At 37.8% G+C, this 72,089-nt stretch overlaps 1 protein-coding gene across 1 annotated transcript; it reads right to left on the bottom strand.

Moving 5' to 3' along the window:
• Positions 1 to 45,370: 45,370 nt before the first annotated feature.
• Positions 45,371 to 55,569, bottom strand: LOC105034106 (uncharacterized). The gene is given in 8 exon segments (XM_010909132.4): positions 45,371 to 45,702; positions 45,797 to 45,942; positions 50,338 to 50,454; positions 50,613 to 50,835; positions 52,281 to 52,515; positions 54,846 to 55,022; positions 55,115 to 55,314; positions 55,317 to 55,569. Coding segments are annotated over 7 exon segments (1,116 nt in total). The 5' UTR covers positions 55,444 to 55,569; the 3' UTR covers positions 45,371 to 45,702; positions 45,797 to 45,905.
• Positions 55,570 to 72,089: the final 16,520 nt, after the last annotated feature.

Here is a 72,089-nt window from a genome sequence, read left to right as displayed (position 1 = left end):
TATGATTATTATGAAAGGATATTTGATAGATATTGAAGATCCTGATGATAAAAATTTTAGAAAAGAAAATATTAATGATTTGAAATTCATATATATTTAGATTATGTCCAAATTTGATGGAGCATCAAAGAATTTTCTCGTTGATTTGACTTATAAAGATTTTTTGTTTGAAAATTATCGAATTGAATTGATATGAGAATTGAGATTTGATTCATATTGATTATAGTAAATCTATATGATGGTTTAAATATGATATTGGACTCAAGGGTTAATCAAGATTATTGTACACCAGTAAAGATATGAATGAGAATCGAAAGTTAATCTTTGATTTCAATTGAAATTTGAAATTTGAGGATAAAGAAATAATTTGATCCAACTTTTTTTGGTGAACCTAAGAAATTTTGATTGTTAGATCAGAGTGCGCAGCGGAAGCATGGTAATCTGAACTACTTTGAGTAAGTCAGGAATGTTGACCCTTTGAGTTAAAGAATTATGATAGATGATATGGTTTGATACAAGAAATTTATTGATATTAGAAAGAATAATATTTTAAAATTTTAAATTATTTTTGGATATCCCTAATATGATTTTCAAAAGTAGAGCTTCCACCTACTATGCTACAAAAATAATTAGCATCCTAATTCTAGGATGAGTGGACCTTTGATTTTTGATTTTAGATTTAGAATATTTAGAGATAAATTTTTTCTATCCTAGAATTAAATTTTATAATTATCTAATTACTAGAAAGAATTTGAGATTGTTTATCGAATGATGATTTCGATCTTAGATTATTATACTCAAATATTTATCTCCAGGGTATAATGAAATTTGAAGTTAGAACTCTTTTGATCATTATTATTTCTCTGACTGAATGGAAAAGATTGAGGTTATCTATTGATATTGACGATTGTTCTACAAAAGATGGATTGGAGTTATTTAATAATGAATCGATTAATTAAGAGATGTTAATATTTAGATAAAGAAAATTGATATACTTAGAATATGTAAGAGTTTGAGGGTTTGAGTAAGAAAATTTCGATGACTAGAAATAGTGATATTGATTCAATCAACAATGATGATATTGATCTTTATGAAATGACTTAATGATGAAGTTGCATCAAGAAATAAAATATCAAAAGTTCGAGAATGAGATTGAAATGATAAATCTTAAAACTTTGAAAGTATGAATAAGAGAAATATTTTTGAATTTTGATTGATTGTGATATCATCAAATGATTCACATAAGTATGTTTTTCCTATCTTATGATGGGTTGAAATTAAGAGTGGTAAATATTTTGAAATAAATATATAAAAAAAAAAAATGAATGATGATGATGAATGAAGTTCTTATGCAAGAATAGAGACATTGATCCTCTTCTATTCACAAGAGATAGATTTGATTTTAATTTGAGTCATGAGATATTGAATGTTAATTTTTACAGGAAATAAGATCATAATTTCGAAATCTTGAAATATTAAAAATCTTTGAGACGTGGATCTTGATAAATAAGAAAATGAATGATTTCGTTTCAGATAGATATTTGATGTACCGACTTTTTCTTATGAAATGATTTAAGAATGAATTTATATCAAGAATTAGAATATTTGTGGATGAGATTCAAGTAAGAAAGTATGAAGACTCAAGCAAGAAAAATTTCGAGGATGAAATTTCTTTTTAGGGATGAAGAATGTGATAGCCCAACCAAGCCCAGCCCAGCCAGTCGATCAAAGCCCAAAAAAAAAAAAAAATTGAAATTGATGAGAGAGAGAGTTTCTCTCTCTTCTCTCTCTTCACTTCAGTCTGAACCCTGACTTTCTCTCTCCTAAGATTTCTAGAATTTTGAGAAGAATGACGATGAATTTAAATGATCCTCGTGATGGATTTTTGATCCGTGATCGTCGGACGGTACACCGACATCCACTTTGATCAGATCAAGTATTTTTAGATTTTATTTCTCATGATCTTATTGAATTGTCCACATGATAATTTTAGCATGATTTGATCTGATCGATCAAAATTTGTTGAATCATATTGTCTGAAGAATTCAAGATGAATTTTCTCTCTCTAGAATTTTCTCTCTCTAAAATATTTTCTCTCTTGATTGATTCTCTCTCTAAAAAAAGGTTAGTGAATGAAGAAATTTTTTTTAATAAGTCTGATCTGATTCTAATGAAGAACCCTGATCCATGATTGTCAGACAGCGTACTGGCACCCACCTTAATCAGATCATGAATCTTTAGATTTGATCATCCATGATTTTGATCTAGCCATGATTTGATTTGATCATGATTGATTTTATCAATTGAGATATTGGACCAATCGTAATATTGGATTGTGTCACTTGATCAATTCGAATTGTACCTCATGAATTCTCTCTCCTCTGATTCTCTCTCTCCACTTGATTTTATGAAATCGATGAAGAAACCTCGATCCTATCACTTCGAATCTGATTTGATCTGATAGTCAAACTTTGGATCGTTTAGGTCCTAATTAGATTTTGATTAGATAAAATTAGATGATCGGACCCAATCTAAACCGTTGAAATATGGTATTCGTATTCTTTCTAATTATTGAAATTGATTCTGTATAGGATTGTGGATATTTGATCATGGGATATCGCGATATGATCTATGAACAGAATTTTTGGAAGAAAATTTATAGAATTATGTGGATTTATTGGAATACGTTTGAGGTAAGTAATGTTTACTTTTACTGAATTTATCTGGTATATTATGAATTAAATAAATTTATGCATGCTTGCGATTGAAATTATTTATTGAAATAATTACTGAAAATTATTTATGATGAAAGTTAATTGTAGAAAAATTATTTATGATTGAAGTTATTTGTTGAGCAATTATTATGATGATATATGATCTCAAAGAATGTTATAATTGATTTGATTCGAATATCAATTAATTTTATTATTCTTGAAAATAATATATGAATTGGAAGACAATATGAAATTGACAACCTGACTGTGTTGAGGATCCCGCCAATGGGGGCATATACGTTGGCAATTGACTGTCCTGAGGGTTTACGTCGCCAGTAAGACCAGCGACATGTCGCCAGATAGACCAGCGACAAAACGCCAGTTAGACCAGCGGTTCCAAAGGACTTGGCTGCCAGATGATTCGCAGCCCACCGCAAGCAGATACGCGGTATTATGACCCTGCCACAGGGATAATGTGGTCATAGTCATGGTTGGTAAGAAGAATTTAAGAAATTGATGAATTTAAGAAGAAAAGTATAATTAGAAATTATGATGAATTGACTTTTATATATGATTGACAGTATGAATATGATTTCATGAAATTACATATTGATTTGTTATGCATAGTATTATTTGCCTGATTATTCAGTTAAAGGTATACACTGCTTACTGGGCTATTTAGCTCATGATAAGTTTTATGTTTTTCTTACAGATCCAGAAAATTAGCATGATGCGGGATTTCGGTTGGGAGAGCAATTAGAGATGGAGTTAACTCATTGATTTAGGATTCTCTCAGAATTGATTCAAGACCTTTAGTTTTGTTTTTAGTATTGACTTTGTCAGACAGTTACTTTCTTTTGAACACTTAGTTTTGATTTATTATTTGAATCAAGGTTTGATTATTGAATAAAAAAAAATTTATTTAACTATTTATGAAGATATCATGATGAGATGCCTTGCATGCTTATGGGAAAAGTATTCTATAAGTATGCGACGGTTGCCATGACCCTCGATTCACAATCTCGGGTCGGAGGCATGACAGATCAGGTCAGACAACAAAATTAATTAAATAACTACCATCTATATACTTATCTTAAACACCAAATTGATCGATTAGAATCGATCAGGTTAACTTATTGAAACGGGTACAAACCACTGAGCCAAATTTGATCTTGAGTCAATTAACTCACATCAAAATATGAATCGATACGACCAACTATAATTAAACTCAATTTTGATCTCTTTTAAACTAATCCTAATCAACCATTGATTAGATTTAATCAACTGCTCAAAATCGACAATGGGTTCTAGTCTGATCTAATCAATTTGATCCTAATTATAGTTTGCTCACTAGACCTAATTTGTTCAATCCATACCCACATGCAATAATATAATTTTTAGATTCTAAAAATAATTTTTAAATTATATTTCATTGCATGCATTAGTAGCTTATGATCTTAAAATAGTTTCAGATCTAAATCTAATGTCATATATCACATATACACAGCTTTAGATCTAAATTATAAACATATATCACATATACATTAAATTTTAGATCTAAAACTAAATATACATATATCAAATATATATAATTAGATCTAAAATAATGATTAAAATATTTTTAAAATATTTTTTAAAAAATTAGTTTGCATTAAACTAGGATAATTCTTTAAATATAGGAGGTAAATCCTATATCAGGATAACCTTATGTCAGTCCGATATGAATATTTAATCATTCTAATTTCAGATCTAAATATAAAATAAGATATATTATATACATTAATTTTTAAATTTAAAAGATTAATTTAATTATTTTAAAAATAATTTTCAAAATTGATCAATCTTATGTAAGGATAATCTTTTTAATATAGGGGGTAAACCCTATACCAGAAAAATCTTATACCAGCACAAGATCAATTTTAAATCAATAAAATTTTTAAATCTAAGATAAAAATTAGATTATATATATCTTTAAAAATCTGACTCTGATACCACTATTAGAAAATTAGATAGGATGTATGCATAGATTTCAAAAATCTTTTAAAGAGCAGTGGAAAATAAATCAGGTCAAACCCTTTAACCTCACATGCATTAGATCTTATCTAATCCTACTCAAGCCCAAGAATAAAGACATGCATATAATCTAAAACTAAAATCAATGATGAGATCAAATCTTAATACTTTTGTGCGGGTAAAAATACATCGCTTCTAATGATCTCAGATTCGAAGGTCCTTAAGCTACACTCGTATTTGACCTTTACAAGTATCTATCGAGATCAACCTTGAATCCTTCTTTTCATGGTAGATCCTTCATCTCTAAGTAGGATCTTTGTCTCTTTAAACCTTGATCAGTAATTGATCTTGATTGCAACTTCAATCCTTGAACTGCAGCCTTCTTCTTCTTATTCTTTGCTGTAGAAGAGATCTTTCCCTACTCTTGGCATGTGAAAAATGGACACCCAACCCTTGGGCATGGGAAAGAGAAAAGGGAGAGAGGATAAGGCATGGAGAAGAGAGAGATAGAGTTTTGAATTCATAAAATTTAATTAATAAAAATCCTAAAAGACTATCTCTTTATATAGATCCTTTTTTTATCCAAATCAAGAACCAATCAACTTAAAAAGGCTAGTCCTTATCTCATAAGAATTTCTATTTTTTTAATCTAATTATTTTTTATTAAAATCATATTTAATTGATTAGATCTTAACTGTTAAAAATTATATTCCAAAATCAATCGTCAGTCTGTTGATGGTGGAGCATATTATTGTAATTATATATAAATTATTAAATTAATAAATATTATTTAATTTTTTCATCACTGTGTACATCTTATTTTGAACTCCTATTATGTGATGAAGTTCTTAGGATAATTTAATTCAATATAGGAGGATATATCGTTGAGTCCTTAAACCTTAAGTTCACGATCAAATGATATACTATTATTAAGGTGATAGCTATATCAAATATAGGTCGTTGTGTACCATGTACGTTGGTTATCCTCTTAACCAAGGAATGTGGAGACACTAGCATGATATGCAAGTGAGACGTAAGAGTACATCTCACTAAATGTGATCAATTGTTGAGCACTCTGCTGTCAAGAGTAACTCAAGAAGGATATGGATATAAGTATCTCTCCGATCTGAGATCACCACGGTGACTTACAAGCAACTCATTGTGCTTTGATGTCAGACTACCTGAATTTTTAATTTAGTGATGAAAGATTTTTGGACACAGTCAAGTACTTAAGAAATCGATGTATGAGTTAAGATGGAATTGATCCCTCTGAATAAGTAGGAGTTAATGTATCAGTGTATTTCAATTCAGTAAAATCTTGATCGGGGTAATCCATGTGATGGATTTTAAAAATTAAAATATAATGTAGATAACCATATCAGGGTTAACAGTTAAACCCTAGGTCACCTTGAGCATTTGAGTCAAAGGGATGAATTATATGGTAACCATATGCCAATAGGTTCTTGAATGATGCTTTGCATTTTTTCGACCTATCCGGATGTCGAGTATCATTGCTATATGTATACTTTGATTGGTATAGAAAGATTGTTCCTATACTATCAACTTAGGTTCAAATTTATGGGGTCACACTCAAAAAATCTTTCTGATCGATCATATGGCTAATCGATGATTAAAAATTATTTTAAGATAAAACAGTCAATTCGATTGATGATTAACCCTGTGCAAAAGTTACAATAAATCAATTCATTAATTATTGATGGATTATAAAAGAATTGATTAGTAATTAGATTACTAATTAGCTCAATTTGATTGAGTATTAAGATTTGGATCAAATCTAATTATATTGGATTCAATTTGGTTGGATCCGATTAGGTTATGAGATGACCTAATCACTAAGGATGTTTGATTCCTGATTTGATCAGGACTTGAACTTGATTAATTTTTGATTTGATTAAATTTTAATTGAGGCTATTTATTATCTAATTAAATTAGATTTAGTGATTCAATTGGGTCTAACCTAATTTGATTGGGTTAAGAATCTAATTGGATGAGAAAATAATTCGAATTCAAATATCTTGCGCCTTCTTTCTGTGCGCCCTCTTATTCTTCATGCGAGAAAAAATTTTTATGTGAATTTTTCTCATACTCAAAAGTTTTTTCATATTCATATCTAATTCTTTTTGAATTAAAAATTAATTTATTTAAATTTGAGTTCAAATTGGTTTGAATTTGAATAAAAATCTAGAGTTCAAATTGAGTTGGACTCTTCTCTTCATGCCACCAACTTTCTCCATGCATAAAGTATTTTTGCATGAGATTTTTTATGCCATTCTAATATTAGTCAGCCCTTCTCTGAGTTCATAAGATGAAGATAAAGTTTAGTTCAAAATTTAATTCAAATTTGATTTGAATTGGTGATAAGGATCAACCAACATTTAAAATTGAACCAAAACTACCTCTTTCTTATTCTTATCTTCCATGGGATGCCACCCTTAAGAAGGGATCAGTTTTGTATGAGATTAGAATTGATTTTTGGTGTGAGAAATCTGAGAGTTGGGGCATGAAAAATTGAGAGTGGGTTGGACTTTCATGCATGAGAAATAGAGAAAGTGTTCTTCCTCTCGGGCGTGAGGTGTAGAGTCTAGGGTTTCAACTCTAGATTTTGTGAGAAGAAAAATACAAGAGTGAGTCTTATTCAATCTCTTACACCACCACCTCCTTGTAAGGGTTCATCTTCTAATCTGGAGGAGTTCGAGAGATCTGAAGAAATGACCTTGGATCAGCCATCTAGAGCCTTCGATGCGAGCTAGCACTCCAATGAAGGAAGATCCTATCAGGACTTTGAGTGGATGATCTGTAGAGGTCAGACGACCTATGTGACTACTCAACATCAGTGAGAGCTTCATACTATGCCTACCAATAGTGAATATCATCAATCCATGAAAAGATGATGAGTTCTGAACTCAACCAATGTGATCTAAAGGTTAGATCAGATTTAAGGCATCGATGTGATCGATGCAGTTTTCTATTTTATATCAGATTTTATATATCAATTTTTTATATTATAGATCTTTAATTGATAGTTTAGATCTTATCCAAAGCATATTTAGAAGATTAAAGTGTTTAATCTATTATTTTTTATGATAAAATTTTAAAAATGCATGCTTTGAACTACCCATTTTTCCTTCAGTTGGTATCAAAGTCAGATTTCTCATGACATGAATCTTTTGCATATAATCTGATATTAAATATATTTAAATTTTTAATTTAATTTAGATTAAATCTGATATATAATATTTAGATCTAAAATTAATTATAGATTTGGTCGCACAAACTGATATAAGATTATCTTGCTGTAAGGTTTACCCTTATAGTGCAAAGGTTGTCCTAGTTTGTGGTAATCTTTATAAAATTTAATTTTAATTATTTAGATTAGATATAAATAATTAATTTAAAATTTAAATAGTATAATAATCTAATTGGATAGATTCTCATAGCCATCTGATCATAGAAAAAATTAAAATTTTGTAACTCTATTTACCCATCAATGGGATCTTCTATGGCGTGTAGGGGTGCTGCACGATCCTTTTCATAATGATGAACAATAAAAAAAATTTTAACACTTTATTTTAGATCTAAAATAATATATATTAGATTTAAAATTGGTGTCTTGATCATTAGATGATTGATAGTAAAAATATTTTATAAAATTAAAAACTATTTTCAAACATCGAACCCGAACCCATGTCGCCTAAAACTTAATTGAGAATTAAGCGATCTAGATTTGAGAATCAAAGATCTAAGGTATTAATTTCATAATTCATGGGTTAATGGGTTTGCTCGAGTCAAGTCCATTTTACTGGATTGAACCTAGGGATAGAAATCATTGATAATGGACCATGTTAGTAATTGATCAAATCTAATTAAAAGTTAATTCTGATTGGATTAATTTCTTCTCTTGATCAATTTTAATAGTCGTAGTTGGTCAAGTCTATATCTTTGATTAGACCAATATGGACTTTGATCGTAGCTCCATGGTCGAACCCATGTCTATAAGTTGATCAAATTGAAAATGACTAATCAGTTAGTGTCTAAGGTAAGTATGGCAGCTTTGATTGGTGGTCATTAATTGGGAGCTACTCACACAGATTGAATCTATGTCGAGTTAATGGCATATTCCTCCCACCAATCTTACTTATTTGGCCAACATGATGAATTATATTTTGATTAGATCACTTAATGATTGAAGTTGACCCATACTAACTAAGAAATCAGTATGACTGATTTAGGTGCCTCTAGTTCAACTTGTCTTGAGTCCTCTTCATGACTTGATGAAGTCAGTGAGAGAATTTATGACTGGTTGGCTGGACTAGCTTATGCTTATTTTTTTTAATCTGACTTGGTGTAGTCAGTGGGAGGATTAAGATTAACTGGTCAAGTCTTTTCTCATCTCTCAATTTAACTAATTAAATCTTCTAAAATTGTTAGATCCTTAAAATGAAATAGTTATGGTGATAACTAGATCATAGCCTCCCATTAAGTTGGGTGATAATGAGTCTAATAGTTTAGATGATCATTGGAGGCACCACACGTCTGGTACTCATCTGGCTGTCAGAATTATCATTCATAATATGTTGATTTAGTTGTGTCTTTCTGATGATGGTCAGATTGGTCGAGCCACACTCAAGTCTGGTCACTCATTTGTTAAATGCACTAAATTCGGATATGTTAATAGTTGGACCTAACCAGAACTTTCAGTAGAGGTGCCACATGCCTGCTGAAGAGGTGTCTGGGGCAAAATTGAATGCTAAAAATTATTGGATAAAATAATTGATCAAGAACCTACCCATGGGTGTATAGGGCTTGGTCGAGCCACACTCAAACCTGTGTGCAGCCTATGTGGATTCTAGTACCCACTTAAAAATTAGTATAATTCTTTGAATTAGAGGTAGAGGTTATCAATTTGAATAAAACAATGGGAGAACTTTTAGACTCAAATTCATATCTTTAGGCTTAATTAATTCATATACTAATTAGGTTTTAGTTTTTCTTTTGCAGTCATGGCTACCACTTTGTCACTCTGATCACTATTAGATAGTGATAAATTAATGGGATCAAATTTTGATAGCTGTTATCGAAAGCTCAAAATAGTCTTGGAATACGAATGGATCTTATATGTGTTGATAGATTCGACACCCAAGGAGCTAGCTCTGAATATGCATACCACGGTTAGAGACACTTATCAAAAGTAGCTCAATGATCGAACTATGGTTCATTGCATTATTCTGGTGGCAATGAATGATGAGGTCAGCCGTTGTTTCAAAAATGCTCAGCCACAGGATATGTTGTAAATATTGAATGAATCTTTTGGCACACTTGATGATGTAGAGAGATACAAAATTAGTTGTGCCATCTTCAACGCTCGAATGAGGGAAGGAGCGTCAGTCATCGATCATGTATTGTACATGATTGAGATGATTGAGTGCTTAAGCAATCTCGACTTTCCTCCACATGAGCAGCTAAAGAAAGATGCCATTCTGAACTCTCTGCATAGTCCTACCTCCCTTTTCTTACTCATTTTCAAATGATAAAGCATGTGGTCAACTACCACGGTTTGCTAGGGTTGCTATAGAACTTTGAAAAGGATCACCAACTCTTCAAAGAGTCAGTGAACGTAGTGGGAGGGTCTTCTTCTAGACGTCGATCTTTTAAGAAAGGAAAGAAGAGCAAAAAAACAAAAAAAGGATGCAAAGTGCTAGGGCACCCAAGCCCAGTCAGACCAAGAAACCCAAGTCCGATCAGAGTTAGATGGAATGCTTCTACTGCAAGAAGCAGAGGTACTGGAAAAAGAAATTATCCTCAGTACATTACCTCATTGGATCCAAACAGGCCGAGAAAGAAGCAAGTTATTACTGGACAAGGTAATTATATGATAACATCTTATAATTTCTCAATTTATGATTCTACTATCTGGGTATTAGATATCAAAAGCCTTTTAATATTTATAATTCGTTGCAGGGTCTACAGGTCAGTAGGAGATTTGAAGAAGGTGAAAGATTTCTTAATGTTGGAGATGGAATATCAGTTTCAGTTCTAGCGTTAGGGACTATTAAGCTTGTATTCAAGTCTAATGTAATTATTCTTAGTGAATGTCACTTTTGTCCTTCCTTTTTATTGAACATTATTTCTGTAAGCCTCTTGGCCATGTACGGTTATGAAATTTTAATAAAAAAATAATTTTAATATCATTATAAATGATGTTAATGTGATGAATGGATAGCTGAACAATGATATTTATATATTGTCACAACCTGTTAGTGTAATGTACACATCCAGTAAATGTTCTAAAATTAGTGATGTCTCTGATATCTACCTTTGGCATTGTAGATTAGGTCATGTTAATAAGAATAGAATAAATAGGTTGATACAAGAGGAATCCTCAAAGTTAGTGATTGTGAATCACTTTCAACCTGTGATCCTGTCCTTTTGGAAAAATGACCAAGTCACTTTTTACTGAAAAAGGTGAGCGAGCCAGTGAAATTTAGGTCTAATACATACTGGTGTATGTGAACCGATGAACACCAGTGCCAGAAGTGGATATTATTATTTTATTATATTTACAGATGACCTATCGAGGTATGGGCACATCTACTTAATGACAAAGAAGTCAAAATCATTTGAAATATTCAAATGATTCCATAATAAAGTAGAAAAATAAACTAGAAAGAATATTAAAACTCTTCAATCCGATCAAGGAAGAGAATACCTCTCCAATGAGTTTCTGACATACTTAGAAGAGAATGAGATTCTCTTACAATGGACCCCTCCTGGAACATCACAGCATAATAGTGTGTCAGAAGGGAGGAATCGAACCCTGTTGATATGGTTCGATCCATGATGGGCTTTGCAAGTCTATCGATCTTCTTTTGGGGATATGCACTCAAGTCAGCTTATTATATTTTAAATAAAATTTTGGATAAGTCTGTAAGTAAAATATCAATGAGATATGGATAGGGCGTAAGCCAGCACTCTCTCACCTTAGGGTTTGGGGATGTCCGACTTATGTCAAAGTTTTGTAAAATTGACAAGCTTGAACCTAAGTCTGACAAGTGTCTATTTATAGGGTATCCAAAAGAGATCAAGGGGTATTATTTCTACCTTACTGACGAACAGGTGTTCGTCAGCAATAAGGCAGTCTTTCTAGAAAAGGAGTTCCTTAGGAAAGAAACTAATACTTTAAAGATTAAACTTGATGAAGTTCGATCGATAGAAGAACCGATACAATCTAGTAAACCCATAGAGTCAAACTTGATTAGATCAAATCTGAACTTATTGTAGAACCATCCTTAAGGAGATCCAGTAGAGTACCACATCAACCAGATAGATACTATGATTTTTTAATTCAGAACAGTGATCCAATTGAACTCGATAAGAACAATGAGAATTTGATCACCTATATGGATGCGATGCAGAGGTCTGACTCTGATAAATGGTTAGAAGTCATGAAATCTGAAATGGAGTCCATGAAAGTTAATAATGTATGGATATTGGTTGACCCACCTAAAGAGATAAAATTCATAGGGTGTAAGTAGATCTTCAAAAGAAAGAGGGGTACAGATGGGAAGGTGAAAATCTATAAAGCCCGTCTGATTGCCAAAGATTACCGTCAACATTATGGTATTGATTATGATGAGATATTTTTTCTTGTGGTAATGCTCAAGTCCATTCAAATCATGCTTGTAATAGCAGCACATCTGGACTATAAAATCTGACAAATGGATATGAAAACAGTCCTAAATGGAGAGCTGAAAGAAGAGATATATATGATACAACCTGAAGGTCTCATATCCACAGATGAGTCTAAGGTGTGCAAGCTTTAGAGATCCATTTATGGACTTAAGCAGGCATCTCAGAGTTGAAACATGCATTTTGATAAAGTGATCAGAACATATGGCTTCATTAAGAATGAAGAGGAACCCTGCATATATAAATGGATTAATAACTCTATGATAGTATTTCTTATTTTATATGTAGATGATATTCTCTTAATCGAGAATGACATCCCTACATTACAGGGAATAAAATTTGGTTGTTATCATAGTTCTCCATGAAGGACTCGAGAGAAGCATCCTTCATCCTTGGGATGAAGATCTATAAAGATAGATCTAAAAGATTGCTGAGATTATCTCAGTCGACGTACATTGATACTGTGCTGAAAAAATTCAGTATGGAGAATTTCAAAAAAAATTATCTTTCGATAGGTCAAGAAATTTCTCTCTCGAAGAGTGATTATCCGACAACTCTTCAAGAGAGAAAGCGTATGAGTAGAATTTCATATGCTTCAACAATGGGATCTATTATGTAAGCTATGACATGTATATGACCCAATGTGGCATACTCACTAGGGGTAGTGAGCAGATACCAGTTCGATCCAGGTGAAAACCACTGGAAGTCGTAAAGACCATCCTTAAATATTTGAGAAATACTAAAGATCAGTGGCTTATCTATAAAAAGCTGACTTAAAACTTATGGATTTACAGACTTCAATTTTCAGTCAGATCATAATGACAATATAAGCATATTGGGATATATTTATATCTTGAATGGTGGAGCAATCTGCTGGAAGAGTTTCAAACAGCACACTGTAGCTGACTCTACTTGTGAGGCAGAATATATCACGACATCCGATGCAGTGAAGGAAGCTGTGTGGTTACGAAATTTATCAACAAGCTCAGAGTGGCACCCTCTCTTGATGGCTCCATCTTGTTGTACTGTGACAGTACTGGCACCATTACTCAAGCGAAGGAATCGAAGTCACATTAGTGGACCAAGCATATTCTGCACCGCTACCACCTGATCCGAGAGATCGTGGATCGAGGTGACGTCGAGCTTCAAAGATCGATGAAAATAAGAACCTGACCGATCCATTTACTAAAGCCCTCAGTGTCAAGGAGTTCGAAGATTATAAATCAAAGATGGGTATATGATACTATACCGATTGACTTTAGTTCAAGTGAGAGTTGTTGAAAATTATGTTCCAAAGTCAATCATCAGTTCATTGATGGTTAAGCTTATTATCATAATTGTACATGAATTATCGAATTAATAAATATTATTTGATTTTTTCATCACTGCATACATCTTATTTTGAACTCCTGTTATCTGATGAAGTCCTTAGGACTATTTGATTCGATATAGGAGGTTATATCATTTAGTCTTTAAAACTTAAGTTCATGATCAAATGATATACTATTATTAGGTCGATAGCTATATCAAGTATAGGTTGTTGTGTGCCATGTACATTGGTTATCCTCTTAACCAAGGAATATGGAGATACTGGCATGGCATGCAAGTGAGACATAAGAGTACATCTCACTGAACATGATCAATTGCTAAGCACTCTGTGGTCAAGAGTAGCTCGCGAAGGATATGGGTATAAGTGTCCCTCCAATCTGAGATCACCACAGTGACTTACAAGCAACTCACTATGCTTTGGTGTTAGACTATCTGAATTTTTAATTCAGTAATGAAAGATTTCTGGACACACAGCTGAGTTCTTGAGAAGTCGGTGTGTGAGTCAAGATGGAATTGATCCCTCTGAATAAGTTGGAGTTAATATATCAGTGTGTTTCAATTCAATAAAATCTTGATCGAAATAATCCATGTGATAGATTTTAAAATTTTAAATACTATATGGATGACCATATCAGGGTTGACATTAAATCCTAGGTCACCTTGAGTATTTAGAGCAAAAGAATAAATTATACGGTAACCATATGCCAATAGGTTCTTGAATGATGCTTTGCAATCTTTTGACTTATCCGAACATCGAGTATTATTACTAGATGATCACTTTGATTAATATAGAAAAATTATTCCTATATTACTGGCTTAGGTTCGAATATATGGGGTCACACTCAAAGAAGTTTCTAACTGATCATATGGCTGATCGACGATTAAGAATCATTCTAAGATAAAACAGTCAATTCGATTGATGATTAACCCTGTACAAAAATTATAATAAATTAATTTATTAATTAGTATTAAATTTTAGAAAGATTGACTAGTAATTAGATTGCTAATTAGCTCAATTTAATGGAGCATTGAGGTTTGGATCAAATCTAAATGAATTGGATTCAATTTTATTTGATCTGACTAGGTTATAAGATGTCCTAATCACTAAGGATGTTCGATTCCTGATTTGATCAGAACTTAAGTTTGATTAATTTTTAATTTGATTAAGATTTAATTGAAGCTATTTACTACCTAATTAGATTAGGTTTAGTGTTTCAATTAGCTCTAACCTGATTTGGTTGGGTTAAGAATTTAATTGGATGAGAAAATAATTCGAATTCAAATCCCTTACGCCTCCTTTCTCTGTGCCCTCCTATTCTTCACATGAGAAAAATATTTTACATAAATTTTTTTCATGCCCAAAAGCTTTTCTACATCGACATCTGATTCTTTTTGAATTAGAAATTAGTTGGTTTAAATTTGAGTTCAAATGGGTTTGAATTTGAATGAAAATCTAGAGTCCAAATTGAGTTGGACTCTTCTCTTCATGCCACCACCTTTCTCTATGCATAAAGTATTTTTGCATGAGAATTTTATGCCATTCTAATGTTGGTCAGCCATTCTCTAAGTTCATAAAATGAGAATAAAATTTGGTTCGAAATTTAATTCAAATTTGATTTAAATTGATGATAAGGATTAGCCAATGTTTGAAATTGAACCGAAACTTCTGCTTTCTTATTCTTATTTTTCATGAGACGCCACCCTCAAGAAGGGATTAGTTTTGTACAAGATTAGAAGTGATTTTTGGCATAAGAAATATGAGAGTTGGGGCATGAAAAGTTGAGAGTGGGTTGGGCTTCTGTGCATGAGAAACAAAGGAAGTATTCTTCCTCTCGGGCGTGAGGTATAGAGTCTAGGGTTTCAACTCTAGATTTTGTGAGAAGAAAAATACAAGAGTGAGTTTTGTTCAATCTCCCACACCATCACCTTCTTGTAAAGCTTCATCTTTTGATTTGGAGGAGTCTGAAAGATCCGAAGAAAGGAGCTTAGATCAGCCATCTAGAGCCTTCGATGCGAGCTAGCACTCCTGCAAAGGAAGATCCGATCAAGGCTTCGGTCGTACGATCTGTAGAGGTCGTACGATCTGTGTGGCTGTTTGATATCAGTGAGAGCTTCATACCATACCTACCAACAGTAGAGATTATCGATCCATAAAAAGGTGATGAGTTCTGGACTCAACTGATGTGATCTAAAGATTAGATCAGATTCAGGGCATCGATATGATCGATGCAGTTTTCTGTTTTATATCAAATTTTATATATAAATTTTTTATATCATAGATCCTTAATTGATAGTTTAGATCTGATCCAAAATATATTTAGAAGATTAAAATATTTAATTTTTTATTTTTTATTATAAAATTTTAAAAATACATGCTTTGAACTATCCATTTTTTCTTTATTAACCTCTTTTTGTAAGCAGATGGGGCACCCAAGTCAAAATAGATAGACTGAGTGGGTGCCCCTCATCAAGAGAGGCAGATAGTTGGGGTGCCAACCCTTGGCACCCCTTCTAAGGTTTTCATGCAAGAGAGGAGGCATGGCCCCTCACTCTCTCTCCTTTCACATGCCCCTCTCTCTCTCTCCTTCCATGCCAAACCAAGGAGAGGGGGTGGGCCCCTCTCTCTTCCTCATGCCATTCCAAGGGATTGGCATCCTTTGGACCTTTCAAAAAGGGAGAATGGTACCATCTCTTTTTTCCATCAATTCTCTACTTCAAAAGAAAATATCAAGGAGATAAAAAGGAGATTAGATTGCCAACTCATTGACATGATCTAATCTTCTTGAGCTCACAATTAGGTGCCCAACTAAACCTTAATAGATTTAGATTAGGTTCAATGTAATGGATTTGATCCAATCAAAGTCCTGAGAAGAATTAGGTTTAACTATGTACTAGTATGGTTTTCTTAAACCTAATATGATTTCAATAAATCCTAATCTAATTAGAACTTCATAAGCTCAATTGATAAATTCAAGATTAAATCTCTTAATGTGTGACCCCATAGGTTTCATTCTATTTGGTTGTGAGATATATTATGATCTCCATCATAATATCATCGAAACTTCTTTCGATGAGTTGGAACAATTCTAGCTCTACCCTTTGAGGGTCATCAATCATCAAGACGATATTCGATGAGTCTTACAATCCACCAGTGACATCTAGCAGTATGTAGTGACAATCTAGTAGAATGAAAGTATGAACTCCTAGATATAGTTATCATATGATTCAATTCTTCTATTGTGAGTTTTGACTTAACAGAGGTCATGGAGAACGCATCAGACTCCATCGTCAGTCATATGTAAGATTGGCTCGACTCGAGTTTATTTATAAATTTTATGAAAACTCTTTTCTAGTATTCACAGTTGCTTTGGCTAAAGATTTTCTAAACTTAGTCTCTCAAATCACATAAGACTTCTCCTTTTCTATCAAGATCGATAGATTTCATCTAGGTGTATCCTACTCCTAACAGTGAATCTGAATCTATTGTAGCCAACATACACAACAAGGATCTGAATGGTTAGAGATCAAGAGAATGTGCAGTCAAACTCAGTAGCCTTGTTGAGAATAGCCGATGACACCATAAGTCAAAGAATTACTCACACCACTGCAGCATCGAAAAGATCATTGACGAGTAAGTAGACATCTAAGTGGTTTCTCATATTTGTCACACTCAGTGTAAGTTATTCTCTAACAACCACCTCCACTCTCACCCCAGTATCCCTACACTGTAGATCCGAAACTCATCTATCCATAAGGGAGGTGAACCATGCATCGATCTCGAATAGATTGATCACTGTCCTCCATGATGATCCTTTGATCAGGAGTATTTAGAAATTAACCACTAATTAATGTATGTCTCAAATTCTCAATACCTTGAGAATATACAAAAAATATCTTTGTTAATTTTTAGGATAAATTATGGACACATAAACATGATTGAAATGAAAAAATTCTTTATTCATAATAAAAATATTACAAGTATAAAATAAAACTCTGAACTTATAAAATGTAGTAGCCAACAATTGACTTCTAGGGCACATATCTAACACACATATCATGGTCAAGTGCTTAAATAAAAATTTTTATCCAAGCTTTCTAATAGGTGTAGTTAACCTATTGAAAAGTAGAGGTCGGTCTGTAGACTGCCCCTCGACTAATGAAGCACCAAATTGAGTTGCCATAGATCTTTTGCTCTTAATAGTAAAATAAAAAAGGACTAGAGCACCGAACTCTGATACCACTTATTGTCCAGCTATGCAATCCAAAAGGAAGGGTGAATTAGGTTACTAAAAATTTAAGTGAGAAGTGAATCATAAAAATTATGCTTTAAATGTGATATGTGATGTGCAAGGACAAGAGCAAAAGATGTGCTGGATATTAGTACAATTAAGTAAGAAATTAATGTAAGAAAGTAATAAGAGAGATTAACATATCATAAACAAGAAGGTTTATAGTAGTTTGGTGCCAATCTTGCATCTACATCCACTCCCCAAGCTCCTACTTAGAAATTTCAATCCACTAATCATTTTCAATGATTACACCATTGGATCCCATCGATCCTAGCTATCTCAAGTTAGATATTTATTTTTCAGATGCAAGTCAACCCAATACACTTTGATTGAAGGCTCGGATTAACCTTTTCTAAATTTTGGAACCCTACCAAAACTTGAACACTCAAATATAAAGTGAGAAAAAGAGTTTTACAATGAATATTACACTTAGCTCCTTAATAAGGATAATAAAATAAAAAAAATACTTTACACAATGATGAAGAAGCTTTTATGAACATCCTCTGATAGAATGAAGAGTCAAATGAGCCTTGAAGAGGTGGTTGAACTTGAATTGAAAGCTTCTTTTTGACTTAAAGTTGAAAACTCATTTGAATGCTTTTCTCTCTTGATAAGTCTTAATTTTTTCCTCCCTTGAATATCTTTATATCCTCAATCAATGTTGGAGAGGGTTTACTAGCTGTTTAGAGCCATTGGAGAGGGTTTAGAAAGTATTTAATGTGCCAAAATTAGGTTGAAAACTAGTCATTGCAGATTTTTCCATCACAGGGGGTGTCCTTTAGGTCAACCCTTGGAAAAGGGTCACCCCATGGGTCGCCCTTTTTCCCACAATAAAAAAAAGCTTTCTATTTCGACTCAGGAACAATAGGGGATGACCTAGAGGTCCCCCTTTTTCATATGGGATGTCCTAAGGGTCACCCCTTTTGCGTGCCACTCCAAAAATCCTACATGTCGGCATACCATTCAAAAGAGGTCGACCTAGGGGTCGTCTCTTTTTGTCCAAGCTTGCTTTTTTTCAATTTTAGACTTTCAAAAACTTTGAAATTACCTCCAAATGATTTGATATCAACTTGAATAATCTTAAGACTTTCGAAAAACTTCAATTACATCTCCAACTTGATAAATTTGCTACTTTGGCCATCTCCAAATATTTTTACAAATCAAAAATTTTATGCATCTTCTAAAATTAACTTTTAAAATATCTTCAAAGATAAAAATTATTAGTACCCCTCTCAAATATTTTGTTCTCATCAAAATCAATCCTTTGGGTTAACACAAGGTCACTTGCCTCAAGATGACGTCGAAGAAAGTCAAAGATGACTTGGCTTCAGAGGAGGAAAGGAGGCTGGAGGTGCAGGCTAAAGTTGTTGATGTTGAGAAGAAGACTGAGGATCAGGTTGCTGAAGCCAGGTGCATGACTGTGGAAGCCTTTCATATGTTCGATGAGTTTTTAAAGAAGAAATATGACTTTAGTTAGGAGGCCTTCAATACCGACCTGGACATTTGTCGTCAGAGGCTGGCTGCATGCTTCTCAGACTTAGACATGACTTCCTGCATGAGGCAGAAGAGGAAGGAGTTGCAGGAGATGGGGCTCCATCTGCCAAGACTGCCAAAGGATGCTCCAAAGCTGCTCCACCTTCGGAGGTTGTGCCTGCATCCTTTCCTATCGAAGCTACACCAATTTTGCCACCATAAGTGGAGTCAAAGCAGCTAGCTGTGGTTATCTCAAGCTCCTTAGTCGATCCTCATGCCAAGGTTAGAATCAATGAAAAAGTAATTTTTATTCATATTATTTGGTTCATATCTGCTTGTGGCATTTTTCTTAGTTGGTTTAGTGTGATTTTGCAATCATATATTTGTACAATATTGCATCAAGCATCTGCTAACAGCTTTGCCTTTAAGGATTCAAGTTGAGAATCTTGAGGATCTCCATTGGGCTCAATGAGATGCTGCTGAAGCAAAAAAGAAACTCCAAAAGAAGAAGAAGAAGAAGAATGATGAGTCTTCAATAAAGGTAGAACATTTGAGAAAATATCTGAGGCAGGAAGATAGAAAATATTTTGTCATAAAACATAGATTGACTGAAGAGCATGATAGATTTATGAAGTCCACTGGGAACGCTAACTAAAGGATAAGGGCTGCAAAAGTTCCTTGCAACGAATAATTGTGTAAGGCCCAGGATGAATTATTGGAGTTGAAGTATGTTATTGCATTGGGCAAAGTTGGTGATGAAGCTAAAAAGTAGATTAGCCAACTTCAAGATGATCTTCACTCGATTGAAGGTACAATTAGGGAACTTCATCGAGTGATGGATGCAGAGAGATCAGCAATCGATGATATTTGGAGCAAACTTATCTCACCTTGAAGAATATTGTTGGCCTTTCAAAAGCTTTAAGCAAGAATAGGTCTGTGGTGACTAAACTCTGAATCGAGCTGACAAAAAGTGCAGCAGCAACTAAACACACTAAGGCTACATTATGGAGCTGGAGGATAGACTCACTACGACTTTGCATGATGCAACCCTTGCATGTTATGCTCTAATACCACTTGTTAAGGAAGGAAAAAAGAAGAAAGAGAGAGAAGAATACCATAAATAAATCAAGATAACATGAATTGACCACAAGCCTACCTCCATGGGGCGTGCAAGCTTCACTATAGAGAAAAAAATTAAACAAATACAAGAGAAACTCACCACTCAATCCTTACACAAAGATCTCTCAATAAGAAATCTCAAAACTCTAACAAAAGTTCTCTGAAATCTCTCTTGAAGCCTCTCTGCATGGCAAGATGTCACCAGCTATCCAACCCAGCAAATAACTCATCAATCGAAGCTATAAGGCTCCAGAATCACCAAAATAGTATTATACTAGGATACTGAGTCCAAAACAAATCCTAGAATCCTTTTGAATCATTCGATCATGATTGGCTCACTCCAAAGCCATCCGATCACATATACTGTGCCCAAATTGCATCCAAATTCGATCTGGGCCATCCAATCATGTCCAAATCATGTCAAAATCATTGGATCGCATCTCTAATCTCTAGTTCACACCCAGATAAAGTCTTAGCCATCCGATCCTGACGACTGTGAATCAGCCATTGAATCATGCAAAAATGCCACTGCCATCAGATCTTCACCACTGCATGGATCTCATCGTGTCCATCAGATCATGATCAGTCCATGCGCCGATTGTGAGCTATGACAAAGCACAGTCCACCATGGACTTGCAGGCTACACATGCACTTGGGCCGCCCAGTGCACTGTCGGGCCTGGCCTGCACCACCATCGGCTTGCACTGGCCTGTGGGCCCTCCGACGGCCGTGGGCCATATCATATACTTTTGATACCTTCTCTTATGCGTATCTTCTCCGTTTGAAATCTATTTGGACTATTCTTGGGCTCGTTGATTTCATTTATCATCTTAGACCTCATTTTAGGCTTACTGTGGATCGAATCTTGAGATATTTTTTTAACATTGCAGTCACTGATGTATCAGCCTAGATAGTCGATATCGGCTTCAAGAAATGTAGATTTTGGTTAGGTGATTTTTCCCCAAAGTTGACTCTCACCTCGACGGTCTTAAAGATGGTAGAAACATCAAAGCTGCATCGACCGAACGCGGATCCTCCAAATGATCATCAAATAACTGATTTACTTTTTTGCTCTTCCTTTTTTTTGTAGATGTCTATTTTGCAACTTCTGTAAGAAGTTCATTATTGAAATAAAATTTAAAATTTTTATTTCACTTGCATTCACTATCTTGTTGATCGTGTTATGGTTCAAATTTAATTATGTATGATCTTTACATTAAGGGATCCCACAGAGATGTCCGTAAAGCGACCATCTCATTGGGTTTGGCTTTGTAGTTGCTGAAGTAGGTGGATTGAGGATCCTTGTAGGTTAGCCCTCCGAAGGTCCTTTTAGATTAGCCTTCACTTGTTGCTGAAGTTGACGGGCTGAGGATCCTTATAGGTTAGTCTTTTAAAGATCTTTTTAGGTTAGTTTTCACTTGTTACCGAAGTTGACAGGCTGAGTATCCTTATAGATGAGCCTACCAAAGATTCTTTTAGGTTAGCCTTCGCTTTTTGCATGACTAAGATCTGCTTGGGTATAACTCGCTGAAGTGCGAGTGACCTTCAAAGGTCTTTGTAGGTTAGCCCCCACTTGCTAGTCATCGAAATCTTCTGTCCGTACAGTTTGGATCAGTAGATATTGGAGGTCTTTATAGGTTAGCCCCCACTTTTTGCATGATTAAGGTCTTCATGGACCATTGGCTCACTAAAAAGCAAGCAGTCTTTAGGGATCCTTGTAGATTAACCCCCGCTGCTTAGCCACTAGGTCTTCATCGAAGATTGGGAAAAGAGTTGTTGCACCGAAGTTTCTTTTGGAGAAGTTTGGGGGCCACAATTGTTGGCTCTTCATTGATCAAAGTTGGTCTCCAAGTCAGCTTACTGGGAACCCAAGCATCTGTCCATGATGCACCTTGGGACTCTGTTTGTCATAATGGTGAGTGGAATCTTCTAAGAGAATGGATTTAGGATTTATTGCGGATTATTCTCTGGTTGCCATGTGGTGAGCCCAGATGATTCTCGAGTCATCTTGCTAATTATGCTTTGATGGTGGGAATGTGCCATAAATGATAGTGACGATTGACATTTCGAAGTCAGATGCATGGCACAATTTGGTTGGTGGTTGGGTGGGTGCATGCCGCTTGAAATCTATATAAATAGTCTTCTTCACAGCTAATATATTCACAAATTTCTATCTTCCCTTTCATCAACCTGCAAAATGGAGCCTACTCCTCGACAAGTTAAGGAAGCAGCCAGGAAGAAAGCTGAGTATCTTAGGGGAAAGATTCCGGCTAAGCATGTGAGGGCCACATTGCTGGAATCTTTTGGTACAAGTTATGCACCCCCACCACGAGAGTCTCAGGTGAGGGATCTTTTATTGCTACAGGAGCAGCCCATTTGGGTACTATGGAGGAGGCATTTGTTGAAGCCCAACTTCACTATGTTGTGGAGTACAAGACTTTAGAAGCCTTCAAAGGGGAGCTTCTTGAAGTTTCAGCTACCGGCTTCACCTATTGACGGTTGAGCAATCTTATATTGTAATTGACTTATTAATAAATAAAATATATTTTTGATATTTTCATCACAAGTTTTCATCTTCTAATGAACTTCATTATTGTGATGAAGTCCTTAGGACTATTTAGGTTCGATAAAGAGAAGATTTATCGATTAGTTTCTAAAACTGTTCACGACCAAATGATAGGCTGTTAATAAGGACGACAGCTTCTATCGAGCAGAGGTCACTGTAGGCCATATGGGTTGGTTGTCCTCTTAACCAAAGAGTGTGGAGATACTGGTATGGCATACAGGTGAGATGTAAGGATACATCATCATTGAACGTGACCAACTCCAGAGCATTCTGCTGTCGAGAATGTCTTGATGGGATATAGGTATAAGTATCCCTTAGACCTGAGATCGCTTCAGTGATTTGCAAGTAACTCACTGTGCTTTGATACTAGACTAACTAAATTTTTAATTCAATGATGGAAGGCTTCTAGGCACAGTCAAGTACTTGCGAAGTCAGAGTGTGATCAAGATGGGATTGACCACTCCAAGAGTTGGAGAAGAATGAGTCGTTGTATTTCAATTTAGCAAAACTTTGGCCAAGATAATCCATCAGATGGATTTGATATTTTAAAATACAACGTGGACAACCTAATCAGAGTTGACAGTTGAACTCTGAGGTGTCCTATGAACATTTTGATCAAGAAAATGAATTACATGGAAACTATATCCGCATGGGTTCTAAGGATGTTGTTCTACACATTCGACCTATCCGACCGTCGGGTACCATTGCTAGATGATCACTTTGATTGGTATAAAAATTTATTCCTATACTACCAGCTTAGGTTCAGACCTATGAGATCACATATATTAGAGTTCATGATTCGATCGGATGGTTGATCAACGATTAAGAATCGTTCTAGGGTTAAATGATCAATATGATTGATATTTAACCTAGTGCAAGTGTTGCAGGAGGATCAAGTTCAATTGATTTATTGGATAAGCCAAGTGTAAGGAAAAACTAGTCCTAGTTCAAATAGGACTTAGGTCATCCTAATTTCTAATTTGATTAAAAAATTAAATCAGATTTAAATCTAATTTAATCTGATTAAATTAGGCTCTTAATTGGGTTAAGACCTATTTTAATTAGGTTAATTTGATTTTGGTTTGATTTGGTTTGAGAAACCAAATTTGAACAAGTCATAGATTGAATCCTAGTAAGATTAGGATTCCACCTTGCGCCACCTTAGCCTCCCACGCCCACTCTCTCTTATCCCACACCCACTCTCTCTTATTTTGTGTGACAAAACCTTCTTTCCAGGTCTTCACACATGCCCAAAACTATCCTCTCTTTCTCTCTTACATGAAATGTGGTTGTGGATCAAGTCAAAGTAGAAATTAGTTTGGATTTCAAATTCTATGAGATAGAGTTTTAGGAAACCAAAACTCTTTCCTTGTGGCACTGATTTTATCCAGATTTTTTTTGAAATTTTTGTGATTTTTATAGTACATAATATGCACCCTTTGTTGGTGGTCCACAGCAGAAAAAGAAGGAGAGGACACCCAAGAGTTGGGCGCCCCTTGTCTTGTCTTGTTTGGATAATTCTTGACTAGATATTTGACCTAGACAAGGACTCTTCATATCTCTCTATTTAAAATAAATTTTTTTATGAAATTTTCATGGAACATAGAGCATTGAGAGACTTTTGGGGCATCCAAAAATCAAGAAGAAAGAATCTTGGAGCATGGAGATCTAATAGACACAAAACTAGGTGTCTGGATTAGAGCAAAGAGAAGAAGAAGAGGGTCTTCTTCTAGAGTTGCTGGGTTCATCTCTTTTCTTCCTCCATCTGTAAGTTTTCTGAGAGTATCTTATCTAAAACTCTTTTTCCTACTTTTCATCTTTGAAAGAGTCCAAATCAAGAAGGAGGTATTTGATTGACCATCGAAGAAGGATCAGCGCAGTACTAGCATACTGTGCTGATTTTCTAAACCAGAACTTCTGATCGTGATTCGTGGACTCGTGTAGATGACTCCTAAAGGCCGGATATATGTGTAGCTTACAACATCATCCTCAAATCTGAATCAGTAAAGTTAGAACGTCTAGCTTACAAGGTAATAGATCTGATCTATTATATTTTACATACATTAGATGTAGTATAGAAATATGTTGATATGATCAATATGTAGTTCTTGCTCTTTATATTTTAATTTTTGATTTAATATCATGTAATAATCATGTAATTGAATTTTATATCTAGAGATTCTTTGATTTTATAAGATAAATTTTGATTTATTTTAGTCTTCCGCTGTCTGATCTTGAAAACGTTTCAAGATCTAACCCTGAAATCTTAGATCTGGTTCCTTCAATCTACACCACCTTCATCTTAGGAACCGCGACAAGAAGGTCGCAGCATTCTCTTCAGACGAGGATTAGGCCCTCCTTGTCCTGGATCTTGGTCTTGATGAAGTTGAAGTGCTTCTGGTCCACTGGAACGCCTTCCCTTCTCTTTTTTATTATGTGACATTTTTCTAGCATCAATTTTGTAAATGTAAAATGAAATGAAAAAAGGGTTATTTTTTTATGTACTTCTCTCGTGGATGTGTTTTTCTTTATAATTGTAGCATTTTTTTTCTTTTTCTCTTCCCTCTTTATATCTGGCGAGTTAGACTCCTTTGGAGAGTTGTAATAAGTTAGTCTTCGAAGGGAATTCGCATTGAAATTACCATTTCATCAAGGAACAAGAGAAGAGTGATGATATCCTAAGAAAAATATATTTTATTTGAGGAATAATTAACATATTATTGGTAATACATTCAAAGATTTTCATGGTCGAGGTAGGGGCGTTCCATCCAGTTGCTTGAAATGATAGGTCTCCGATCTGATGACTTCATCCACTTGATAAGGATCTTTCCAATTTAGAGACAACTTTCTGCATTTGGTAGATTGAGAGACTTTGGCTCGACATAGGACCAGATCACTAGCTCTGAACTCTTTCTTTCGGACATGAAAGTTGTAGTACCATGCTATCCTTTGCTGATAGACGGCCATTCATACCCGTGCTTTCTCATGAACTCCTTCGAGCGGATCCAAATTTGTACGAAGCTGCTCCATATTACTTTGGCCATCATAGTTCTCCACCCGATGTGAAGGGAGTTTGATTTCTATTAGAATGATGGCTTCCGTTTCAAAGGAGAGGTTGAAAGGAGTCTCTCTAGTGGCTATCCTTTGAGTGATTCGGTAAACCCAAAGTATGCTATGCAACTCATCCACCCATGCTCCTGTAGCCTGACTGATTCTAGCCTTTAATCCCTGCAAAAAGGTGCGGTTAGTTACCTCAGCCTCTCCATTGACCTGCAGGTGTCTCACCGAAGTGAAGTGTTGGGCAATGTAATAACTTTGACAGAACTTAATAAGTTTGGAGCCTGAAAACTGACGTTTGTTGTCGATGATCAGTGCCCATGAGAGATCGAATAAACAAATAATAAATTTTTAGATGAAGTCGATCACTTTGGCTTCAATGATTTTGGCAAGGGGCTTGGCTTCCACCTACTTGGTGAAGTAGTTAATGACCACAAGCAAGAACTTTCTCTGACCTGATGCTGGTGGAAAAGGATCTAAAATATCGATCTCCCACTATGCAAATGGCCAAGGAGCGGCTATCAGAGTTAGTGGGATAGCCGGTTGATACTAAACATTTGTGTTCCGTTGACACCAGTCACATTGCTTGATGAAGTTTGCCGCATCATCCTACATTATCAGCCAGTAGTAGCCCTATTGAAGTATCTTGTAAGCCAATGATTTACCATCCAGATAACTCCCACATACCTCTTCATGCACCTCTTGAAGGACATACTCAGCTTCAAAAGGATGAAGACATCTGAGAAGTGGCAAGGAGAAGGATCATTTGTAGAGCTTGTCTTCGTAGAGGACATAGCGGGAAGCTTGATATTTGATCTTTTGGACCTCCTCAGAGTCTACAGACAATACTCCATCTCGTAGAAAATGGATGAATGGATCCAGCCAATAAGGTTCGCCATCAATCTATAGGATCAGGATCAATTCTTCAGTACTGGGCTTCTTTAGAATCTCAAGGAATATCTTTTAAGTTAGATCTTTTGGGACCGATGTCACCAACTTAGATAGCAGATCAGCTCTTGAATTTTTGAATCCGGGTATTTGCTAAATGTCAAAGCCATCAAATTTTGAAGCTAGATCTTTCATCTTTTGGAGATATTTCTTCATATTCTCTTTCGAGCTTTAAAGTCTCCCTTCACTTGTCCGACCACTAATTGCGAATCAGTATAGTTCCTTAGCTTTTTCACCTTAAGCTCCCTTATGATTCTGAGTTCGATAATAAGAGCTTTATATTCAGCTTCATTATTGGTTGTCAGAAAGTCAAACCTCAGGGCATACTCTGTGATAACCCCTTCGGATCCGAGAAGTAATAGACCTACTTTCGATCCCATGGAGTTCGATGAACCATCCACATGTACTACCCAGAAGTCATCCGACTCTCTTGATAAATTGGGTTCCATCGATACATCCTCTTCATGAATCAGTTCTGGCATTTCTCAATTGTCTAGGATGGTGTATTCAACAACAAAGTCTGCCAAAATTTGAGCTTTGATGGAAGGCCGAGGTTGAAATTTTATCTCAAACTCAGCAAGTTCGATTGTCCACTTCGCTAATAGCCCAGAAGTATCAGACCGATGTAGGACTGTCTTGATTGGTTGATCAGTCAGCACTGTAATAGGATGTGCCTAGAAGCAAGGCTGAAGTCTCTGAGCAGCAATGATGAGGATGAAAATTAGATTTTCTAACTTGATATATTTGGTCTCTGCATCATGTAGGACTTGGCTGATATAGTAGATCGGTCTCTGGACTTTGTCCTGTTCATGGACCAAGACTACACTTATGGCTGTTGGTAAGACCGCCAGATATAAATAAAGTTCTTCATCAAGCTTTGGTTTGCTAAGTGGTGAAGAGCTAAAATATTTCTTCAACTCCTCAAAGGCTTGCTAGCACTCTTCGGTCCATTAAAATTTTTTTAATTATCTCAAGGTTTAAAAGAACAGAAGACAGCATTGGGCCGATCTTGAGACAAACTAGTTTTATGCTGCCACTTTGCCTATGAGACATTGAACTTCTTTGATATTCTTGGAGAGCCCATCTCCTGTATGGCTCGATTTTTTTTGGGGTTGGCCTCTATTCTCCAATTTGAGATACATTTGACATCATGAAATCTAAAACCTTATCTGAAGTGACTCCAAAGGCACACTTAGTCGAATTCAACTTTATTTGATACTTTCTCAGGATAGCAAAGATCTCCTCAAGGTCTTCAATATGAGTTCTGGAGGTCCTACTCTTGACAAACATATCATCTACATAGACCTCCATGTTTCGTTCAATCTAATTCTTGAAGATCTTCTTTACAAGGTGCTGATAGGTTGCACCTATATTTTTTGGACCAAAAGGCATGACCCTGTAACAGAAAAGATCCCGATCAGTAATAAAAATTATTTTCTCCTCATCTTTCAGTGCCATTCGAATTTGATTGTATTCTAAAAAAGCATCCATGAAGGTGAGGAGCTCATGCCATGAAGTTGCATCTACCAGCTGGTCGATGGAGGATAAGGGATAGCTATCCTTCGAACATGCCTTGTTGAGATTTATGAAGTCGATGCAGATCCTTCATTTACCATTCACCTTCTTTACCAGGATCACATTTGTGATCCAACTTAAATAGGTGACTTCTCGGATGAAGCCTACATCCAATAGTTTGTCCATCTCTTTGGCTATTACTTTCTATCATTCGAGCATAAAACCTTTTTTCTTCTATTATGGGCCAGTAGCTCAAGTTGACACCTAGCCAATGCATCATCACCTCTAAATTGATACCTGATATATTTGCTGGGGTCCAGACGAACACGTCCATATTCTTCTGCAAAAAGGAGATGAGATGTCATTTGGTTACCTGATCGAGTTTTAACCCGATCTGGATGGTGTGCTCCTAGTTGCTGTCATCCAGTGGGATCATCTTCAGGTCCTCCATCGACTTTTCTCACTCTTTAGATAGCTCATCCCAAGTGTTCAGTCCATCTACTGGGTAAGCTTTAGAAGGTCTCGTGCCATGAAGTGCGATGTTGTAGCACCATCATGCCAAGGCCTGATCTCCGTGGATTTCACCAACTTTGAATTCTATTACGAACTTCATCTTTAGATGGTAGATGGATACTATATCTTGGAGCACATTGAGTCCCAAACATCCGAAGATGGCATTGTAGGTCGAAGGTGTCCAGACCACTAGGAAGTCAATATGAATCTTGGATCATCAAAGAGATCATCTGGCTACTACAAGAAGAGTTATAACTCCTTCAACTGGTATAGCATCTCTAATAAATCCCACCAGAGGAGAATCTAATCACCCTAGCTGCTCTAAGGATACACCCATTTAAGAGAAAATATCATAACATAAAATATCTGTCAAACTTTTATTATCAATAAGGACACAGCGTACATCATAATTTTTAATATTTAGAGTTACAACCATCACATCGTTATATGAGAATTAAACCCCTTGAGCATCTTTGTCAGTAAAAATAAGGGATTCTTTGGTCCTCCACTTCTTGAAAGGTTTGGATGACTCATCCACTCTGTTGGGAAATGTGTCCCAAAAAGCCAATCGTCAAGCTGTTGACGGTTGAGCAACCAAGTATTGTAATTGATTTATTAATAAATAAAATATATTTGGTATTTTCATCATAAGCTTTCATCTTCTAATGAACTCCGTTGTTATGATGAAGTCCTTAGGACTATTTAGATTCGATAAAGAGAGGATTTATCGATCAGTCCTTAAAACTGTTCACGACCAAATGATAGGCTGTTAATAAGGACGACAGCTTCTATCGAGCACAGGTCGCTGTAGGCCATATGGGTTGGTTGTCCTCTTAACCAAGAAGTGTGGAGACACTGGTATGGCATACAGGTGAGATGTAAGAGTACATCATCATTGAACGTGACCAACTCCAGAGTATTCTGCTGTCGAGAATATCTCTGATGGGATATAGGTATAAGTGTCCCTTAGACTTGAGATCGCCTCAGTGACTTGCAAGCAACTCACTGTGCTTTGGTACTGGACTAACTGAATTTCTAATTCAGGGATGGAAGGCTTCTGGGCACAGTCAAGTACTTACGAAGTCAGAGTGTGATCGAGATGGGATTGACCACTCCAAGAGTTGGAGAAGAATGAGTCGCTGTATTTCAATTTAGCAAAACCTTGGCTAGGGTAATCCATCAAATGGATTTGATATTTTGAAATACAATGTGGACAACCTGATCAGAGTTGATAGTTGAGCTCTGGGGTGTCCTATGATCATTTTGGTCAAGGAGATGAATTATATGAAAACTATATCCGCATGGGTTCTAAGGATGTTGTTCTACACATTCGACCTATCCGATCGTCGGGTACCATTGCTAGATGGTCACTTCGATTGGTATAGGAATTTGTTTCTATGCTACCGGCTTAGGTTCGGACCTATGAGGTCACACACATTAGAGTTCATGATCCGATCGGATGATTGATCAACGATTAAGAATCGTTCTAGGGTTAGATGATCAATACGATTGATATTTAACCCAGTGCAAGTGTTGCAGGAGGATCGATTATCAATTTGATTGCTAATTGGCTTAATTTGATTAAACCAATGAGATGAGATTAAGTCTAATTAAATATGATTTAATTATATTTAGTTTGGGCTTGATTGGATCAAGTCCAATTGGTTTATTGGATAAGCCAAGTGCAAGGAAAAACTAGTCCTAGTTCAACTAGGACTTGGGTCAATCTAATTTCTAATTTGATTAGAAAATTAAATCAGATTTAAATATAATTTAATCTGATTAAATTAAGTTCTTAATTGGGTTAAGACCTATTTTAATTGGGTTGATATAATTTTGATTTGATTTGGTTTGGAAAATCAAATTAAAACAAGTTATGAGACAGAATCCTAGTAGGACTAGGATTCCACCTTGCACCACATAAGCCTTCTCCATGCCCTCTCTCTTATTCAACGCCAATCTCCACTTATTTTGTGCGACAAAAGCCCTCTCCCAGATCTCTCTCACGTTCACAAAAGGTCTCTTCTCTTCTTTCTTACATGGAAGGTGGTTTGGATCAAATCTAAAAGGAATAAGTTTGGATTTCGAATTCTATGAGATAGAGTTTTAGAAATCCAAAACTCTTTCAATTTTGCACCGAATTTATCCAAATTTTTTTTTGGAATTTTTGTGGCTTTTATGATATACATTATGCATCCTTTTCTTATGATCCATGCATGAAAATATGGAGGAGGTGCTCAAGAGTTGGGCGTCCCTTAACTTGCCATGTTTGGATAAGCCTTGACTAGGTGTTTGACCTAGACAAGGACTCTATCATATCTCTCTATATAAGACGAGTTTCTTTGTAAAATTTTAGAGAGAGATAGAGATATAAGAGACCTTTGTTCCATCCAAAAATCAGAGAGAAAGACCTTTGGGTCGTTGAGATATAAAAGATGCAAGTTAGGGCATTTAGAGAGAAAAATGTGAAGAAGAAGAGGGTCTTCTTCTAAGTTTTTTGTTTTCATATCTTTCCTCCCTCCATCTTGATTTTCCTGAGAGTGTCTCAGATCTGAAACTCCTCCTTCTACTTTCTATCTTTGGAAGAGTCCAAATCAAGAAGAAGGAGGTACCTGATCAACCATCAAAGAAGGATCAGCGCAGTACTAGCTTACTGTGCTGATTTTCTGAAGCAGGACTTCTGATCGAGATTCGTGGGCTCGTGTGGACGACTCCTAGAGGCCGGATGCATGTGCGGCTTGCAACATCATCCTCAAGCCCAGATCAGCAAGGTTAGAACGTCTAACTTGCAAGGTAATAGATCTGATCTATTGTTTAATACATACATTAGATGTAGTATAGAAACATGTTGATATGATCAACATGTAGTTCATGCTATATTTATATATTTTAATTTTTGATTTAATACCATGTAATAATCATGTAATAGGATCTTAGATCTAAGGATTTTTTAATCTTAGAAAATAAATTTTGATTTATTTTAGTCTTCCGCTGTATGATCTTGAAAAAGTTTCAAGATCTAACCCTCTTTTTCAAGATCTAACCCTGAAACCCTAGATCTGGTTCCTACAATTGGTATCAGAGCCTAGGTTCTTTATTACATGATTATTTATACATGCTTAGATTATTTTTTAGATTAGATCTAATTTATAATTTGATTATTAAATCTGAAATTAAAATTTTAGATCAATCACAAACTGCAAGGTTGTCCTTATAAGGTTTACCCCTTACAGTGCAAAGGTTGTCCTAGTTTGTGTAGATCTATCTTTAATCATAAATTTGTTAGATATGATCTAGATTAAATTTATGATTTATTAGATTTAAAAGATGTTTAAATCTGAAATAAAATCTCTTTGTTAATAATTTTTATGCAAAGAAATTATTTAAAGTTGAAATTATTTCAATTACATGAACCTGTTTAGATTAGATCTAAAGTAGTTTCATATTTATTTCACTTGCATCTTGATTATGAATCAACCATGCAATATGATTGGTAGAATCATATTGTAAAATTATTTTACAAATATAAAAATTATTTTTTTTTTTGAAAAGCCAAACCCAACCCTCAGCCCAAAACTTAATTAAGAATTAAGAAGTTGTTTGATTAGGTTCTAGGATTGTGAATTGAAGAACCTAAGACACAAATCATAACACATTGGGTTAATGGGTTAGTGGGAATTAGATCCATTAATTGGGTTAGACCTATGGTTAGATTAAAGATGGACTTAATTAGAGAATTGACTAAATCTAATTAATTGTTGTCTTAGATTAGGTCAAGGATTCTCTAGATCAATTACAATAGTTGTAGTTGGTCAAGTCCATATCTTTAACGAGAACCAAATGGACTTGATTTTTGGCTAAGCGGTCTAGCACGAACTGTTAGGTTGATCTAATCGAAACTAATTAAACCAGTTGGTGTCTAAGGTAAACCAGACTGGTGATTTTTAATTGGGAGCCCGCTTATCTGACCATTTCTGATGGTGTCTAAGGCAAGCTTTGGCAGACCCTCCCACTGATCGAACTTACCTGGCCTCTTGGTGAAATTATGTTTTGATCGAATCACTTGACTATTCGAGCTGACCCATGTCAGCTAGGTAAATCAGTGTGACTGATTTAGGTGCTCCTAGACCAGCCCCTTTAATGGTCTCCCTTAAGCTGACTTGGTGAAGCCAGTGGGAGGATCATGATAAGCTGGTTCATCTGACCTCATCCTCTATATTATTTAAATCCTCTAAAATTATTAGGTCCTTAAAATGATAAAGTTATGGAGATAACTGAGTCATAGCCTCCCATTAAGGTGTTTGATAATGAGTCCATGAACTCAATAATCATTGCAGACCCAAAGGCCTGGTGCTTGTTGACTAATGGAATTATCACTCATCATATGACGACTTGGAAGTATCTCTCTAATGGTGGTTAGGTGAGCCAACCAAAGTTGGACTTAATCATTCGTTGGTTAGATACACTAAGTATGATCATGTTAATGGTTGGACCTAATTGGATCCTTATAGTGGAGGCCAAAGCCTACTGATTAGGTTTTTGGGGCAAAATTAAAATTACTAGAAATTATTTAGAGAAACAATTGGTTATGAACCTACCCTTAGATGTACATGGGTTGGCCAACCAAAGTTAGGCTTGTGTGCAGTCTAAGTGGATTCTAGTACCCATTAAGGAATAGGGTAATTTCTCGAATTGAAGGTAGAGGCTACCAATTCGAATAAAATAGTGGGAGAAACCTTTTGATTAAAGTCCAAATCTTTAGGTTTAATGAATCAATTACTAATTAGGTTATGGTTCTCCTTTGTGCAAATATGGCCACTTCCCTATCGCCCCGATCATTGTTGGACAATGATAAGTTAGTGGGACCCAACTTCGGTAGCTGGTACCGAAAGTTGAAGATAGTCCTGGAGCATGAACGGATCCTATATGTGATAATGGATCCTGCACCTGAAGAGCCAGCTGTCAATGTACGTGGAACAGTCAGAGACACTTACCAGAAGTGGCTCAGTGACCGGACCACGGTGCGCTGTATCATGCTGGCTGCCATGAGCGACGAGTTCAGTCACAGATTCGAGACGGCTCAGCCAAAGGACAAGCTTCAAGTGTTGGAGGATGCCTTTGGCACACCCGATGACGTGGAGAGGCACAAGACTAGTTGTGCCATCTTCAACGCCAAAATGCGGGATGGTGCCTCTGTCACTGATCATGTATTGTACATGATCGAGCTGATGGAATGATTGAGCAAGCTCGACTTTTCTTTGCATGAGCAACTTGGGAAAGATGCAATACTGAACTCGCTGCCCAAGTCTTATCTCCCATTCCTCACTCATTATAGAATGACAAAGCCTGAAGAGAACTACCACGGGTTACTGGGGTTGCTTCAGAACTTTGAGAAGGATCACCAACTTCACAAGGAGTCGATGAATTTAGTGGGAGGTTCGTCTTCTGGTTCTCGACCTTTTAAGAAAGGGAAGAAGAACAAGAAGAAGAAAGTAAAGAAGGTACAAGTTCAGGCTAGGACATCAGTGCAGAGCCAGACCAAAAAGGTCAAGCCTGATAAGAGTCTATTCTACTGGCAAGTACCCTAGATTAGATAGTGTGTCAGATATCTACTTATGGCACTGTAGGCTAGGTCATATAAACAAGAACAGAATAAACAGGTTGACTCAAGAGAGAATCCTCGAAGTTAGTGATTGTGAATCACTTCCAACCTGTGAGTCCTGTCTTCTTGGTAAAATGACCAAGTTACCTTTTACTGGAAAAGGTGAGAGAGCTACTGAGCTCTTGAGCCTAGTACATACTGATGTATGTGGGCCCATGAGCACCAGTACTAGAGGTGGATATTTCTACTTCATAACTTTCATAGATGACCTATCCTGATATGGATTGTCTATCTGATGAAACATAAGTCGGATTCATTTGAAATGTTCAAACGATTTTGAAGAGAAGTAGAAAAATAAACTGGGAAGAGTATTAAAACTCTTCGATCTGATCGAGGAGGAGAATACCTTTCTAGTGAGTTTCTCACATATCTAGGAGAGAATGGGATTCTCTCCCAATGGACTCCTCCAGGAACACCACAGCATAATGGTGTGTTTGAAAGGAGGAATCGGACTTTGTTAGACATGGTCCGATCCATGATGGGTTTTTGCTAGCTTGCTGATATCTTTCTGGGGATATGCACTCGAATCGGCCTGTTATCTGTTAAATAGGATTCCAAGTCTGTAATTAAGACTCCATATGAGATATGGACAGGGCGTAAGCCAGTACTTTCACACCTTAGGGTCTGGGGGTGCCCGGCCTATGTCAAACGATTAGTCACAGACAAACTTGGACCTAGGTCTGACAAATGCTCATTCATAGGGTACCCCAAAGAGACAAAAGGATATTTTTTCTACCATGCTGATGAACAAAAGGTGTTCATCAGCCTTAAGGCAATCTTTTTAGAAAAGGAGTTCCTTGGTGAAGGAACCGTTGCCTCTAAAGTTGAACTTATGAAGTTCAACAGGTAGAAGGACCGACACCAATAGCTGAACCTAAGTCGGATATGATTAGATCACATCCGGAGTCCAATATATCTACACCATTAAGGCGATCCGGTAGAGTACCGCGTCAGCCGGATAGATACTACAGTTTCTTGGTCCGGGACGGTGATCCCATCGAACTTGATGAGAATAATGAGGATCCGATCACCTATATGGATGCTATGCAGAGACGTGATTCTGAGAAATGGCTTGAAGTCATGAAATTTGAAATGGAGTCCATGAAGGTCAACGATGTATGGACATTGGTTGACCCACCTGAAGAGGTTAAACCCATTGGGTGTAAATGGGTCTTCAAAAGGAAGAGGGGCACAGACGAAAAGGTGGAGACCTATAAAACCCGTCTGGTTGCCAAGGGATATCATCAACGTTATGGTATTGACTATGACGAGATGTTTTTCCCTGTGGCAATGCTCAAATCCATTCGGATAATGCTTGCAATAGCTGCCCATCTGGATTATGAGATCTGACAGATGGATGTAAAGATAGCCTTCCTGAATGGAGAGTTGATCGAAGAGGTGTATATGATACAACCTGAGGGATTTACATCCACAGATGAGTCCAAGGTGTGCAAGCTTCAGAGATCCATTTATGGATTGAAGCAAGCTTCTCGGAGTTGGAACATGCATTTTGATAAGGTGATCAAAACGTATGGCTTCATTAAGAATGGAGAAGAGCCCTGCATCTATAAATGAGCAAATGGTCCAGTTATGGTATTCCTTGTCTTATACGTGGATGACATTCTCTTAATCGGGAATGATATCCCCGCACTACATGGAATAAAAGTTTGGTTGTCATCATAGTTCTCCATGAAGGACTTAGGTGAAGCATCCTACATCCTAGGGATGAAGATCTATAGGGATAGATCTAAAAGGATGCTTGGGTTATCCCAGTCCATGTACATAGACACTGTGCTGAAGAGGTTCAGCATGGAGAATTTCAAGAAGGGCTATCTACCGATAGGCCAAAGAATTTCTCTCTCTAAGAAGGATTGTCCGACAACTCCTGAAGAGAGAGAGCGTATGAGTAGAGTCCCATATGCTTCAGCCATGGGATCTATCATGTACGCCATGACATGTACAAGACCAGATGTGGCATACTCACTAGGAGTAGTGAGTAGATACCAATCTGATCCTGGAGAAAATCATTAAAAAGTGGTTAAAGCCATCCTTAAGTATTTGAGAAATACTAAGGACCAATGGTTGGTTTATGGCGAGTCAGATCTGAAACTTGTGGGGTTCACAGACTCTAGCTTTCAATCTGACCATGATGACAGCAGGAGCGTGTCGGGTTATATCTTTACTCTGAATGGTGGAGCCATCTGCTGGAAGAGTTTCAAGCAGCATACTGTGGCAGACTCTGTTTAGCGGAGTACATCGCAGCATCGGATGCCGTGAAAGAAGCTGTGTGGCTGAGGAAATCCATCACTGAGCTCGGAGTAGCACCCTCCCTCGATGGTCCAGTCCTGCTCTACTGCGACAGCACTGGTGCCATAGCTCAGGTGAAGGAATCCAAAGCACACCAGCGGATGAAGCACATTTTACACCGCTTCCACTCGATCTGAGAGATCATGGATCGAGGTGACGTCGACCTTCAGAAGATCGACAGGAAAGGAGAACCTGGCCGACCCCTTCACTAAAGCCCTGGCAATAAAGGAGTTCGACAACCACAAGTCAAAGATGGGTATTAGATACTGTGCCGAGTGGCTTTAGGACAAGTGGGAGTTGTTGGAAAATGTGTCCCAAAAAGCCAATCGTCAAGCTGTTGACGGTTGAGCAACCAAGTATTGTAATTGATTTGTTAATAAATAAAATATATTTGGCATTTTCATCATAAGCTTTCATCTTCTAATGAACTCCGTTGTTATGATGAAGTCCTTAGGACTATTTAGATTCGATAAAGAGAGGATTTATCGATTAGTCCTTAAAACTGTTCACGACCAAATGATAGGCTGTTAATAAGGACGACAGCTTCTATCGAGCACAGGTCACTGTAGGCCATATGGGTTGGTTGTCCTCTTAACCAAGGAGTGTGGAGACACTGGTATGGCATACAGGTGAGATGTAAGAGTACATCGTCATTGAACGTGACCAACTCCAGAGCATTCTGCTGTCGAGAATGTCTCTGATAGGATATAGGTATAAGTGTCCCTTAGACTTGAGATCGCCTCAGTGACTTGCAAGCAACTCACTGTGCTTTGGTACTGGACTAACTGAATTTCTAATTCAGAGACGGAAGACTTCTGGACACAGTCAAGTACTTGCGAAGTCAGAGTGTGATCGAGATGGGATTGACCACTCCAAGAGTTGGAGAAGAATGAGTCGCTGTATTTCAATTTAGCAAAATCTTGGCCAGGGTAATCCATCAGATGGATTTGATATTTTGAAATACAATGTGGACAACCTGATCAGAGTTGACAGTTGAGCTCTGGGGTGTCCTATGATCATTTTGGTCAAGGGGATGAATTATATGAAAACTATATCGCATGGGTTCTAAGGATGTTGTTCTACACATTCGACCTATCCGGTCGTCGGGTACCATTGCTAGATGGTCACTTCGATTGGTATAGAAATTTGTTCTTATGCTACCGGCTTAGGTTCGGACCTATGAGGTCACACACATTAGAGTTCATGATCCGATTGGATGGTTGATCAACGATTAAGAATCGTTCTAGGGTTAGATGATCAATACGATTGATATTTAACCCAGTGCAAGTGTTGCAGGAGGATCGATTAGCAATTTGATTTCTAATTGGCTTAATTTGATTAAACCAATGGGATGAGATTAAGTCTAATTAAATATGATTTAATTAGATTTGGTTTGGGATTGATTGGATCAAGTCCAATTGGTTTATTGGATAAGCCAAGTGCAAGGAAAAACTAGTCCTAGTTCAACTAGGACTTGGGTCAATCTAATTTCTAATTTGATTAGAAAATTAAATCAGATTTAAATATAATTTAATCTGATTAAATTAGGTTCTTAATTGGGTTAAGACCTATTTTAATTGGATTGATCTAATTTTGATTTGATTTGGTTTGGGAAACCAAATTAAAACAAGTTATGAGACAGAATCCTAGTAGGACTAGGATTCCACCTTGCGCCACATAAGCCTTCTCCACGCCCTCTCTCTTATTCAACGCCAATCTCCACTTATTTTGTGCGATAAAAGCCCTCTCCCAGATCTCTCTCACGTTCACAAAAGGTCTCTTCTCTTCTTTCTTACATGGAAGGTGGTTTGGATCAAATCTAAAAGGAATAAGTTTGGATTTTGAATTCTATGAGATAGAGTTTTAGAAATCCAAAACTCTTTCAATTTTGCACCGAATTTATCCAAATTTTTTTTAAGAATTTTTGTGAATTTTAGGGTATACATTATGCATCCTTTTCTTATGATCCATGCATGAAAATATGGAGGAGGTGCTCAAGAGTTGGGCATCCCTTAACTTGCCATGTTTGGATAAGCCTTGACTAGGTGTTTGACCTAGACAAGGACTCTATCATATCTCTCTATATATGACGAGTTTCTTTGTGAAATTTTAGGGGTAGATAGAGATATGAGAGACCTTTGTACCATCTAAAAATCAGAGAGAAATACCTTTGGGTCGTTGAGATATAAAAGATGCAAGTTAGGGCGTTTAGAGAGAAAAACGTGAAGAAGAAGAGGGTCTTCTTCTAAGTTTTTTGTTTTCATATCTTTCCTCCCTCCATCTTGATTTTCCTGAGAGTGTCTCAGATTTGAAACTCCTCCTTCTACTTTTTATCTTTGGAAGAGTCTAAATCAAGAAGAAGGAGGTACCTGATCAACCATCAAAGAAGGATCAGCGCAGTACTAGCATACTGTGCTGATTTCCTGAAGCAGGACTTCTGATCGAGATTCGTGGGCTCGTGTGGATGACTCCTAGAGGCCGGACGCATGTGCGGCTTGCAACATCATCCTCAAGCTCAGATCAGCAAGGTTAGAATGTCTAACTTGCAAGGTAATAGATCTGATCTATTGTTTAATACATACATTAGATGTAGTATAGAAACATGTTGATATGATCAACATGTAGTTCATGCTATATTTATATATTTTAATTTTTGATTTAATACCATGTAATAATCATATAATAGGATCTTAGATCTAGAGATTTTCTGATCTTAGAAAATAAATTTTGATTTGTTTTAGTCTTCCGCTGTATGATCTTGAAAAAGTTTCAAGATCTAACCCTCTTTTTCAAGATCTAACCCTGAAACCCTAGATCTGGTTCCTACACACTCTACTTCGGTGCCCTCTAGTTATTGTATTTATTATCCTTACAGGAGGTCGATCTCCAGAGGATTTTCTTTGCTATTGTTCTGGTTGGCAGGGCGATCTTTGCCATTCCTTCGACTACCCCTATCGATGCCGATGAATCGATCTAGGTGCCCACGCCGAATGAGCTCCTCTATCTCATCTCAAAGCTGAATGCAGTCTTCGATGTCATGGCCATGGTCGCAGTGGTAAAGACAATATTTGTTGTGATTTTGGCGATCCAAGTTAGACTGCAGCTTCTCCGCTTGGGGGATTCAATCCCTGATCTCCATTAGCACTTGGGCTCGGTGGTGTTTAGCGGTGTGTAGTTCATAAACCTCCTAGGTGGAGATACATGCCACTCTCTTCTGAACTTGTCCTTCTGTTGGGGGTTTTGTGGGGGAGTTCGAGACCTCCAATATCTAGGCAGAGAATGGAAACGTTGTTAATCCTTTGGCAAAGATTTCAGCTTTTCTTCTTTCTTTTCTTCGGTGACCATATTCGTTGGGGACTCATTCTCGAATGCTTCATCCACCCTCATGTATTTCCACCCGAGCCAACATATCAGCAAAATTGTGGGGGTAAGTCTTCTCTAATGAGTAGTGAAGACCATTCCTCAGTAATCTATCCTTCAAGATGGCCATTGCGATCGATTGATCTAGATCGTAAACTTTCAATTCAGCCGCATTGAAGCGACCAAGGTAGGATCGGATTGATTCTTCCTCTTTCTACTTTATGTTCGTTAGGGAGTCTGATCCTTTTTGCTACCTCTTGCTGCTCATGAAATGGCCCACAAATAGTTGGCCCATCTGGTCGAAGGAATAGATTATTCATGGCTTCAAACTTGTGTACCAATGCTGGCTATGCCTTTCAGAGTTGATGGAAAGGTTCGGCAAAGGGCGGCATCGATTGCCCCATGAATGAGCATCAGGGACTTAAAACTTTTTAGATGATCCACAAGATCAGTAATCTCATGGTAGCTCTCCAGCTGTGGCATCTTGAAATTGCTGGAGAGCGGTTCTTGCATAATCCGGATGCTGAATGGTAGGTCAGTACTGTACTCATCATCACGTGTCGGTACCTAGTGGTGGATTGCTTCGATCCGCTTGTTTATTTTTCAAAGTCTACGGTCAATATCCGCATCTTGGGTGGTACAATTTTTTGAAAACTATGGGGGAGATCATCGGCTGAGAGTTAAGTCCTGCCTAGAATGAGAACTTGGAGACCGCCGTCTTCTTCGTTCTGGATTGCGGGACCGACTGTGGTGAGTTTATCTCTCCTGCTTAGGACTCTACGGGAGAACCAATGATCGCTTCCGAGATGCCGGTGTAGGTTGTTGTATAGGGTTTGCTGGTTGTAGATCCACCACGATGCAGCGTTGGTGGTGCTGTTACTGCTACTGGTGTCGACACTGCCGCCATCAGTACAGCATGAAGCTACTGCATCATTTGGATGGCGGTGGTCAAAATCTGCACCTACTGAAATAGCAGATTGAACTACTCCGCACTGATGATTACCACCTGCTGCAAAAGTGGCTGGGGGACCTCCGACAATGGTTGCACCGAAGCCTGTTGATTGGCTGCGTTCTCCACAAGCTAGGAGATAGCAACGATGTTAGATCGTCGGGAAGACATCCTGCGTGGGGCCATAGTCTTGATCTTTTTCTCCTCACAATTGGGTCAGATCCTTTCTCTAGTGCTAATCTATTATCGTTGAAATCTGAGACTCAATCGAAAAGACTGGAGCGATGGTGCATCCTCCTGGAAAAGACACCTGCAAGGTAAGTCTTGGTTGGAGTTGGCTCCGGTAAGGATCCTCCAATGCTTAAGTCATAAATTAGGAGAAACAGATGAGAAGGAGTGCGGAATAAGATAGTGCACACATACCTTGGGGGTCCTCTAGAGATTTTTTGTAGGCAAGGGCTAGAGAGCCATTTTGGATAGGTTACGTGGCCGATTTAGGCACGATATGGCTAAATTTTCAGTCGATATTTTCGAGATCGGATGGTTACACCTATCTTATATGTTCCAAAGCCAAATAAGTATCGTGGAGACTTTTGAATTTTGAAATAAGGGTGCAGATTAAATTGAATTAACTTTTTTTGTTGAGATTTCGGTATGGTCTGATGGAGGTGGGTGCCGAAGGAAAGAAGCGACTGGAGCCAATTGCGTTCAGTGAGATAAGACCAACAAAGGCTACAGTATACCTGCGGCTGAAATCAGAGATCGACCAATTCAGGTATCTGATCATTTATAAATATTGGACAGATGTTGGATGTTAGCTGCCATAGAGATTGAGACAGGCATAAGGCCAAAGTCAAGATGAGGTTGAAATCAGGATCGGCTAATTCCAGATGATCTACTTAAGGGGATCACTAGAAGTTAAGGATCGTCAAAGGTCGAAGCTAGGATCGAAAGGTCTTAAGTTGTGCACTGAATGACTTCAGATGGTTCTTTTATGATACAAAAGAAACACGTATTCCTTCGGGACTGAACACTTCCATCCCTGACTACACCGTGATATCGTCTTTCAATACCACATCACCTGCCTGTCCACTAATCTATGTCTTCGGTTTGGGTGATAAATTTCCCCCCAACAATATGTATTCAAGTTAAATTGAAGAATAAGTAACAAAGAATCATCAAATACACAAGGAATACTCAAATTAGCATCAACAAATGATTTAAATCCTTTAATTCTTTATAACAAAAAGAGCCATAGAACAAGTAGTTCTTCATTTGAGACATTAAAAACTAAAGAACATTGAGCTTCCTAAAACAAAGTACGACAAATCTGCTGCATGGCTTTGATTGAAAAAAAAAAAAAAAACTCTCGTCCTAATGAGACAACATATACGAAAAGGAACTAAACAATCAACGTAAGTCATGCACAAATCATCCATCAGCAAATTCAATGTAAAAGTAATAATAATAATAATAATAATAATTAGTTCATAAACAAATAAATAATTTATAAAAGCAAGATATATTAGTAGAAAAGAATGGAAAAAATGTATTATGTGCAATTATCTTTTGTAGTCCAATTCTTATTAATAGCTCTTTTATGACATGGTTAATTTACGACCTGAACTTGAATCATTTGGACCAACGGATTTCTGGTAATGAAAGAGCTCCTTCTCTGGTTTCTAAAGATCTCTCCTGATCATTAACCAGATCAACTGGATAAGATCCTACGGTTCATCAATTTGGCTCCTGTCATGAAATCTATGCTACTTGCTGTATGACCAACCAATGGTCTGATCCACCATCATATTGTCTCAAAGTTCATGATGTTGTGGCTTGTATTACAGTTCTTTGGATCTATTTTACAAAACTGTAAACAGGTTAAAGTTTCTGAACTAAGAGGGTGTTTAGTTCACGATGGAAATCTGAATTAGAATTGATTGAAATAGAAATCAGAATAGTCATATTTTCCAAAACATTTGGTTCGTGATTGGAATTGGAATTAGAATAGAGATTTGAATCCCTAGGGAGAGTCGGGATTGGTTTTAGGAAGATTAAACCATTCCAATTCCTCTCCGAAATTAAAATAAGAATAAGACTCCCCCAACCAAATGATTAGAATTGGAGTCTTCTATTCCTATTCTCATTCCAGACAACTCTCCCCAAGCAGATACTCCATAAATGGACTATTAGCATCTAACTAGAAATTATAGATCATAAAGCCTTTGCTTCTCAACAACTTTGTAGCATTGAACAGTGATCAAAGAAGTGCAACTCATCAGATGAATATGAGATTACCAATCAACATTCTAAAGAAGAAACATACAAATCTCATTCACATGAACATTGAACAAAGCAATACAATAATTGAGGACCCATTTCATATTTTGTATGAACCATAACTTAAAAGCATATTGGCTGGATCATATTGGGTAATGCAAGCTTTTTAACCGAAGAAAATAGGAGAATAATGTAACATCGTCTTCACCTATTTCTTATGCATTTGTCCTTTCAAAACTCATCATAATATAAGCATATTATTTTATTATCAAATAACATGAAAAAGTAGCAGCAGGGTAGGAATAGACAAAAATGAGGGAACATTGGCTACATTAGATAGAAAATAGATGAGCATAGGAACCTACCGAGTAACAGCAGAGTTGAGCTTTGCTCATCGGAGATGGTGATTGGACTGAAGGCATCAGATAGGAGTGATAAATTTGGAAGAAGTGCTAAAGATAGGACTCAAGAGACCATCTGGACTCATCTCTCGAAAAAGCAATGGGCAAAGAGTCTTTTATAGTTTTAGGTGATTGTTTAAGGTGTTTGTTTGGATGAGTGGGCCTAAAATCTTATATAAATTATGGATTTAAGCCAATACAGCTCTCTAAATGAGATCTAACCCAATCTCATTTAGATAGTTGCATGAGGCCAAACTCATGTTCCTATGGAATTTCCCAAACAAACCCTTAAGATTTCTTTCGGGACAGGATTTTTGAGTGGTTTTGAGATTTCTTGGATCTGCTTTGAGGCAAAGTATCAATGATCAATGAAAACAACTTGGGAGACAAGAGATGGTTGACAACTGACATGGCTAGAGCCGAGGATCTACTTCCATGCTAGGAATTAATAGAGATAGCTATTCGAAGTCGAAGAAGAAGGGAGGGAAGAGGTCTAAAGGGGCAGGGGAGCAAGATGGCTCTCTACCAACAGGAGCAAAGAGTTCAGTTAGTCGACAACATACACGCACGCACGCACGCACACTAAGATAGGAAAAACTGCTGCATAGATGAGCGATGACCAGCCAATGGAATTATAAAGTTTGTGGAACTAAGGACTTTTCTCAACAATTTGATCCAACTGCTGGAAAAATAGCATGCATATACAAAATTAGCCTACCCAGTATACCAGATCAATGTTTTCTTATAAAAACTACCTAAGGTATCATATGGCAGCGTTTTTAAAATGCATTGGCAAAAGTATGATGCTAATTCTTTGATGTATAAGACAGATCCTTTAATTTGCGCTTCAAACTGGATGAACTGTTACCACCCAAATTTGATGCATAAGACATCCTTTTAGCAGACGCACAAATCCAACCTGGACTGAACTGAAAGCCCTTGATTTGATATAGCTGCTACCCGAGCAGCTTTAAACCTGCTTCCTTATGCTGCAGTCAGGACCCACTCCTAAGGAAATGCGACGGTTGCAATTTATACAGCCATATGAAATGAGCTTCATGCGACCTGCAAACTCAGAATATGCACTAATAATCTTTTTTGCTTTTTTGGACCAATAGAAACAAAGAAAACATTGAATGAGCTTCATGCGACCTGCAAACTCAGAATATGCACTAATAATCTTTTTTGCTTTTTTGGACCAATAGAAACAAAGAAAACATTGTAGCAGGACAAGCACAGGATAGCGCAACACATCTGTACAAAAAAGGATAGGAGTGGGACATCACAAATTCCTCCTGCTCAATTCACTTTACAGTTATAGATATAGTTGCAACTTTATAAGATTACAAATGCTTCTGAAACTTTGGTGTAGCAGATACCGGTAACCTGGTCATACTGCAGAGCACTAGCCATCCATTGACATGATAGAGCACAAAAAAAAAAAAAAAAAAAAAAAAAAGGGCTCTTGAAGGAGTGGAGATGGATGTATTTGTGCACAGCCTGCAATTTCAGTATGAGAGTTTATCAGTCTGGGTAAGGAGTACACATGCAAGAAGAAAATTTAACCAGGTAAGCAGGCTAGTTAATGTCTTACAATGCAGCAAAACAAAATTTCAGCTCAAGGCAGGAAGCCTGATTCCATGCTCCAGTTGATCAAGCAGCTGCATTTCCTCGAACAGCACCAGCAACATATATTGATTCCTCTATGAGATTCTTCTCTCGCATATTTTTCTTCATAGTCTAACAGTACACATTAATCATAACCAAGTTAAATTTTGTTATTTTCTTAAAAAAGATGCACTTGGTCATGTAGAATTTTGTCACTTTCTGATGCATTCCAAACTTCTCAATTCAAAAGCATGTCAAAGATGCAAAGGGTCCAAGATGTCAATAAGCCAACAATAAGACAACAAAGACTAGAGAGACATGCATCCATCTGGAACATAAAACAAAAACTGTTGCTTAGTAGGATCTTTTGAAATTTACATGGAGGAAAAACCTACAAAGGCAAAGTACAAATTTTGCATTAGTAGGACTCAAGTCATTCGGCCTTCTATGAATTAGGACATTCATATAAAGTATCCAGTGCAACAAATGGATTCACTAGTATATGGGAAAAACTGAAGAGATGCCAATGTAATTTGGAAGATTCATGAATGCAGACCATTTATAGAGTACTCAACTCGACTAAGCCTCAATCCTAAACTAATTTGGTCAGCTACATGAATCCTTTTGCTGCATTCTGCTCTGTTTAAGGCCGTACTTTTTTGTCACTTCATCCCACATGATTTTTGATCTATCTATATCCCTCTTTCCTTCAACATGTCCCAAATCACTCCTTCATACTAGTGCATCTCTTGGTCTATATTATATATATCCAAACCATCTAAGTCATCCTTCTCTAAGTTTATTCTCAATTAGCACTACCTCTTCTTTTCTACAAATAACTTCATTTCTTATTCTATCATTTTTTGAATTACCACAGAGCTATCTTAACATTCTGATTTTGACTATACTCATTTTATGCGCATGTTGTTTTCTAACTGCCCAAAATTCTATACTACAAAGCATGGCTAGTTGTATGACTGTCCTAGAAGTTTTTCCTTCTACATGACATGTATCGCACAATCATATAAAAATGCAGGTACACTTCATTTTAGTCAACCTGCTTCAATCTTATGGATAACATCCTCTTCAATCTCCCCTTGCTTATGAATAATCAATCCCACATACCGAAAATGTACTCTTAGAAACTTCATGGTCCTTAATTTCTCTCTACCTTCATCTCTATTTCTAATTTTACTAAAAATTATGTTCCATATATTCCCTCTTGATCCTACTTAATCTAAAGCCCTTAGATTAACTTAAACCTTAGTTTCATCCACTAATATTATATCATCCATAAATAGCATGTACCAAGGATATGCCTATCAAGCTCATCTATATCCAGTGCAAAAAGGTAAGGATCTAGAGCAAATCCATGGTATAAACCTATTGTACTTGGAAACTCACTAGTATTATCGCCAGTAGTTCTCATATTGTAACCGCTCCATTGTGTATGTCTTTAATCACATTAATATATCTAATGAAATCTTCTTTCTTTTCTAACACACACCATAAGACTTTTCCAAGAACTCTATTATATGCTTTCTTTAATCAATAAAAACTATATGAAGTCTTGTGGGTTTTTTTCATATTTCCCTATAAGCTTCAAAATATAAAAATAACTTCCATGGTTGACCTTCCTAGCATAAAACCAAAATGGTTCTCTAATATCTGTGTCCCACCTCAATCTATACTCAATCATCCTCCTTCAAAAAGTTTAATAGTATGGCTCATGGGTTTAATTTCATGATGATTAGAACAATTTTGAAATTACCCTTATTTTATAAATCAATCTATAGTGCTCTTCCTCCATTCATCAAACATCTTCTTGATCTTTCAAATCTTATTAAATAAATTAATCAACCAAGTTATTCTTATGTTAAATAAACACTTCAAACCTCAATAAAGATGATTCAACCACTTTTCATATTTTCATTTTTCACCTCAAATACTCTAACCCCATGCATGGACCATATTTTTATCCTTATGAAACTAGTAAAGCATTCTAAATCGTTTACACGGCTTTCATTGAATAGCTTATCAAAATAACTCCATCTTTCTTTGATCCTATCCTCAGCCAATTTTTTTTTTTATTTTCATTTTTGATATATTCAACCTAAGTCTCTAATTTTCCTTTTCTTAGTTTTGCAATCTTATATATCACTCTCTCCGTTCTTAGTTTCTAACTTATGAGATAATTCTTTATATGCCTTCAATCTAGCCACTTGTACTACCTTCTTAACTCCCTCTGTAGCCACCTTCCATATGTTTCTCTATTCCTACATTTGGATGGTCTTCTATAGCATTCTTATTTAGCCTTCATCACCAACCGCACTTTCTTATTCCACCATCCATTTCTTTTTTTATTTTTATGGATGGCTATTTTTCCTTTGATTCTCCTAATACTTCTATAGCCCCTTTCTTAATACTATAAGCCATCTCGTTCCATATGGTATTGATTTCTCCATCTAGACACATTTTCCTCTCTTTAACACTCTATCCTTAAAAGTCATTTGTTTCTCTTGTAAATTCCACCATTTAGTCCTTAGGTTTCTATTTTCCTCTGGCCTTCTCTTCCATTTCCTAGTTCAAGTATCCAAAACCACTAATTTATGTTAGAAACCTAAACTATCAGCCGGTATAATCTTTATATAATACATGATCAGACATTCTGGTAAGGAAGAAATCTATTTAACAAGTATTATGTCACTTATAAATATTCAAGTGGGAGTTTCGATTTAAAGTACATGTCAGCTAATACTACATCATATGCCATTGCAAACTCTAAATGGCATTTTCTTCTCTTGTTTTTATCTCCAAAATCATAATTACTATGCACCCATTCAAAACCAATATTATATTTCCCCACGTGCCCATTCGAATGTCCTCCAATAAATAATGAGAATCGCTTGATTTACTCCATCCCTATCCTTCCAAAAGCATTGCTTTGTAGCATCATCCAATCCTATTTGAGTAGTATAAGTACGAATGATATTAATGGACTCCTCTCCTAACACTAATTTTATGAAGATTATTCCATCTCCTACTCTCTCAATATCTAAAATCCTGTCTTTTAAACTCTTAACTACAACAATTCCTACTTCATATTTATCCTATCTTTCCCATATACCAAAATTTATAACCCATCTTATCAATTTCCTTTGATTTTCTTCCATCCATTTAGTCTCATGCTATGTTAACTTTCCTCCTAGTTATCATATTTATTAGTTTCATCAATTTCCCCATCAACAGGCCTAAATTCTAAGTTGCTAAACAAATTCTACTTTCCTAGACTAACTTCTTTATCACACCTGTCCGCTAAAGTATGAGAACTCTTGCCTACTTCCCACCACATCCAAGTATTGATGAGACATGTTGCTTCTAGGAAACGCCCTGGTTAACCCTTGCTCACTTTCTACTACACCTAGGGTCCAATGCAGCATGTTGCTAGTACAGTAAGCTCCAATGATTTTCTTATATAGATTCATATTTATAGGATGTGACTATAATTTTATGGTGACCATCAACCTACCACAACCCTCCTTTGCACAAGCTTGAGAGTGGCTAGGTATAAAACATAAATGGAATTCCATTTATAGACTACTAATTCCAATAATCAAATTTCCAAGATGCTTTTGATATAAAATTCACATTAGATGTCAAAAACAGTTCAGATTCTCCATGAAAGACCAAGTTAATATAGTAGAATACCTCTAGGAACTATCTACCAACTCCTAGAGTGCTGGGCATGAAAATGTCAAGCTTTCAGAGACACCTGATTATTGTATGAAAAGAGCTACCAAGGAACAATACCTAAGCCACTTCCTTCTAGTCTAAATGAGGGTAAGAACTCATGAGCTGCAGCTAGTTATCAAAGTGTGAATCTGGTTCTCATTCCTCTTTCCTGCACAACTATAACAACAAACAGCTTAAAGGAATTTTAGGTGTTTTCATAATTACCTGTCTCTTCCAGTCCATTCCCTGCTCTTCCCCCTAGGTTTGAAGTGCTCAATTCCAAGTAAGCTTACTCCTACTGCCAATCTCTACTATAATAATGCAAAAGGCTCTAAGCTTGACGATGCATTCATCTGTGAATCTCCATCTACGAGGCCTTTTAGTTTGAACCTCCATCAACGAGCCATCCACAAATCCCATGATAAACACAATCCTCTTGCAGTAGCTACATCCCTCACATATCCTCTTTAACTAATGTTTAAGAAAGAATGTATTACTAAATTGGGGAGTATATGTATTAATGAAATCATAATAGTCCACCAAATGGCTATCTAGACTAGCTTTCTTACTTATTCAAATGATAGTTTAAAAATGTCATATGGATGTTTAACAAAGAACTAAAGCCGTATATTGGTTTCGTAACAAATACTGTAAAGCATGAGAAAGATAAACATTCTAATTATTAGTATTTTATGAAGCACATGTTAGCCCCATGAAACTTATTTTTAGAGCCTCAAACCACTAGCAGGTTGGAAGGTTAAATTATATTAAAAAAAAAAAAAAAAAAAGATATACCTGTTATCTTGCTTCTGGCCTTCACCCAACCTAGCAATGAAATTTGATAACACTGCTGAGTCATTACAAGTGTCTCTTTCTGATAACCAATCTTCCTCAAGCTGAACATTAGCATCCCTATACAGTAGCCAAGTCACTGACATCAACAACAATGAATGTTTATGTGCACATCTGTGCAATCATATCTATGTATGAGGATTGACTCATTGGAAATAACATATATTAAGTCAAAAGTCAAAGAACTACTGCCATTTTAGGGAAGATTGAGGATATACCTCCTTAAGCTAAGAACCTCATAATTTTTCCGTAGATAATCAGCATACTTTGTGAGAACATCTTGTGCGTAATCTTTACCCACTGTTCTTATTGCAGCTGCATTGAGTAAATTTTCTAGAGAACCATGCCTTTTCAAGAGCTTCAAAGCTGTCTTACGACCAAAACTGGGGGCCAAGTGTTGAATTCCAGGAACACCATCAGCTTCATCTCCCATAAAACACCCTAAATATAGAAAGCTTTTGTCAGAAGCAAGGTGTAGGCAAAATGTCACGCAGCAGGTAGTAATTTACAGCTTAAAAATAGTTTACAAGTTCCATCATATTAGAGTAATACCACAATATCTGTAAGCTAGAATGCATCTTACAAGTATAGATAATTTCATCAGCTCTGCTGCTGATGTGTGCAATTACCATTACTGAGTTAAAACCCAACAAGTATCATAATTTATTCTAATAAATTACCATTCCATGACTCGTACTTTATGAGCTGGAAACAATCAAACTTCTAAACTGTGCAAACTAAACTCCTTTTAAGTGTAAAACTAGGACCAGAAGCTGAAAATGAAGAAGATACCATAAGTGCCTGACATAATAAAAGATACAAAAACCTCACCTACAAATAAATATATCCAGTGTCTTGCTTATCTACAATCTTGGCCATCTTCAGAACTGTTTCCTCATTCTACTGTATCAGCGGAAGTCTTACGACAATTGACTTATGTATCTTTGACTATTTATGAGGCTAATGTAATTCATCAGAGATGTTGTTCCTAGGACAGAAGGTTGAGTAAATGCATGGTATGTTGAAAACCAATGTATTTACATGTGGTTACAATAAGTTATCTTCAAATGCCTTGTTCTTTAAGCTTTAAAAAAAGAAATTTCACTGCATATCACTATTTTCAGTTGCACAAAGTCTTCATGAATTGAATAGCAGGCAACTAGAATGCGATCCTCACAAAATTAGTTGTTAACTAGCACCACAGAGAGAATAAATATTGTTTTCTTCTGAAATGGAGAAATGCTAAATCTTAAAGTGATACCATCAATAACCTAGGGCATTCGGAGAAGAATATTACACTCTAAATGACAATAGTAAATGAGGATCTGTTTTATATGTGTTGATATCAACACAAAACCCTATGAATGATTCAGCAGAATTACCAGTAATGCAGAACACAGAACAATTACAATCACAAGAAAATGGAGGAATGCATATAAAAATGTGCTGTGTATGTATATGTGTGTGTATATATATCTATGTGTGTGTGTGTGTATGTATATACATATATGTATATTTTCATATATATGTTAGTTTGTACATACATATATACATAGTATACATATACCATGAGAGTTTCTACTGATAGCATGACTACTCACAGTAAGTAAAGCAGCTGCTACTTTACGTAAATGTTTATATATGGACGCATGGTACATCCTTTTAAACTTGTTGATTACTTATCATGTATTCTGACCTCTTGTTTGGGCATGTATGTATGCAAAACTTTACATGTTACATAAAAAATAAATAAATAAAATAAAAATAAAAAATAAATCAAGAGAAAAAGAAAAAAAATGAAGCTCTAGCATTCTCATAGGTAATTCGCAGCAAGCATATAAAAATTGCATGGATGACAGGATGCAACACAAATGTCTTGTACTCACGAAGGCTCAAATCAGAGCTTGGGTCACACTTATACTGGGCAAGGTAATGCCTTAATGTGTAAAAAGACCAACGACCAAATTCAGGCATGGGCATAACCATTTGCACATCCTCAGATATCAGCTGCTTGAAATCTTTATCTGGAGAACCAATAACAACTCGAAATCCTTTTTGTAAAACTTGATCTGTAAGCGTTGCTACTATATCATCTGCCTCATAGCCGTTTACTTTAATAACCTGCATCACTTATCATTTAAGAATCATTACTTGGCAGTAAAAGATACCACAGGTTGCAATATATCAATAATGAAGCATCTAATATTTTCCTATGGTGCATGACTTAAAAATCATTAAACAATAAGGTAGAGAACATGCAATTTGCTATTCCTTGATACTTTTATTTATATACCACAAGAAAGCAGAGCACAGATTGGGACAACTAAGCAAATGAGTATCATCCTCTGAAAAAAAGGATGGCAACAAAAACAAATTTAATTGCCACATTTTTTCCTACTCCCTTGGAGAAGCAAAAACAATTCCATTATTGAGAGAATTCCAATATGACATTCTCAAAAAAATAAGGTTCACACATTCTGATATGTTAAAGCTTTTTGCTAAGGTAAATTGGTGCTTATACTGAAGCGTTGCAATGCTATGTTCAACTGATGCCAGGACAGTAAGCATTATTTTTGATAGAGCACCAAACATGAGACATGAGAATCATGTTTCTATTCATGACATAAAACTTGTGTGCCTTTCTTATTTTTGCCATCCCTTTATGAAAAATGTACTTAGCTTCTTTTGCTTTGCAGAAAGAGAAATACTGAAGAATTACCCCTAATCGTAACCGAAACAACATGCCCTTATCCAAACTATGAAGGCTACATCCACTGCCACTATCAATACTCAATTCTTCCTTACAGCAATTCATTTGTGCTATTTTAGGTCTTATTGCTCAAATACTTGATCATTTGACACATGAGTTACTCTCCTTAAGAAGCCCTCTTGGGCCTTATTTGCAAGTGAGCATACCATCCCATTCAGTTTTTTGCACCTTCATTATCAATGTTGTAGGACTTGAGTTTTACTCAATTTTAAAAATATTGTTGTTTCACCAATATCCACCTTGGCATGCTCACATGTGCGACACCTGACTTATGGGGGTAAATCCTATTTATTGATCAAATTTTTTATCCGCACAAAATAGGTGGCATTGTTGTTGTCTTAGACATGTTCTCCATGTCTCAAAATCAGACAGTGATCCCACAAAACCCTTAAATCACCTTGCAATTTCTCCCACCTAGCCAAAATTCTCCACTGAATATGATCTCTCCATTCTTTTTTATAATACAATTTTTTACCTTTGGGGATCTTCTAACCATCAAGTTTGACTATGCCTCCATGTTTAGTTATACTTGCATTAAATTTTCCATGTGCTTAACCATATTTCCAACAAACACATTCAATATGAGTACAAAATAGGGGCTGAAATTTATAATCTGAACTGCAACCGATCCACTTTAAGTAGGTCCAGATTTAGCATACGCATGTCCAGGTTGTGAACAAGTTGACCTGATTTATCGTATTTATTAAATAGGTTAGGTTTAGGTTTAGAAATTTGACTTATTTAACCTATTTTGACCCATTTAATGGTTGTGTTGGGTCGTGACCCACCTATTTACGACTTGTTTAACCTATTTAAAATCCATTTAACCCTGTTTATCCTGATTCAACCTGTTTACTAAACATATTATATGGTTGGGTCGAGTTACCTGTTTAATAAAAAGGTCAGGTTCGGTTTTCATTTTTTGTCTTATTTAATAAACAGATTGTTTCAGGTTATAGATATTGACCCAACTGTATCTGCCCAACCTGACCAGATTGCCACCCCTGTAAGGTTGGAAGTGTTTTGGGAACCCTTGGTTGAAACCAAATATGATTAAATTTAAAACTAACATGCCTCAACACATGTATGTCTAATACTTGTTAAAATACACTTGAAGATCAATTTAAACACACCCTTTGTGCATATTTTCCCTTTCTTCAAACCCCACCATATTAGCTCTCATGGTTTTCCTGCATATGCATATCCAACTGAAAGCTTTTGGAGATTTAGTCCATTCCTTTAGGACCTTTCTGACAGTCATTTAACCAAGAGAATAGGCTTCTTCCTCAGCTATCTGTATGACAGGATAAACTAGTTATCAAAGATTATTGTAATTATTTTCCGAGATTAATTTCATGACAAGTGGTGTATGTGTTTGGTCAACCATATTCTTTAGGGGGAAAGAGAATTGGGCATCATAGCACTTAGTTAAGCAGAAGATGTTCCTCATATCTGTTGGGTCATGTTGGCTAACTTGTTATCTCCCACAGTGCAGCTAGACTACTGCTTAGCATTCAAGGAGAGTGATCAAGTTACTTACTGAAACCACCAAATATACAATCATCAGCATAGTAGCTACCAAACATTTAATTTTTGAACCAGCACTATATTGAATTAAGTTTTCACTATAACAAACCAAAGCTTGGATTCTAGAGCAAAAGATGATTTCCCCCTCACTCACCGGCACACTGCACTTTTGAAGAACATCCATGACTTGCCGCTCAGCAGAGCTCAGACCACTATCAAAACCCCGACAACTCTGCGATGCCAAAAATTGCCTCAAAACCCTCCTCCTGTGGGCCTTATATGAAGGGAGCAGCTGCCTCCTGTACTCATTCCCCTCTTCCCCATCCAATACCTATAAAGAAACAATCTCTACTTGAAATTAGCCCCCCAAATTATCACTTTTGGGGTCCTAATGGAGAAATTAGACAAGATTGTCGGGCTTACAGCAATGACAGGATCGCGCAGGCTGACTTCGTCGAAGAAAAGTGCAAGCCAGCGGGCGAAGGAAAGTAGGCTGGGTTCGGCTCCCTCGTAGCAGAGGGGATTCACGTCCAAGAAGAAGACCCTTACCTTGCCCTTGAGGTGTTTGCGGGAATTCCCCAACGGCGCAGCGACCTCTTTAGCGTGGAGAAGGAGCGGCCCTTCGGTCGGGGCCTCTGGGAGGAAGCAGAGAACCTCCGTCGAGCGAGAGAGAGTGGGGAGAGACGGGGAGTTTTAGCGAGAGAGATGCGGACGGGTTGAGGGGCACCCCAGGCGTTCGATACCACCGCCATGAGAGAGAGAGACTTGTCTGGTTTTGGGTCCAATTCCTGGCTCCACGACGTTGTTGACTCGTTTTTGCCCGATGTCTAATGCGAATCTACCACTACTAGGACGTGATCTTTGCTTCTTTGGCTCGGCAGGGGCACAGTGGTGGTCTCATGGATTCCATATTTTAGATTGCACCGCACAGCATAATTATTAATTATTAAGAAGATAGATATTTAATACAGTTTATTTTTTTAAAATAATTTTTAATCAAATAATTTTTTATTAAATATTATGATATTTTGAATAATATTATGATATTCTGGATAATATTATGATATTCTATTATCTTTTCATAGAATACAACATAATGTTATAGAATGCAACAGAACATCGTAATATTATTATAACATCGTATTAGTTTTTATGACATCCTGATCATTATTTATAAGATGTAATAAGATGACATCCGATTAGTTTTTATGGCATTTGATTTTTGTGGCATCTAATTTTTATGATATTTTACTAATTATTTATAAGATGCAACAGAATATCATAAGATACAACAAGATGTCATAATATTATTATGACATCCTATTATTTTTATGATATCCCAATAATTATTTATAAATATAATAGGATGTCATAGGATGCAATATAATGTTATAATATTATAATAATATTTGATTATTTTTTATTATAATAACATATCGTAATATTAATATGATATCTTATAAATTTTTATAACATCCCGATAATTCTTTATAGAATACAATAGAATGTCATAGGATGCAACAGAATATCATAATATTATTATGATGTCTGTTAGTTTTTATGATATCCTAATAATTATTTATAGGTTGGAATAGGATGTCGTAAAATGTAACAAGATGTCATAATATTATTATCATATCCTGTTAGTTTTTATAACATCATGATAATTGTTTATAAGATGTAATAAGTTGTCATATGATGCAATAGGATGTCATTGAAGCAAAATAAAATAAAAAGAGAGAAAGGATATTTTAGTTAAAAAATAAAAAAAAAGCTAAGCTGTATTAAATGCTTGTCCCTTATTAATTGTGCTATGTGGCCCAATCCTATAAAATGATGTATTTTTTTCTCTATCGAATGCAGTGGATAAAGAATTTCTCCTTAGCTAAACTTTCAATAAAAATGCATCGGATTGGACCCAATCAATTGGCTCTAAGACTGGAAATAGGCTCGAGGTGAGCTAACTTAGGTTGGGTTACATGCTAAGCTTGGAAGATTTCAAACGAGTTTAGGGATCCTCTTTTTTTTTTTTCCTTTGTGGTGGGTGGGGGTGTGCAAGCTTGAGTATACCATTGGTCTGGTCTAGATCCGACCTAAGTGTAAGCCCGAACAAGGCCCAAAATGGAGCCTGAATTCGGATCTAAATAGGTCTTAAATTCTTCATCATTTTTCCTAAAATCTTTGGGCTTATAACTATTGAGTATTGGTGTTTTTGAGCTTTTGTGAAATTTTTTGAAGGCATAATAGTTGGATGTGATTCAAGATATATTTAAAAAAATAGAATTTGAATTTGTGATTTAATCTGCTACAATCTACTCCATAAATTCAGACCAGCCTAATCGAATTTGGGTTGGCCTTGAATCTGAGTAAAACTTTTTGGGCCTAAGCCTGATCCTTATCCCCAAAAAAAATTTCAAGATGGGCTTGGATAAGGTATAACCCGATCCAACCTAACTCATTTCAAGCCCTAATTGGCAGGCAAGAAATAAGATTTGGTTCCATCAAATAGATTCAACTCCACATGGATGAGGTCCGTGTGATGCAGTAGACGGTAAAGAGCCCCTTTCCCTACGCCCATGTATTAAAGGCAGAATTCAATCCTAAATCATATGATTTATCTACCAACAATTTTATCAACTTGGTACGCTGGCACACTTTTGATAATTTGAGTCTTTAAACTATTTGGAATATGTGTTTCTTAACGTGGAGCATGTATTGTGTTAATATTATTCTAGAATATCACATGATTCTAGAATGTTTTCGCATATATTCTTCCATATATCCTTTCATATATTCTCTATGAATATTCTAGAATATCTCATAATTCTAAAATATTCTTTCATATATTCCCCATATGTTATCTGTATATTCTCTATAACTTCTTAGCTTTTCCAAGTATACCGGCTGTGTAGACTATAAATATTCCATGTATTATATATGTTATGCCTCCGATCTGAGATGGTGAGTCGAAGGTCATAGCAATCACGGCATATTCATAGGAAACTCTCTCCACAAGCATGCAAGATATCTTATCATACTATCATAAAACAATAGTTGAATAATTAGTCAATAATTTAAATTAAAAATATAACAATCCAAATTTTAAATAAAAATCTTAATATCTCAATAAATTCAATAATGTTCAATAAGCCTTATACCAAATTCAATAAGACTTTCAATCTAAAATAAAAGTATAGAAGTTCTGCTTCTAATTATTTTTTTATTCATATTTTGTATCCTCTTAATTCCTTAACATCTATAAAAATAATAAAATATGAGGTAATGAGCTAAACAGCCCAGTAAAAAATGATCACTTTTAATAGATTTTATCAGACATTAAAATAAATAATTATTTATAAAAAATAAGTATATAGAGTTTATCAATTCAAAATCAATTTCAATTATGCAATATAGTTCATGCTAAATTCATTTCTTTTTCAAAAGTTCAAGTTCCTTTCGAGATTTCAATTTTCTTTTCATTCTTAAGCTCTTTTCATCAACCATGAGCTATGACCATATTTTTTCTGTAATAGGATCATAACACCACGTATCATCTTGCGGTGAGCTATGAATCATCTGGCAGTAAAGTCTTTCAGAACCGCTAGTCTCACTGGTGGTTTATCGTTGGTCTCGCTTGTGATATGTCGCTGGTCTCACTGGCGATATAAACCCTCAAGATAAATCAATTGCCAATGTATTTGCCTCCATTGACGGAGTTTTTTACATAGTCAGGTTGTCAGTTCATATCGTTCTTATATCAAAATTCTTCATAAATCATATTTCTTATTCTAATTCGATAAGAAAATATATAATCATGTAGTATCAAAATCAATCAATATAATGCATGATGAAATCAATATGTTCAATCATGCTTCATCATAACATATCAAAATAAAATATTTTCATAACAAAATATCATTCATCCAATTCATATATCATTTCACAAATCATGTCAGAAAAATATATTATAATTTATCGATAAATCTAAAAAAAATAAAGCATTACTTACCCATACGTATTTCAATAAATCTACATAATTCTAAAATTTTTCTTTCAAAATCTTTTGTTCATAGATCATATCACGATATCCCATGATTAAATATCTACAACCCTATACTGGATCAATTTCAATAATTAGAAAGGATATGAACAATTAAGAAAAATAAAATTGATGAATACCCACATCCTATAGTCCAGATGGGTCCGGTCATCTAATTTCATCTGGTCAAAATCCAATTAAGACATAGATAGTCCAAAGTTTGGCTATCGTACCAAATCAGATTTTTAAAATGATAGGATCTAGATTTCTTCATTAAGTTCATAAATCAAATAGAGAGAGAAAGTCAGAGGAGAGAGAATCTATGAGGTACAATCCAAATTGATTAGGTGACATAGTCTAACATCTCAATTGATCCAATCAAAATAATCTAATCAAGTCATGGTTAAACCAATATACAGATGATTCAAAATAAAATCATAGATGATCAAATCTAATGGTTCATAGTCTGATCAAGATGCTGGTATACTGTCCGATGACCACAGATCAGGATACTTTTACTAGAATCACTCAAACTCATCATCACTCTTCTCATAATTTTAGAAAATCCTAAGAGAGAAATAATCTAGAGAGAAAAAATTTTAGAGAGAAAGTGGAGAGAGGATAGGAGAGAGAGTCTATTTCTTTTTGTTTTTGTTTTTCTTTTCTTTCTTTCTCTTTTTTTTCTTTTCTTTCTTTCTTTTTCTTTCTTTTCTTTTCCTTTTTCCTCTTTCTTCCTTCTTCTTCTTCCTTCATTTAAATAGAACAAGGAACTGTGGTCACCCTTTTTGTTCTTTGGATCGGAAGCCCCATCAGGCATGGGGGTGGCCAGTGGCTGTCGGGGTTGTGATGGCGCAGTCCAAGAAACCCAGATCGATGGTCAGCATGACCACCGGTGCCAGAAAACCAAAAAGAAAGAGAAGCAGAAACAACCCAAAATAGGAGATGATTTTTCTTAAAAGAAATCCGACGATTGTCGATCAAAATTGGGATTTAAAGGTTGAGGAAGATGGCAAAATAAATTAACTTTTAGATTAGATGATCTTACCTCTTTATCTGATGGTATTTGGCCCAGATTCCATCGGCATGAAGAGATTTATTCGATATCAATAAAGAAAAAATGAGAGAAAAATCGATGAGAGAGAGAGGGATCTTGGCATCTTCTTGGCGGTGGATGCTTATGGAAGGGAGGGAATAAGGGTCTCCTCTTATAGAGGAGCCCTAAAGTTTGGTTCGAACTCTCTTTCATCGGAGAAGAGGACTCCTGTCGGGAGTCTTCTTGCTGTTGTTTCTTTTTTCTTTTTGATGCTTCAAAATCTGTGCAAAGGGCCTTATTGGGTTCTATTCGAAATGGGCTGAGTGAAATTGGGTTAGGATATTACATTCTTCCCCCTTAAAATAAAATTTTGTCTCAAAATTTTTTATCAAAGATTTTCAAACTTTAAAGTTTCATAATCATGATCTTATTTCCTATAAGAATAAGGTTCAATACCTCATGACCTGATTCTTCTTATAGATCATCAAAATCAAACTCATCTCTTGTAAATAGAAGAAAATCAATATCTTAATTCTTGAATAAAAATTTTAATTTTTTTTTCTCATCAAAATATCAATCGCTCTTAATTAATCAATCTATCATAAGATAGGATAACATGCTTATATGAATCATATAGTGACATCCCAATCAGTCAAAATTCAAAATTATTTTCTCTCATTCATACTTTTAAAAGTTGGAGATTCATCATTTTAATCTTATCCTCGAACTTCTGATATTTTAATTTTCGATGCAACTTCATTATTAAATCATTTCATAGGGAAAAGATTAATATCACCAATGTTGATTAGAACAAAATCACTATTTTTGATCATCGAAATTGGTCTCTCAATTCTAGATAAGAATATCAAATTTCTCACTAAAAATCCTTAACTGCTCATGATTTGATCAATTTATCATAAGATTATAAACAAATTTTACTATACTCTCCATAGATAAACATTTGAGTATAAAAATCTAAGATCAAAATTAAAGATCGACAAACAATCAAAATTTTTTTTTTAATAGATAGAAAAATATAAGCTTCAAATATTTCAAGTCTAAGATCAAAAATCAATAGTCCACTCACCTAAGATTCAAGATGCTAAAAATTTTTTTAGCATAGTAAAAAAGAGACCAATTTGTGAAAATTACATAGTGACACCAGATTATCCAGAATCAAAATATCATCCTTTTCATTAGTGATGAACTTTTTCTATAAAGGATATCAAATCATATCTTCTATTATAAATTCTTAACTTAAAAGATCAATATTGTTGACTAGCTCAAATAATCTAAGTCATCATGTTTCCGCTACGTACTCTGATCTAAACTATCAAAAGTTCATAGGATATAATAATTTTCAATAAAATATTATTTCATATTAAGAAGATTCAAAATTTAACTTTCAAGTATGTTAAAAAAAACTTTCAAGTCTCATCCTTAATACGTATCGAGCATATTTATCTAAATCAATCTTTAAGTCAATTGACATCCCAAAACTATCATATAAGTTTACTATAATTCAATATAAATCAAATCTTAATTCTTTTATTAATTCAATGCGATAATTTCAAATAAAAATCTTATAAATAAGATCAATAAGAAAAGTCTTTTGATACTTTACCAAGTTAGGACTTAAATTGAAACATATAAATAGAACCGACTTAATCATCTCTTCTAAAATTTTTCTCTATCAAGATCTTTAATATCTATCAAAATCTTTCCATAACAATCATGCAAGTCTCTTAAAATCAAATCTCTATATAATGCCAGATTTTATCAAGGATCTTAATGAGAATATCAAAGAACTCCAGATCAGTTCCTCAATCCAAAATTTTGAATTGCAATTTCATAGTTATCCCAAAATCTCGAATAACTATAAATATAATCTTTTATCTTGATCTAAATACAAAATCAAAGATTTTACTTGCAATCTCAATAATAATGTTAATAATGATAGAAGATCTCTTGATCAACTTAGATATGTAATTCTTGAATTGAAGTTTCATATGTATCATATAATCTTCAAAAGATAAAAGCAGGATCTATCATTTAGATCCAAAGATACTAATCAAAGACTCCACCAAATAAATATCTACAATTTTAGAATTAATTTCTTCAATAACAAATAGACTTCTTTACAATATCTAAAACTATATGTTTGTTTCTATATGCAAGCTTCATACATGATCAACATTCTGATATAAACTTCAAAAAAAAATTATTCTAATCAAATATTATAAAAGATATTCTTAGTCCAACATGGAATAACATATTATTAATGAATCTTTATTTTTCCAATAATTGATTTCGCAGTATTCTCCTAAATCAAATTTTTGAGCTTGCAATTCATTTAAACAAATTAATGATTGACTTAATAATAGTATTGCATAATATAAAATTTCAAAATCAATCATCAAGCTATTACTTTGGATCAAATCCAACAAATCTTAACATGATCCTTAGATTGTCCATCATATTTTAAACTCTATGTGTCATAATCTCTTGTGGTCCTTTCATACATAATCTCAATATTTAACTAAAAAATCATAAAAATTTTTCACACTATAATCATCATAGATCTATACCACAATGTCCTCAATGTCTATCCACTTACACTCATTCTATATTTGATTCTATACATCTTAGTTCATCCACTAATATTCTAATACCACTTTAATTATCACATCTTCGACCTAAGATGGTGAGCTGAAGGTCATGGCAACCGTCGTATACTCATAGAAACTCTCTCCACAAGTATGCAAGGTATCTTATCATGCTATCATAAAATAATAGTAAAATAATTAGTTAATAATTTAAATCAAAAATATAATAATCTAAATTTTAAATAAAAATCTTAATATCTCAATAAATTCAACAATATTCAATAGGCCTTACATCAAATTTAATAAGACTTTCAATCGAAAATAAAAGTATAGAGGTTCTGCTTCTAATCATTTTTTCATTCATATCTTGTATCCTCTTAATTTTTTAATATCTATAAAAATAATAAAATAAGAGATAATAAGCTAGACAGTCTAGTAAGAAATGATCACCTTCAATAGATTTCATCAGGTATTAAAGTAAATAATCATTTATAGAAAATAAGCATATAGAGTTTATCAATTTGAAATCAATTTTAATTATATAATATAGTTTATGCTAAATTTTTTTTTTTTTTAATTTGAGTTTCTTTCAAGATTTTAATTTTTTTTTCATTCTTAAATTCTTTTCATCAGTCATGAGCTATGATCATATTTTTTCTGTGACAGGATCATAACACTGCATAGTAAATAATCATTTATAGAAAATAAGCATATAGAGTTTATCAATTTGAAATCAATTTTAATTATATAATATAGTTTATGCTAAATTTATTTTTTTTAAAAAAATTGAGTTTCTTTCAAGATTTTAATTTTTTTTTTCATTCTTAAGTTCTTTTCATCAGTCATGAGCTATGATCATATTTTTTCTGTGACAGGATCATAACACTGCATATTATTTTGTAGTGAGCTGTGAATCATCTGACAGCAAAGTTCTTTGAAACTGTTGGTCTCACTGACGATTTGTCACTAGTCTCGCTGGCGACATATCGCTAGTCTCACTGACGACATAAATCTTCAAAACAAATCAATTGCCAATGTATTTACCTCTATTGGTGGGGTCCTTTACATAGTCAGGTTGTCAGTTTATATCATTCTTATATCAAAATTTTTTATAAATTATATTTTTTATTCTAATTTGATAAAAAAATATATAATCATGTGGTATCAAAATCAATCAATATAATGCATAACGAAATCAATATGTTCAATCATGCTTCATCATAACATATCTGTTGGGTATAAATTACCCGCAGCCGAAATCGACAGCAGAACGGCTCCGCCCGGACTCCTGTGGGAGCCGGGCTCCTCCATCAACAGCAGAATGGCTCCGCCCGGACTCCTACGGGAGCCGGGCTCTGCCATCGACAGCAGGGTGGCTCTGTCCGGATCCCTACGGGAGCCGGGCTCCTCCATCAACGGCAGAACGGCTCCGCCCGGACTCCTACGGGAGCTGGGCTCCTCCATCAACAGCAGAACGGCTCCGCCCGGACTCCTACGGGAGCCGGGCTCCTCCATCAACAGCAGAACGGCTCCGCCCGGACTCCTACGGGAGCCGGGCTCCTCCATCAACAGCAGAACGGCTCCGCCCGGACTCCTACGGGAGCCGGGCTCCTCCATCAACAGCAGAACGGCTTCGCCCGGACTCCTACGGGAGCCGGGCTCTGCCATCGACAGCAGGGTGGCTCTGTCCGGATCCCTATGGGAGCCAAGCTCCGTCCTCAGTCTCCGACCTCAATATCAGCTGCTGGAGCCGGACTCCACCCACGACCTCATCCGAAAGGGGGACTCCTCCCGGACTCCTACACAGGCCGAACTCCGACTACTACCGAGCCATGATCAACAGATCCGTGTCCTTTAGCAGATAACAATAACTGCCATGATCCTGTTCCACTTCCTGTAGCGGATTCCACGCGGCTCCACCTCCCCCTGCGACAGGTGCTGCACGATCCCACTACTCTCTGACAGGCTGTGTCAACAGCTATGATGCTGCTCCGCTCCCTGCGGTAGGTGCTGCACGATCCCACTACTCGCTGACAACTAGCAGTAACGGACGCCACTCCACTACCTGCAACAGGCCCTATGTGGCGGGCCATGATGATGGCCACGTGTCTGCTCCATTATCTTTCGCAATCAATTCCCCTGACCATGGGCGGCCCATTGCCAGGCGGTTACAAACGTCGCCATCAGTCCGTTGCCTCCCCCGCCTATAAAAGGGGGACTCAGATACGTTATTCTTTAAGCTCTTTGGCCTTATCTCAAAACTCTGCTAAATTCTTCGTTCGAGCACTCCATTCTTGTTGAGGCAGAGAACTGACTTGAGCGTCGGAGGGTCTTGCCGGAGCAACCCCACCTCCGGTTTAGACTTCCCTTGCAGGTCCCGACAGCGACCGCGGCTTCCTCAACTCCAGCTTCTCCAGCGCAGGCGGATTTTTGCACCAACAGGATTGGCGCTAGAAGGAGGGGCATGAACCTTCGCAGCACCCTTGTTCTTGAAGGAGCGCTCAACGGACCCGCTTCCGGCCATCTTTTCCGGTACCCAACTCTCTTTTTCTCATCCGATGCCCTCCCGTGAGGTTTCTGCACAACTACCTCCGGCTATGGTTGATGATAAAGGGTGGCCGGATGACCAGCCTTCGCCGGATTCCCTCAACGTCATCTCGGAAGAATCCCGGCCGGAGGCAACCAGCACATCAGCTGCACCCCTCAAGCGGCAAAAAGTTGAAGAGCCCATAACCTTCACTGAAGAAGACGCCCAGGGAGTCCAATTCCCTCATAACGATGCGGTCGTAGTTTCCTTGAACATATCAAATTATGATGTCCGTCACATTCTCGTCGACAACAGAAGTTCGGCCGACATCTTATTCTACAGCGCCTATTTGAGAATGGCCACTCTTGGCGGTCATCTAAGGCCGATGTGCTCTCCCCTGATAGGGTTTACTGGTGACGCCGTTCCGACGGAAGGAATGATAGCTCTAACTGTGACCGCTGGTCAGCATCCAAAGCAGTCCAGAGCCCTGGTGAATTTCCTGGTGGTAAAGGCGCCGTCTGCCTACAATGCAATTCTCGGCCGACCCGGCCTCAATGCCCTTAGGGCCGTTGTTTCAACCTACCATTTGAAGTTGAAGTTCCCCACTGACAAGGGGATTGGAGAAGTTCGGGGAGACCAAGCGCTGGCCAGGCACTGCTACAATATTGCCCTGCAAAGAAGCGATCAAGCGGACCTCTGTCCAGTCGACGGGTTGGATGCGCGCGATGACCTCACTGAAGAGAGGGGCGGCCCGATCGAGGACCTAATACCAATTCCTTTGAATGATGGGAATGCGGAGCATGTGGTGTTAATTGGCTCCAACCTGGAGGGGGAGGTGCGGACGCATCTCATGCATTTTCTCCGAAGGAATGCGGACGTTTTCGCATGGGTCCCGGCGGATATGCGGGGATTGAGACAGAAGTCATGGAACATCATCTGGCGGTCGACCCTAAACATCGGCCAACAAAAGAAAAAATCCAGAGTCATGCCCGGAGAGGCAGAAGGCGATAGCCGAGGAAGTGGATAAACTTCTCAAGGCCGGATTCATCAAGGAGGTCAATTATCCAGAGTGGATCTCCAATGTTGTCTTGGTCAAGAAAGCAAACGGCAAGTGGAGGATGTGTATCGACTTCAAAAAGTTGAATAAAGCTTGCCCAAAGGATAGCTACCCCCTTCCTAGGATCGACCAACTGGTGGACGCTACCTCGGGCCATGAGCTTCTCACTTTCATGGACGCATTCTCCGGCTATAACCAGATTAGAATGGCATCGAAAGATGAAGAAAAGACTGCTTTTATCACTAATCGCGGCCTTTACTACTACAGGGTTATGCCATTCGGCCTCAAGAACGCGGGTGCAACCTATCAACGACTGGTGAACAAAATGTTCAAGGAGCAGATCGGCCGAAATATGGAAGTTTATGTGGACGATATGCTCGTGAAAAGCAGGTCTTCCGGGAATCATGTCACCGACCTCGAAGAAACCTTTGGTGCTCTTCGAAAGTATAGAATGAAGCTGAACCCAACCAAATGCGCCTTTGGGTAACCTCGGGGAAGTTCCTGGGCTTCATGGTATCAGGGCGCGGGATCGAGGCCAATCCGGAGAAAATCCACGCCATCCAAAATATGATTGCCCCAAGATCGATCAAAGAGGTTCAGTGCCTCACAGGAAGAGTTGCGGCTCTCAATCGCTTTGTCGCAAGGTCGACCGAGCGATGTCTGCCCTTCTTTCAAACTCTCAGGCAGCCGAAAAACTTCTGTTGGACCCCTGAATGCCAACAGGCATTCGAAGAGTTGAAAAGCTATCTTGGCTCACCCCCGCTGCTGGCAAAGCCCGAGCCCAAGGAGGAATTATTTTTGTACCTGGCAGTCTCTCCCACAGCCCTTGCAGCCGTCCTTGTTAAGGAGGAAATGAAAGTCCAGCGACCGGTCTACTACATTAGTCGTGTGTTGAGGGACGCCGAGACCAGGTATACTAAATTAGAAAAACTGACCTACGCCTTGTTGATTGCAGCTCGGAGACTCCGACCTTACTTTCAAGGGCACACGGTGACGTTACTCACCGACCAACCGATCAAGGCGGTTTTACACCGAGCTGATATCTCCGGAAGAATGGCGAAATGGGCCATCGAGCTCACAGAATTCGACATCAACTACAAGCCTAGACCGACGATAAAAGCCCAAGTGTTGGCGGATTTCATAGTAGAATGCACCATCCCCGAGGAGGCCGAACCTGAGCAAAACAAAATCGACGACCTGAGGACTCAACCGAACTCCCCCGACGAAGAAGCCAGTTCGTCCGATAACTTTTGGACCCTCCACGTGGATGGATCGTCCAACATGGTAGGCGCGGGTGCAGGCCTGATCTTGACCAGCCTGGAGGGAGTCATTGTGGAGTACGCTCTGCATTTTGAATTCCCCACAACGAACAATGGAGCGGAGTATGAAGCTCTGATCGCAGGGTTGAGGATCGCTAAGGAGCTTGGAATAGGTCAACTCCGGGTGCACAGCGATTCCCAACTTGTGGTAGGGCAGGTCAGCGGGAGCTTTGAAGCACGGGAGGACAGTATGGCCAAATATCTCGAAAAGGTGAAGGAGTTCATCCCTGCCTTTGGCAGTTTCGACATCAGGCAAATTCCAAGGTCGGAGAACATCAGAGCCGATCTTCTCTCCAAACTGGCGACATCGGTTCCGGCGAATTGCCAAAGGGCATCCTCTTTGAAGTTTTAAAACAACCGAGTACGTAAGAACCGCGACTCGTAATGGAGATCGACCACGAGCCCAGCTGGGTCGACCCGCTAATAACTTATCTTAGAGATGGGATTCTCCTCCAGGATGCGAAAGAAGCCCAGAAACTCCGAAATCAAGCCTCCCGGTACATCCTTTATGAAGGCAAATTATACAAAAGATCATACTCCTTGCCTCTCTTGAGATGCCTCCGACCCTCAGAAGCTGACTGCGCTTTATGGGAAGTGCACGAGGGAGCTTGCGGAAGCCATTTAGGTGCCCGGTCTCTATCCCACAAGCTACTCCGCCAAGGGTATTACTGGCCAAAATGCACCATGATTCAATTGAATATGTCAAAAAGTGTGATCGATGCCAGAGGTACGCCAACATCCAGAGACAACCTGCTACCGAGCTTACACCCTTGAGCGCCCCATGGCCTTTTGCGCAATGGGGAATGGATATTCTTGGCCCCTTTCCCATGGCATCTGGTCAAAGGAAATTCCTCCTTGTAGCGATCGACTACTTCACCAAATGGGTCGAGGCCGAGCCACTAGCCAAAATCACAGAAGCGAAAGTGCAGGATTTCGTCTGGAAATCGATCGTGTGCAGGTTCGGTTTGCCTAGAACCCTCATCACTGATAATGGACGGCAATTCGCGGGAGCCAGATTTGCTGAATTCTGTGAAGACCTAAACATCTCCCACAAATTCACATCAGTGGCCCATCCCCAGGAGAACGGCGAAGCCGAGGTAACAAACAGAACCCTTTTGCAGGGGATTAAGACCAGGCTCGAAAGAGCAAAAGGACTTGGGCGGACGAACTTTATCATGTACTATGGGCTTATCGGACCACCCAGAGGTTGCCTACAGGAGAGACTCCCTTTGCTCTAGCCTTTGGTATGGAAGCCGTCATCCCGATCGAGCTTAAACTCCCGTCGGCATGAGTCGTGGCATTCGACGAACCCCAAAACGTGCAAAGTCTCAGAGCCAACCTCGACCTACTGGAAGAAAGAGGGAGATTGCTCAGGTTCGAATGGCAGCCTACAGACAGAAAGTTGCCCGATATTACAACGCCCGAGTGAAAAAAAGGCATTCAAAGCGGGGATCTGGTGCTCCGACGAGCTGCTGTCTCACAACCTCAGGACCGGGGAAGCTTGCCCCAAACTGGGAGGGACCTTATGAGGTCAAGGAAGTAGTCCGACCTGGAACTTATTATCTCAGGGAACTCGGGGGAGCTGATCTCCCGCGACCGTGGAGCTCAGAAAACTTGCGGATGTACTACCAGTGATTTGTCCTAATCAAAAAATGCGTGCCCATTTGTCTTAGGACAATTCAAGCAGGCGGTATCAAAAAGAGAGGGCAACCTTATAAAAGTCGAAGGCCCGATTTTTTAGACCGGACGGGGGGAGAGGCCTTGCAACGCCCATATGTGCCCCCACAGCCCTGTTAGGGACAGGAGGAGAACCTCGCCCTAACTTGAGCAAAGTCGAAGGCCCGGTTCTTTTAGACCGGATGGGGGGAGAGGCCTTGCAACGCCCATATGTGCCCCCACAGCCCTGTTAGGGACAGGAGGAGAACCTCGCCCTAACTTGAGCAAAGTCGAAGGCCCGGTTCTTTTAGACCGGATGGGGGGAGAGGCCTTGCAACGCCCATATGTGCCCCCGCAGCCCTGTCGGGAACAGGAGGAGAACCTCGTCCTGACATGAGCAAAGTGGAAGACCCGGACTCCTACGGGAGCCGGGTCCCTACGCTAAGAAAACTTCGCCCGGACTCCTACGGAGCCGGGTTCCGCCGCCAAGAAGACTCCGCCCGGACTCCTACGGGAGCCGGGTTCTGTCGTAAAGAAAACTTCGCCCGGACTCCTACGGGAGCCGGGTCCCTACACCAAGAAAACTTCACCCGGACTCCTACGGGAGCCGGGTTCCACCGTAAAAAAGACTTCGCCCGGACTCCTACGGGAGCGGGTCCCTACGCCAAGAAAACTTCGCCCGGACTCCTACGGGAGTCGGGTTCCGCCGCAAAGAAGACTTCGCCCGGACTCCTACGGGAGCCGGGTCCCTACGCCAAGAAAACTTCGCCCGGACTCCTACGGGAGCCGGGTCCCTACGCCAAGAAAACTTTGCCCGGACTCCTACGGGAGCCGGGCTCCGCCGCAAAGAAGACTTCGCCCGGACTCCTACGGGAGCCGGGTTCCGCCGCTAAGAAGGCTTCGCCCGGACTCCAACGGGAGCCGGGCCCCGCCATCGACAGCAACAAAGGCTTCGCCCGGACTCCACCACCAACGACAGCTAACGGATAACTCCGCCCGAACTTCTACGGAAGCCGGACTTTACTTATGACCTTGATTGCAGAAAAACTTTGCCCTGGCTCTTACGAGAATCGAGCTACTCCAACTCCCGGAGGGCTTCTCCGTTCGGACTATCAAGGGAGCCGAACTTAGCCCCGACTTCAGCGGAGAAGAATCCGGGCGAACCTGACAAGTGGGTATCCCCGAACGGCACAAAAGCCGAAAAGGAGCTCGGCAAATGACGACCCCACGTGAACTGAAAAAGTCGCCGACGACCTTGGAACAACGTAACACAGACAAAGAGAACGAAAGGAAAATGAAGAAGTCCGGCAGACAACTATTTAACACAAGATGCAAACAAGGTACTGAAATCACTTTTTCATTTAACAGAAGTACACATTACAGGACCCAGTGGGTCAGGAAAAAAGAAGATACACGTCATCGCAAGTATCGCGGGCACGGTTCGGGCAGGACGAACCGGAGACCGCTCCGAGCTACGAACTCCATCTCTATCCTTCTCAATCGCATTCTCCAGTGCGTGTAACAGCTCTCGCCCATCTCGCCTCATTCTGTTCCCGAGGTCCCAACCTTGGCAGAAAAGGGGTGGGGTAGATCCCCGGAGGCGGAGGGGGCAACGACGGCCGCCACCCGAGATGCTCCGGCAAGGTCGGCATGCTTACTTCCACCGCCCCCGCAACAAGTTCTACTGCCCCACCGTCAACGCCGACCGCCTCTGGTCTCTCGGCCCCAACGGCGTCAAGGATCCCGTCATGGCTTGTGACGTCTATTCTGCCCTCTTGACCGGTATCACCCCACCTTGCTGCCCCGAGATTCGCGGGCAGAATAGCTTCCCCGACAGCCCCCATTATTAAACCTCTGTTGTTGAAGGAATTCTTCCTTGGGCTCCCTCTAGAGCGACGGAGATTCTCACCGGCCGCCATTCTCCTTCTCTCCTTCCTCCAAACCCTAAGAATTCCCTCGAGGACAGCCTCCCAAGTAGATAACATGGTTTAAGGGAAGGAGACAGGGACTGGGGCGAGAGAAGCAGGGCTCTCAGATGAAAGAACAACGCCAGAATGAAGCTAACCGATGGATCCTGGCGCAGTTATGGCGCGGGTATTCCTGGGCCAACTAAGGTGTGCCGCATGGCGCGCTTATCCCCTTCACCGCCATCGAGGGTTGACCACTCACGAATTCCCGCAAAACGATGCTTGGGATCGCGTTTCAGCGGGGGTTCCGAAAAGACTTTTCAAGTCACCTTCACCGAAAAACGGACTCTGACGTGCGTGCATTAAATAGGGGCGGCAGTGCGCAGGATTCGAAGGGACGATTCTGGCTACGCACATCTCTCTCTGCATACTTCCTTCGCTTGAAATTCAAACTCGGAAGTAGGGGGACTGGTGTTGGGTATAAATTACCCACAGCCGAAATCGACAGCAGAACGGCTCCGCCGGACTCCTGCGGGAGCCGGGCTCCTCCATCAACAGCAGAACGGCTCCGCCCGGACTCCTACGGGAGCCGGGCTCTGCCATCGACAGCAGGGTGGCTCTGTCCGGATCCCTACGGGAGCGGGCTCCTCCATCAATGGCAGAACGGCTCCGCCCGGACTCCTACGGGAGCCGGGCTCCTCCATCAACAGCAGAACGGCTCCGCCCGGACTCCTACGGGAGCCGGGCTCCTCCATCAACAGCAGAACGGCTCCGCCCGGACTCCTACGGGAGCCGGGCTCCTCCATCAACAGCAGAACGGCTCGCCCGGACTCCTACGGGAGCCGGGCTCTGCCATCGACAGAGGGTGGCTCTGTCCGGATCCCTATGGGAGCCAAGCTCCGTCCTCAGTCTCCGACCTCAGTATCAGCTGCTGGAGCCGGACTCCACCCACGACCTCATCCGAAAGGGGGACTCCTCCCGGACTCCTACACAGGCCGAACTCCGACTACTGCCGAGCCATGATCAACAGATCCGTGTCCTTTGGCAGATAACAATAACTGCCATGATCCTGTTCCACTTCCTGTAGCGGATTCCATGCGGCTCCACCTCTCCCTGCGACAGATGCTGCACGATCCACTACTCTCTGACAGGCTGTGTCAACAGCTATGATGCTGCTCCGCTCCCTGCGGTAGGTGCTGCACGATCCCACTACTCGCTGACAACTAGCAGTAACGGACGCCACTCCACTACCTG

Source organism: Elaeis guineensis, chromosome 8, assembly GCF_000442705.2.
Source record: "Elaeis guineensis isolate ETL-2024a chromosome 8, EG11, whole genome shotgun sequence".
Lineage (NCBI taxonomy): Eukaryota > Viridiplantae > Streptophyta > Magnoliopsida > Arecales > Arecaceae > Elaeis > Elaeis guineensis.
This window is presented reverse-complemented; position numbering and strand designations above follow the sequence as displayed.